The 72089-nt window shown below is 47.8% G+C and overlaps 1 protein-coding gene across 1 annotated transcript; it reads left to right on the top strand.

Moving 5' to 3' along the window:
• Positions 1 to 55163: 55163 nt before the first annotated feature.
• On the top strand, positions 55164 to 58000 carry LOC123045077 (L-ascorbate oxidase homolog). Its single transcript, XM_044468008.1, has 6 exons — positions 55164 to 55585; positions 55896 to 56005; positions 56165 to 56532; positions 56606 to 57326; positions 57427 to 57508; positions 57627 to 58000. The coding sequence occupies exons 1-6, from the start codon at positions 55427 to 55429 to the stop codon at positions 57828 to 57830; spliced, it is 1644 nt and encodes a 547-aa protein (XP_044323943.1). The 5' UTR covers positions 55164 to 55426; the 3' UTR covers positions 57831 to 58000.
• The last annotated feature ends 14089 nt before the right edge of the window (positions 58001 to 72089 follow it).

Genomic DNA, 72089 nt, shown 5'->3' with positions numbered 1-72089 from the left:
CGACTCCTACAGCTCCAGTGCAACTCCACGTCTCTGATCCAGCGACTGCTTCGGCTGCTCTGCAGCCATCACTTTTTGTTGTGTATCAAACTCCAGATGACTCGCCGGGCGCCGCTAGGGAAGCTCTTCGTTAGGTGAACCTTGTCATGAAGCAGGTGAAAGTGATGCATGAGGCTAGTCAGGTAGCTTACAATGCCAGCACCACTCTTCAGACCAATGTTCAGGTTAGCAAAATTTCGACTGAACTTTTGAGTGTTGCCTTTATATCTTTGTGTCTGATCACCCACTGGGGTGTTCCTTTGCCTAGAATTTTAGGGAAACTTCAACTCCGCTCGCCTTGAGCTGAGCCTCAGTAAACTGTTCGAACCAGTAGGGGCACGCCGAGTGCACCCACTGGGTGTAGTCCCCGAGACCATGGTCGACTGCTGGCGGTCGACTGAGGTCTAATGTTGTATCCTCATGCTGAGTAGGCCTTGCTGAGTATTAATCTGATTCAGTGGGTGCATGCTAAGTGCGCCCACTGGGTGTAGTCCCCGAGACTACTGTTGAATATTTGATTCGGCAGTAGTCTTAGAGTAATTCTTCTCTGCACCATCTTTTATTTCTGTCGACTAAATTTCTGTCTTTCTGGTTGCAGAGGTCTTGTGATCTTGGAGCTTAGCTCACCGAATTAAAGAAGAAGCATATTAGCGTTGAACTGGACCTTGAACTCGTGAAGAAGAATCTCAAGACTGCTCAAGAAGAAACGGCCATCATGGGAGGTAAACACTCGACCTATTTGTCTCCTTTGTAGCTCCCACTTCGCACTGGTTTTCTCTTTCAGTCTCTTTGAACCGAGTGATTTCACACAAACATATGTGCGTAGTGAAAATCGCCAACTTCAGTCTCGTCTGAAGAGTGTTGTTTCTTTAGAGAGGATGAATGAGGCTTTGGAGCAGAAGGATCTGGATCTGGCAGCCGCTCAGAAGGAAGCACGCGAGAAGACAAAGCTTGCGTACCAGAAGCTGGCTTCAGTCGGCGAATTGGAGGAGGTGAACGCGAAGCTGAAGACTGCCATCTCGGACGCCAATCGAGAAGTCGAGCAGCTGAAGAAGGACAAGGAGAACCTGACCACTGAGGTCGGCGGCCTCAGGACCAAGACAGACAAGCTGGAGTCTTATCTGGAGCAAATCGCCTCGAAACTTGTCCTGAAGCTTGAAGGTATGATCATCCGACTGCAGTCACTTTGTCACTGATTAAACTTTGTGGCCATGCCGTCGACTCATAGTTTTTTGGCAATGGGACAGAACTGTGTCAGGACTTCAAAGCCGAAACTGGGCGGGTTGAGACGGGTCTTGACCCCATCAATTGTCCCGTGAAAGATGACGTTGCTATGAATCTGATGCGATTGGAGTCGTGCTTGGATGGTGCAGTCGCTTATCTGGCTCGAGTGAAGGCAGCGATGGCTCGAGTGGACGCTGAACTGTGGCCTCAGGCGGAGCTGTCTCAAGATCTCGAGTCCCTGATGACTCGATTAAATCAGATTCCAGCCCGAGTGCAAGAGTGGAAGAAAACTTCCGCTCGCTGTGGTGCCAACGTCGCCCTGTCGTTGGTCCAAGTGCACTGCAAGGAGGCTAAGGAAGACAAGCTGGCAGCTCTCAAAGTGGAAAATACTAAAAATCACTCTTTCCAAGACTTCATGGACACCTTCCTCGAGGCACCCACTCGTATTGCCGACAGCATTGACCTCGACAGCTTCTGCGATCCGGCCAGTCCTTCTCCCGCCGAGTGATTGAAAAAAACATTATGCTTCACCTTTATTTGCCTCGGGATGCCGAGTGATTTTGTAACCATTAAGACTCCTTCATGTCTGGTACCTGAGTACTTTTATGCTGCGGTTAGGAAACTCTGGATTCATATTTGAATATGTTGGGTTTATCTTCGAGTGAAGTCTGTTCTTCACTTGGATCGGTTCCTCATCGTTTGATGCAGGTGCTGAAGAAGTGTCAGCAGTCGACCTGTTGATGAGCCCTTGGCAGCATTGATCAGCTCATCAGCGAGGTACTCAGCAATGGTCTTGACATTCCTGTCATCAGCGAGGGGCCAATCGTTGGGAGCATACAATCTCGTCCTTCTTCTTGACGGTGCAGCCCCCAGGTGGGGGGTGGGGTGTGGGCAACCCATAGCACTCACCACTCGGTATGATTTTCCAAACTTAGGCGAGCACTGGGCTGCAACTAAGCCTCTGAGTGGGAGGGCCGTTCACCACCCGGTAGGATTTTTCTAACTTAGGCGAGCACTGGGCTGTAGCTAAAGCCGCCGAGTGGGAGGGTCGCTGTCGGTGTCAAAACCGGCGGATCTCGGGTAGGGGGTCCCGAACTGTGCGTCTAGGCGGATGGTAACAGGAGACAAGTGACACGATGTTTTACCCATGTTCGGGCCCTCTTGATGGAGGTAAAACCCTACGTCCTGCTTGATTGATATTGATATTGTGGATGTTTACAAGAGTGGATCTACCACGAGATCAAGGAGGCTAAACCCTAGAAGCTAGCCTATGGTATGATTGTAATGGTTGTTGTTGTGTCCTACGGACTAGAGCCATCCGGTTTATATAGACACCGGAGAGGGCTAGGGTTACATAGAGTCGGTTACAATGGTAGGAGATCTACATATCCGTATCGCCAAGCTTGCCTTCCATGCCAAGGAAAGTCCCATCCGGACACGGGACAAAGTCTTCAATCTTGTATCTTCATAGTCTTGGAGTCCGGTCGATGATGATAGTCTGGCCGATGATAGTTCGGCTGATGATGGTAGTCCGGCTATCCGGACACCCCCTAATCTAGGACTCCCTCAGTAGCCCCTGAACCAGGCTTCAATGATGATAAGTCCGGCGCGTATATTGCTTGGCATTGCAAGGCGGGTTCCTCCTCCGAATGATAGAAGATTGTGAACACCAGGATAGTGTCCGGCTCTGCAAAATAAATTCCACATTCCACCGTAGAGAGAATAATATATACACAAGTTCAATCTGCTGACGTTTTTTGCGGCATGACGTCACGCCACTACCAAGCCATTACTTGAATCATTTTTTACTCTATCACCTCAGGGCATTTAGCGAAGCGGTTTCCTTGGCACGTCTTGTCGAAGCAGAGATCGTGTTCCCCCTTAATCTGGGATTCTCATCAATACGGACGTGGGTAACCCAACCGCGCCCGTCGCCACGCCCCCTCTATTGAAGGCGAGTCCCAAACGGTCACGGAGACGGCTCTTGGTATTTTCCCTCTTTATAACGGGACCAAGGCTCGTTTCTTTTCTTCAATCCTCCATCGAATCCTCTCCCCGCTCCAAGTTCCAGCACCTAGAGCTCCAGATTCGAGCACTTCAGACCTTCAACGATGTCCGGTTCCGACCTCCAGGGCCGGTGGATGCCCTCCTCCATCACGGAGGAGGACGTGCTAAAGCTGCGGGGGGCCAAGTACCTGGCTTATGAGATTTCGCACAGGTTGCCTGCCAAAGGGCAGGCCATCCCCACCCCCGAGCCCGGCGAGTATGTCATTTTTGTATCCCACCTCCGTCGGGGTTTATGTGAGAGGGCTCATGTTTTACTATGGGTTGGAATTCCACGATTTGGCTCTGGAGTCCATCCTCCATATTTCCGCATTTATTGTTTTCTGCGAAGCCTTCCTCCGCGTCGCCCCTCACTTCGTCCTGTGGCTAAAGACCTTCAATGTGGCGCCGAATATGATCGGGGGGCGTCAAGCGGAGTGCGGCGGGGCGGCCATAAGTAGGAGGGCCGATGCCCCGTGGCCCGCTGGCTCCTTCCAAGAGGAGCTTGGCCCGTGGCAGCAAGAGTGGTTCTACATCACCGTTCCGAGGGGCCGCAGACAAAAGCCGCCGCCCTTATTCCGCCCGGGACCTCCACGACGGCTGATGTCGTGGGTCAACCAAGGGCTCAACTGGGGGCCATCAAAGGACGTGCCCCTACTGCAGGACCGGATTCGAGATCTCCGAACGAGGAAGGTCGATATGGTGGTGGTAATGCAGGTTATGCTGATTAGGCGTCTCCCGCCCTGCAAACGCCACCCTCTCCGGCTGTGGGAGTTCAATTCGGAGGGCCCACGGATTCTTCAACACTTCATGGGTATGACACCCCTGGAGATGTACAAATTATTCTTCGGATTGCAAGAGGCGCATCCGGAATTGACCGAGGATGCTGGCCTAAGCTGCAATCGCCCGGATACTCAAGTAAGTAGTTCCAAGTCCGGACATACTGTTTGTTTGCCTTTCGATAATTCGCCTTATGACCAACTTCCTTCTAAACAGGAGTGGATAGCGGAAGCAAAATTGATATGGTGTCCGGCCCCCCTCCCCGAGACCGCGCCGAATTCCGTGCTGGTTCGGATGCTTGAGGTTGCGCCTCCAGAGGAAGGCGAAGGGGAAAGCAGGAAAGCTACTGCCTCGCCTAAGGAGGCTCTTGAAAGAGGGGGGATCGAGAATCCCTCCCTCCAAGGGGAGAAGAGGACTGCCTCCGAGGACCCGGGGGCAAAAGCCCCTAAACGGGGGAAGAAATCTTCGCCAGAGGGTCCTGCGTCCGGGGAGGCCCCGGCCGCACAATCTCCCTTAAAGAGTCAGCCCTCCAACGAGCTGTAAGTAGAAAGAAAGGAGTTTTATAATAAGGGACATCCCTATTTGTGCTTCTGAGGATAACTAAAGTTTTTACCTTGTAGTTCGGATCTCCGTCCTTCGCAAATGAGCTCGTCTTCGGGGGACCTTCGTCCGGAGATGATGGAGAGCGAGACGCCTCCGTCCGGGGCGCCGTCGAATAGGTCGAACGAGCCTGAAGTGTCGTCACGGAGGGAGCCCCCGGGTTTGGCAAAGCCGGATAGTTTGGCGCCAACTGGTGTACTGCTGAAGGATCTGCTTGAGAAGGCGTCTATCTCAAAAGACCACCATGCATTGATGAGCATGGTGATTGAAAGGGTTTCGTCCGCCGAAGGTGGGTTGCATAATGCCGTCAGGAGTTTGCTGGCGGGGTTTGAGGTGCGTAAAAATTACACACCTTTTAACAGTTTAGCATATAGAATGCGCCCTGTATAGATAGTAGCCCCTGAGACTCGGTAGGTTGTCGAAATCGACAGCGTGCCGAGGATCAAAATTGCAGGTTTAAATTTCCGCTGTGCCGATGCAGGTGGCGGGTCGTCCGGGGGCCAGCCGGACTGATGGAGTTGCTGAACTAAAGCGGCAACTTGCTGTTGCGGATGCAGACATCACGCTGGTCAACAGGCGACTTGATGAGTCACAAGGTAAGTGTTTCTGTGCGGTCACTTGGTAGGGGGGCCGAAGCCAGCTCCTTACAACATGTGCGTGAAATGCAGATAGTGCCGCTGCTGTGGAGAGCCTTCGGGTCGAACTTGCTCAAGCCAAGGAGCAGGCGAGAAGGAGTAATGCGGCAGCCTCGAGGGCGGCCGAGGAGTTAGCGGCAGAAAGGGCCGCACACTGCCGGAGCAGGGAAGAGATGGCCGAAATGGCCGTGAAGTTAAAAGATGCTACCGACCGCAATGAGGCTCTTGGGAAGGAGCGCCTAGCGGGGCAAGAAGACCTGGAGAAGGCCACCGCCGAAGCCAAGGATGCTCGCTCTGCAATGCGGGCTATAAAGGAAGAGCTGCGCCAGGCCGGAGAAATTGTAGCTGGCAAGCCTTTTCTGCTGCGCCGAAGGTTCACGGATCCAAAGTATGCTCAGCTGGGCCAACTGTGGGGTCCAGAGGACCCTTATATGGACTTAGCAGCGAGTGCGGCGGATGCCGTTGTGCATTTTCGAAGCCAGAAGGATCACAAGATGGAAGAGCTGTTTTGGTCTCAATTCCATAGTCCGGAGCGTTAACTTCCGCTGACCGACCGTTTGGCCAAGTGGGCTGAGCTAAATAGGTTGTCCGGGCTTGCTATGAAGGATATAGTGACCCATGTCCGGCCGGATAGGCCTGAGCCGAAGAGTTACTTTGGCTTATTGCAGCAATTTCTTGGGGCGGTGCCGCATATCAAGGCGATGAAGCGGTCGGCCTGCATAGAGGGTGCGCGGATGGCACTCGCTCGTGTGAAGACACATTGGACAGAGATGGATGCCACCGCTGTTGCGACCCCGGGTTCGGATGATAACCGGTTACCCGCCGAGCACTATTTTGGCGAAGTGCTGCGTGGTGCTCGTGTAATAGAGTCGCAGTGCTCAAAAATGTTACGTTCGAATGAACGTTTTTATGATGTAAAACAATATTTATGATGTAAGCGCCTTTTATACTTGTGCGTTCAAGTAGAATATCTCCTATGCGGCCGTTCATGTATACGTGTGTATAACCTGAAAGATGGCAGTCGTCGGCTTCAGCCCCCACGCACAAGGTGTGGGGGTGTTCGTAAAAAATAGCGCGTTTTCACACTTAATCCGATGTCTCGGTCCTGTAAAGGAGGTGGTAGCGTAGCAAACGAGGCAACCAGACTATAATGCTTTATCACTTTCACTTAGCCATGGAGTTCGAGGGTGGGGCTACGACATAGCCCCTGGGGGCACCGCGCTCTCCGAATTTGGGGCGCGTGTGTGCCTGACCGGGAAACGGCCCTTCGTCAAAGCGGAGGAATTCTAAACATTCCCATGGTCGATCGAGTGGTTAACCAGTCTCTCGCTGTATCATGACAGTCAGTTTTCGGCTTTCTCTACTGAGGTGCTCGCCCAGCCGAACTGGGGCACAATCGCAGTAGTTCTCCTGGTGCCGCGTTAGCCGATGATACAGAACGTAAGGCAGCAAAACACAGGAGCCGGGCAAACCCAACATTTGACCAAAGACATGATTCAGAGCTGATGCATATAAGGCCTAACTCGAGACGCCGAACACTCCCGAAGGTGTTCGGTCTTTACAATAGCGGGCAAAACAATGCCCTAAGCCCCTTGTGTCCAGGTACGGGCAGGTTCTTCTGGCGCGGCCGATGCCAAAACGCCAGTCTCCACTCTGGTTATAATGAGAAACCAGGGGATTATAGCAACAAGAGACAGTAAGAAAGGTTTACGTAGGGTCTTAGTCTGAAAAGAGTCCTTGCAACGGGTCCCTACTGCACGTCTGCGCCTGTGTCTCCGTTGTGCCGTATCCTGGACGGGTGTGCACGCTGTTCATCTGTAAAAAGAGAGGAACTTAGTTGGAAAAGAAATCGTGCGAGAAAGTGCATAAAAAATCGAAATATAGATTAATAAAGCTGAGCCTATGCTAGCTCATTATGGCTTATATGTACAAACCCTTGTGAAGGGGTGTGCGGCTAGGTAGCCCCTAGCTTATTCATTCCGGACTCGTCCAGCCGTGTCCGGGGTCTCAGGCGACCTTTTAATGAAATGATGCCACGTGGACCGGGCATTTTAAGCGTAAGAGATGCGTAATGTGGTATTGCATGGAAGCGGACGAAAGCTTCCCATCCCAGTGATGCTTGATAGCTACTTTTAAATGGGGCGACATGAAAGGTTAGCTTTGCTCGTCGGAAGTTGTCAGGTGACCCGAACACAAATCCTAGTAATAATGAACCTGTGCACCTGGCGTAAGGGCCTGGTGCCACTCCTTTGAAGGAAGTGCGGCTATGCCGAATTGTAGTGGGGTTTATCCCGACTTGCGGATTGTGTCCGGATATAGCAGGTTTAAGTCACTGCCGCCGTCCATCAAAACCTGCGTGAATTGCAGTCCGTCTATTATGGGATGCGATATCAGGGCAGTCTATCCTGCATTCCAGATACTTCTGGACTAATCCAGATGGTCGAAAGTGATTGGTTTTGACATCCAATCTCGCTGTTCCGCTGGGGTGGACCGTGCGACACTTGTCTTAGCGAGTGCCTTGTTGGTTTTCCGTACTATCACATGAAGTGAGTTTACTGTTTTGACTTCTTGTGGGAAAGTCTTTTGACTTCCGGTGCTCTGCTGGTGGGGTTCGTCATCGTCCTCGCTTGGCGCATCGAGCCCCTTGTGTCCGGAGTTGAGTCTGCCGGACTGTTTAAAAACCCAACAATTTCAGTTGGTATGGTTTGCAGGCCTTCCGGAGGTACTGTGGGTTTGACATATCCGATCTAAAATTTTGTTTAAATTTGATAGCTCGTCGCTGTTGTCCTTAAGGGGCAGTGTTTTATTGTTTGGCCGCGAGCTTTTGAATCCGGCGTTGACCGCCGTGCCCTTTGGGCTTTTTTCTTTATTCCGGCGCTGATCTTTCCTGCGCCGTGATTTTCCGTTTCCATCTCTGATCTCGGATGTACTCGGGTCGCTGGTGCTACATCTTGCTAGCCAGCTGTCTTCTCCTGCGCAAAAGCGCGTCATGAGGCTTGTTAGCGCGGCCATTGTTCTTGGCTTCTCTTGGCCGAGGTGTCTGGCGAGCCATTCGTCTCGGACGTTGTGTTTAAAAGCTGCTAAGGCTTCCGCGTCCGGACAGTCGACTATTTGGTTCTTTTTGGTAAGGAACCTGTTCCAGAATTTGCACGCTGACTCTCCGGGTTGTTGGGTTATATGACTCAGATCGTCTGCATTCGGAGGGTAGACATAGGTCCCTTGAAAATTTGCTCTAAACGCGTCCTCAAGCTCTTCCCAACTTCCAACAGTGTTTTCTGGGAGGCTTTTGAGCCAATGCCGAGCTGGCCCTTTGAGCTTGAGGGGTAGGTATTTTATGGTGTGGAGATCATCTCCTCTAGCCATGTGTATATGTAGTATGTAATCTTCTATCCAGACTCCTGGGTCTGTTGTGCCGTCGTATGTCTCTATGTTTATGGGTTTGAACCCTGCTGGAAATTCATGATCCAGCACCTCATGGGTAAAACATAGCGGGTGTGCGGCGCCCCTGTATTTGGGTGTGCCGCTGTCTTCGAACACTTGTCGTGTAGTGTTACTTCCTGGGGCCCTCTTTTTTGGCCCGTAGATGGACCTAGTTGGGCCGTCCGTTTTCCCAGGATCATAAGTCGGCTTGTGTGCGGCGCCGCTTGTTGCTTTTGGCCTGTCATCTGGCCGTCTATCCGGCCAGGCGGCCTCTTTATTTTTTGATTGTGAGGGCTCTATGGCTTCCTCGTCAAATTCTGGCAGCAGCTTGCGCTTCGGGTAGCTCTTTGTTTGATGGCCATTGCCATATTTGTCTGCGGTCTTGAGTATTTTGCTCCACTTCATTCTGAGTATGTCTTCCGCTGTTTTGAGCTTCCGTTTTTCCTTCTTCAAACTTCTTGCAGTGGCGACGAGTCTTTTGTGAAGGTTCTTATGCTTCGGTGGTGTGTCCGGACTGTTGATTGCTCCGTGAAGGGGTTGATTATCCGGTTCGTCCTGTTCGGATGGTTGCTTGGTTGTACGTTCGTCGTCCGCTGGTTTGCCCTGCTCTATCGTTGGGTCGTTAGGAATGCTGCTTTGATCGAGGCGGGACTTAGGGCAGCATCTACGTCGCCGTTTTGGTTGTTTATCGGCGGGATTATCCTCTGCCGCGTCCCGTTGTTCCTCGGTATCGCTTCCCTTTGGGGTGTCCACCATATGTATGTCACGTGACGAGGTGGCCTTCCAGTGCCCTGTAGGCGCTGGTTCTTGATCGTCTCCGGCATCGTCGTCCATACCGTTGATGTCTTCGGAGTCGTAGTTTAGCACGTCGGTTAGATCGTCGACGGTGGCTACGAAGTGGGTGGTGGGTGGGCTCTGAATTTCTTCATTGTCCGCGTCCCGACCATCCTGGCCGTAGTTCGGCCAAGTCTCTCCGGATAATGAGAGATGCTTCAGCGAATTTAAGATATCGCCGAAGGGTGAGTGCTGAAAGATGTCCGCAGCGGTGAATTCCATGATCGGCGCCCAGTCGGATTCGACCGGCAGGGGCGCAGGAGGTTCGGAGTCCGGCAGAGAGTCCGGCACCTCGGAGTCATGGGCTTTATGTGGGACAAGATAAGTGTTCGGCTCCATCGCCGTAGAAGTTGCAGCTCCCGAGGCGGTGTCCAGCCATCCATCCTCGATCTGAGCGATCGGCTCCGGACTATGGGTCGGAGCGGATTCATGTGCGGCCTCCAAGGTGCTGTCCGGCGGCAGAGTTAGGTCGTGCCCATCGTGACAGCGCGGCATGCTCGGCTGTGGCTTAGATCCATCGAAGATCAAGTCCCCGCGGATATCGGCCGTGAAGTTTAGGCTTCCAAACCTGACCTGACGGCCAGGGGCGTAGCTTTCGATCTGCTCCAGATGGCCAAGTGAGTTGGCCCGCAGTGCGAAGCCGTCGAATACGAAGATCTGTCCGGGGAGAAAAGTCTCACCCAGGACTGCGTCGTTGTCGATTGAAGAGGCCATCAAGCCTATCGGTGACGACACAGAGGAACTGCCAATGAAAGCACCAATGTCGGTGTCAAAACCGGCGGATCTCGGGTAGGGGGTCCCGAACTGTGCGTCTAGGCGGATGGTAACAGGAGACAAGGGACACGATGTTTTACCCAGGTTCGGGCCCTCTGATAGAGGTAAAACCCTAAGTCCTGCTTGATTGATATTGATATTGTGGATGTTTACAAGAGTGGATCTACCACGAGATAAAGGAGGCTAAACCCTAGAAGCTAGCCTATGGTATGATTGTAATGGTTGTTGTTGTGTCCTACGGACTAGAGCCATCCGGTTTATATAGACACCGGAGAGGGCTAGGGTTACATAGAGTCGGTTACAATGGTAGGAGATCTACATATCCGTATCGCCAAGCTTGCCTTCCACGCCAAGGAAAGTCCCATCCGGACACGGGACGAAGTCTTCAATCTTGTATCTTCATAGTCTTGGAGTCCGGTCGATGATGATAGTCCGGCCGATGATAGTTCGGCTGATGATGGTAGTCCGGCTATCCGGACACCCCCTAATCCAGGACTCCCTCAGTCGCTCACCACTCGGTAAGATTTTTCAAACTTAGGCGAGCACTGGGCTGCAGCTAAGCCCTCGAGTGGGAGGGTCACTCACCACTCGGTAGGATTTTTCAAACTTAGGTGAGCACTGGGCTGCAGCTAAGCCCCCGAGTGGGAGGGTCGCTCATCACTCGGTAGGATTTTTCAAACACAGGCGAGCACTAGGCTGCAGCTAAGCCCCCGAGTGGGAGGGTCGCTCACCACTCGGTAGGATTTTTCAAACTTAGGCGAGTGCTGATCACCACAATCTCGTCCTTCTTCTTGACGGTGCAACCCCCGGGGGGACAAAAGGGTCACAACTGACCCGTACCGTTCGAGAGAACATTTTATCACTTAGGCGGGTACTGGACCACAACTAAGCCTCCGAGTGAGAGGCGAACTCACCACTCGGTAGGATTTTTCAAACTTAGGCGAGTACTGGACTACGGCTAAGCCCCCGAGTGAGAGGCAGACTCACCACTCAGCAGGATTTTTCAAACTTAGGCGAGCACTGGGCTGCAGCTAAGCCCCCGAGTGGGAGGCAGACTCACCACTCGGTAGGATTTATCAAACTTAGGCGAGCACTGGGCTGCAGCTAAGCCCCCGAGTGAGAGGCAGACTCACCACTCGGTAGGATTTTTCAAACTTAGGCGAGCACTGGGCTGCAGCTAAGCCCCAGAGTGGGAGGCAGACTCACCACTCGGTAGGATTTCTCAAACTTAGGCGAGCACTGGGCTGCATCTAAGCCCCCGAGTGAGAGGCAGACTCACCACTCGGTAGGATTTTTCAAACTTAGGTGAGCACTAGGCTATAGCTAAGCCCCCGAGTGGGAGGCAGACTCACCACTCGGTAGGATTTCTCAAACTTAGGCGAGCATTGGGCTGCAGCTAAGCCCCCGAGTGGGAGGCAGACTCACCACTCGGTAGGATTTATCAAATTTAGGCGAGCACTGGGCTGCAGCTAAGCCCCTGAGTGGGAGGCAGACTCACCACTCGGTAGGATTTCTCAAACTTAGGCGAGCACTGGGCTGCAGCTAAGCCCCCGAGTGGGAGGCAGACTCACCACTCGGTAGGATTTCTCAAACTTAGGCGAGCACTGGGCTGTAGCTAAGCCCCCGAGTGGGAGGCAGACTCACCACTCGGTAGGATTTTCATCACTTCATCCTAAGCGAAACAGATTCGCAGTTAAGGCGACACATACAAAAGAAATAAACAACAACAATCCTTTGGAAGATTGTAAAACTATGCCTTTTGATCCTCAAACTAAGAGGAACTTCTTATTACATCTCATCAGTCTAAATACTTAAGAGTAAAAAGGGCGGAGCAGTTCCGCATTCTAGGAGCGTGGTCCATCTTTGTTGTGCTCGTCGTTGAAGAGACGGTACGCTCTGTTGTGGAGCACCTTGGTGACGACGAAAGGGCCTTGCGAAGCGGGGGCGAGCTTGTGTGGCTTCTGCTGGTCCACCCGGAGGACCAAGTCCCCTTCCGGGAACGCGTGACCCCTTACGTTCCTGGCATGGAATCGACGCAAGTCTTGCTGATAAATGGTCGACCGGATCAAGGCCATCTCTCTTTCTTCCTCCAGGAGGTCGACTGCATCTTTTCGAGCTTGCTCTGCTTTCTATTCTGAAAAGAGTTCGACCCGGGGAGCGTTGTGGAGCAAATTGCTCGGCAAAACGGCTTCGGCTCCGTAGACTAAAAAGAACGGAGTCCGTCTAGTCGACCGATTGGGAGTTGTCCTCAGCCCCCAAAGCACCGATGGGAGCTCATCGACCCAAGCTCTTGCCGCGTGCTTGAGGTCACGCATTAACCGAGGCTTCAGTCCTTTGAGAATCAACCCATTCGCTCGCTCAGCCTGCCCATTCGACTAAGGATGGGCGACCGAAGCGTAATCGACCCTCGTGCCTTGGGAAGCACAAAAGGCTCTGAACTCATCAGAGTTGAAGTTCGATCTATTATCAGTGATGATGCTATGCGCTATGCCATATCTGAATATCAACTCTCTAATGAAGCTCACAGCAGTACTTGCTTCAAGGTTTTTAATGGGCTTGGCTTCGATCCACTTTGTAAACTTGTCGACTGCTACCAGCACATGGGTAAATCCGCTCCTGCCGGTCCTCAGAGGTCCAACCATGTCCAATCCCCAAACAGCAAAAGGCCAGACGAGTGGAATAGTCTTCAGAGCTGATGCAGGTTTGTGGGACATATTGGAGTAAAACTGACAACCTTCACACTTGTCCACTATTTCCTTTGCCATCTCGTTGGCGTGCGGCCAGTAAAATCCGGCTCGGTATGCTTTGGCCACGATGGTCCGAGAGGACGCATGGTGACCACAGGTCCCCGAGTGAATATCATTGAGGATCATTCGACCTTCCTCTGGCATGATGCACTTCTGGCAGACCCTGGTTACACTTTCTCTGAACAACTGTCCTTTTATCACAGTAAAGGCTTTAGACCGTCGGACGATCTGTCGAGCCTCTTCTTCATCCTCTGGGAGTTCCTTCCTAAGAATGTATGCAATGAATGGCACTGTCCAGTTGGGAGTGATGACCAAAACCTCCATGACTAAGTCGACCACGACTGGGATTTCGACTTCAGTCAGATCTGTGGCACTCTTGGGCTGTGGTGATTCTTCGGTGAAAGGATCCTCTTGAACTGAAGGTGAATGAATATGCTCCAAAAACACATTTCGGGGAATGGCCTCCCTCTTTGAACCTATCTTGGCCAACTCATCTGCAGCTTGATTTTTCAGTTGAGGTATATGGTGAAGCTCCAAACCTTTAAACCTTTTCTCCAACTTCCTCACTGCATTGCAATAACCAGTCATGGCTGGGCTCCTGACATCCCATTCCTTCATCACTTGATTAACCTCCAAATCCGAGTCGCCGTAGACCATAAGGCGACGGACGCCGAGTGAAATGGCCATACACAACCCGTATAGAAGTGCTTCATATTCGGCTTCATTATTGGAGGAATCAAAATGAATCTGGAGAAACATAACTAAGCTTGTCTCCGCGGGAGGATACCGAAACTACTCCAGTGCATGAACCATTCAACATCTTGGAGCCATCAAAGAACATAGTCCAATGTTCCGAGTGAACTTGAGTCGGCAATTGCTGCTCAATCCACTCGGCAAGGAAATCTGCAATTGCTTGGGACTTGATAGCCTTCTTTGCCTCAAACTTGATATCTAATGGAAGGAGTTCAATCGCCCATTTTGCCAATCGACCAGTTGCGTCTCTGTTATTCAGAATTTCAGATAGTGGTGCGTCGATGACGACTGTAATGGAATGATCAGAGAAATAATGCGCAACCTTCTTCATGGTCATGTATATTCCATAGACAAGCTTCTGATAATGTGGGTATCGTTGCTTGGATGGAGTTAAAACTTCAGAGAGATAATAGACTGGGCGTTGAACCATGTAAGCTTTTCCTTCTTCTTCTCGGTCGACCGTGAGTACTGTGTTGATGACTTGTCCAGTGGATGCAATGTAAAGCAATAAAGGCTCTTTGCTGATTGGCGCAACAAGCACCGATTGGGTGGAAAGCAGGGTTTTGAGCTCTGTAAATGCTGCATCAGCTTCTTCAGTCCACTCGAACTTATCAGATTTCTTCATCAGTCGGTAAAGAGGCAAGGCCTTTTCACTGAGACGAGAAATGAATCGACTCAGGGCGGCCAAACAACCGGTCAGCTTGTGAACATCATGCACTCGCACGGGGCGTTTCATTCGGAGGATGGTATCAACTTTTTCTGGATTGGCGTCGATCCCCCGTTCGGAAACGAGAAAACCGAGTAACTTTCCTCCTGGAACTCCGAATGTGCATTTTGACGGATTAAGCTTGATATCATACCTCCTCAGGTTGGCAAAGGTTTCTGCAAGGTCAGTCAATAGGTCGGAACCTTTGCGAGACTTGACCACAATGTCATCCATGTACGCTTCCACATTCCGACTGATTTGAGTGAGCAGGCACTTCTGAATCATTCTCATGAATGTGGCTCTGGCATTTTTCAAACCGAAAGGCATGGTGACATAGCAAATGCACCCGAATGGGGTGATGAAGGCTGTTTTTATTTCATCGGGATCATACAATCGGATCTAATGATATCCGAAGTATGCATCCAAGAAGGACAAGCGCTCGCACCCCACAGTCGAGTCAATAATCTGATCGATGCGAGGGAGAGGGAAGTGATCTTTCGCGCATGCCCGATTGATATGATTGAAATCAATACACATACGAAGTGAATCATCCTTCTTAGGAACCATGACTACATTGGCTAACCACTCGGAGTGGTGGATTTCACGGATGAACTCTGCTGCCAATAGTCGAGCCACTTCTTTGCCAATTGCTTTCCTCTTCTGCACGGGGGACCGCCGAAGGTGCTCTTTGACGGGCTTTACCTTGGGGTCAACACACAAACGGTGCTCGGCCAGTGCCCTGGGTACACCTGGCATGTCAGAAGGTTTCCATGCAAAGATGTCCCAGTTCTCACAGAGGAACTGAACGAGCGCTTCTTCCTATTTGCTGTCGAGCATTGTTGATATATGAGTCGGTGCAGCATTGGAATCCGTCGGGTGAATATGAACTGGCTTCGTCTCACCAGTCGATTGGAATGCGGAATCTGTGGCAGGCTTCTTGGCTCGAAGAAAGTCACTCGGATCTGCATTCTTCTGATATTCTTGGAATTCGACTACTGCCATCTGTTCGTCGGTGATTTTGGAACCTTTCTGGAAACATTCCTCAGCCTTCTACCGATTGCCAGTAACTGTGATCACACCTTTGGGGCCAGGCATCTTCAGTTTGAGGTACACATAACATGGTCGAGCAATAAAACGTGCATAGGCTGGCCTACCCAAAATGGCATGATAGGCACTCTGGAAATCCACGACTTCGAACGTCAACTTATCCTTACGGTAATGCTTGGAGTCACCGAAAACCATGTCAAGGGCGATCTGGCCGAGTGATTTGGCTTTCTTTCCAGGAATAACACCATTAAAATTCATATTGCTTTCGCTAATCTTGGTCGTCGGAAAGTCCATCCCCTTCAAGGTCTCAGCGTAAAGGATGTTCAGACCACTGCCACCGTCCATCAGTACTTTGGTCAGTCGAGTGCCTCCAACCACAGGGTCGACTACCAGTGCTTACCTCCCAGGGGTGGCCACACAAGCAGGATGGTTAGACTGGTCGAACGTGATGGCCGTATGAGACCATTTCAGGTAGGTGGTCGTCGCTGCAGGAGCGATCATATTCACTTCTCTGTTGATGACTTTCAATCGACTCTTGCTTTCAACGTCAGCAAAAATCATCAAAGTGGAATTGACTTTGGGATAACCATCATCCTCCTCTTCATCTTCACCTTGGTCTGACTCCTTCTCCTTCTCATTGGGTTGTTTCTCTCGGAACTGCTGGATTAGGAGTCGACATTGTCGAGTGGTATGCTTCGGGTAAATCATATTACCTTCCTCATCCTTCTTTGTGTGGATATGGCATGGCAAATCCAGCACATCATTTCCTGCTTGATCTTTGACCTTCTTGGGGGGCCATGGCCCCTTAGGTTTTCCCTTAAACTTTCATGGACTCACTACCGCAATCTCTCCAGGTGCTGCTGGTTCGGCTTTACATTTATGTTTCTGACTGGAGTTACCTCCTCCGGCCTCTTGGCCGACCGACTTACTCTTCCCGCTACGGAGTCGATCATCTTCTTCTTTGTTAGTGTATCGGGTTGCTATCTCCATCATTCGAGTCAGAGTCATATCCCCAGTCCGACCAAATTTCAGGACCAACTCTCTGTATTTGACGCCTTCCTTGAAAGCGCACACAGCTTGATGCTCTGACACATTTTCAATGGTGTGATGCAGAGTGGCCCATCTTTGAATGAATTCCCTCAAAGTCTCATTCGACTACTGCACACAATGCTGCAACTCGGGCAACCCTGCCGGTCGCTTGCACGTGCCCTCAAAAGTTCTTACGAACACTCGAGATAGCTCCTCCCAACTGTGAATACTGCCCGGAGTCAACTGAGTCAACCACGCTCGGGCCAATCCTTCCAACATAAGAGGGAGATGCTTCATCATTATCTCATCGTTACCGCCTCCAATCTGCACAGCCACTCGGTAATCTTCAAGCCAAGTTTCAGGCTTGGATTTGCCGGTGAACTTACTGACCCCGGAAGCCAACCTAAAGTTTGAAGGAATCACCGCTGCCCTGATGGCCCTGCTAAAACACTCGGGACCGGAAACATGCACCCTGCTGCCACTTGGACGATCTCTGCCAAGGTCTTCTCTGTGTGCTATGTTCCGGTCGACCAGGCCTTGAACGAGGATAGACCTCGCGTTGAAGCCCGGTTCCCTTGGATCAACTGAGCCTCTGCGCTCGCCACTGTGACGGCGCCTGTCATCGTTCCGCCGAGGCACATACGATGCACTCCTCGGAGGAGACGTGGGTCCTCGACGATGATTGTCACGGTCGAGTGGATGATCATATTGCCCACGACCTTCATGCCGTGGAGGCGATCTTGGGCTGTGAGTCGACTGACCTGTATCCGCTGCAATGGACCTGCTGTGAATCCTATTCCACGACTGAGACACTGCTGTGTTTTGCTCTCCCGCTGCCCGGAGCAAGGCCCGGATCTGCATCAACCCTCTGCTAGCTTCTGACTGGGAAGGTTGGATCGACTCTGCTATTCGGGGCGCAGCTGTGAGATTCTGAATCGGAGTTCGGTATACCTTAGGTGGAGGCGGAAAAAGCTGTCGTCGACTGGACTCATGGATCCGCTCCTGGGCGCGCTCGTTGAGAGCACGCTGAAGGTTATCCAGTCGAGTGTGCTCAACCAAGTTAGCTAGGCGCACCTCGTCCAAGGCCCGAGCCTTGAGGGTTTCTCCAACGATGGGCGTGTGGAGTGCATCCATGTTGCGGCGACGAAGTTCTTCCCTCTGCTGCGAAGAGAGGGGTTCAGGTCGGTATTCCTCGTGGCCGCGCGAGGATCGCCGCCGCCGTCTCCGCCGCCATCACGGCGGAAACCGGGAGGGCTGTGAGGTCCGTTGACCATCGAGACTTCAGCCGCAGGGTCACCGCTGTAGCACTCGGATGCGGTCTCCGCGGAGCCAGTCGACAGGTCGAACAGGCCATGGAGAGTTTCGTCGGGCTTGGTTGCCGCGACTTGGTGGGTGGCCGAACGCCATGCCACCACGTGCTTCATCCACCGTTGAAGCCGTGATCGACCAGATCGCTTGCGGTGACGAACGGCGGGGAGTGAAAACACCGTTGGGGTCGACTGATACTGAGTCGACGGCTGCCGAAGGAGAATGCCGTGAACACACGCCCGGAAGTGTGTTGCCCCTCGGACGGGGAGCGCCTCGACGTCCAGGGGAGGTTCTTGAAGCCACGCGGAGTCGTCGGTGATGAACACCAACGCGCCGAGACGGATCTCGCGGCCCTCGGCCAGTCCGCCGCTGGAAACCATGACGATGATGATCGGAAAAAACTTGCAACTTCACCAGCAAGTCGCTAAGATACCTGCCCCACGGTGGGCGCCAACTGTCGTGGTACTAAGGCTGACAGTAGAAAGGGGGTAGGTATGGAGAGGCAAGATCTTAGCTACGATGAAGGTGTACACACGAGGTTTACGAGTTTAGGCCCTTCTCGGTGGAAGTAACAGCCCTACGTCTTGGTGCCCGGAGGTGGTCGATTGGTTTATGTGTGTGATGTTTACAGAGGGTGCAAACCCTTGTCCTAGAGGAGGGGGTGGCTTATATAGAGTGCGCCAGGACCCCAGCCCTCCTCCATTACAAGAGACTTGATGTACATAAAGTAGGGGCGTTACTGGTAACGCCAGTCTTAAATACTCTTAATGCTCATGAAGACTAAGGAGTGAATGCCCGGCCGTTGCGTGCCCTTCCGATTCCTGGTCTTCGATATAGTCGAGTGACCCCCCCCCCCCATATGGTCGAGTGACGGTGGGGGATGACGGTCGAGTGATTTGATCGTCGAGTGGATTCTTGGTCTTTTTATCTTCTGGGGTAGTGACCTTGGGTAGGGCGCATAGGTCAGGCCTATGACCCTACCCCAGGTCTGTATCCTCGTCACCAGTCGACAGGAATGGAGGCCATCTCCTTCTTCTGCTATGAGGAGAGGGTGTCCTAGAGAGATCTGGAGCACGAGGAGGCCATGGCGGGCATGGTGCAGAGAGGAGAAAGGAATCGAAGTAGGATGAATGTGGCTATGGCCGGGGTTGAGGTTTATATAGCGGACGGATGACAATGGGCCGCTGCGGTGTGGTTAATAGTGGGCGGCAGACGCATGGGTGACGTAGGAGTAGGTTCCTCGGGAACCGCGACGTTTAATGTAGGGAGGCGGACGGACTGGCGTCGTCTGAATGCGGAGACATATCGCGTGCACCGGGAAGCGGCGTGGGTGGCGCTCGGCCGGCGCGCCGCTTCAATGCCGACAACAATGAGAGGTCGCGTCGCTCTGGCCGGGCATGAGTGCGGCATTATCCCTTTGGAGCGGTGCTGACTGTTTCGACGGGAAGAGCACGGGGGCGTGGGAGGGGTTAATGGTGGGGCAGGGCACTCAAAAACGGACGTGACAGCGGTCCGGAATGCCCGCAAAACCACTCGTAATTTGTCTTCGGTTTGCAAAATGGTAGTTAGAAATGAAATAAAGTTGTCACAAAGTAGTTCAAGGACATACCTAATATGGCGAGTTAGTTTTTGTGAGTTGTCGTTATTAAATAATAATATTTTATTGCTTTCTTCAGTTTATAAAGTGTGTGTTTACGTACATTAAATTGAGCTTAAATAATCCATACAATTTTGAGGTCGCGAGTGAGGTCGTATCCCGCTCTTCCCCACGCGTGCAACCATGTACCCTCTTTGCGCAACTATTGATTTCACCGTTCCTCTAAAATCAGGACCAGCCAAACGCGCAGCGGTATTCCAAAGCGCCAAATTTGCTCCTCTCAAAGATTACATGGATGGAGCAGTACTACTTGTTAATTGCTCGTGTGGCCCGGGTGCCATGTGCTGCCTGCAGTTGGCGAGTCTCTCGTCGACGGACAAATTCTTCGGGCTGTGTCACGTGGACAAAACAACATACGTACTACAACGATTGATTGATTGTTTATACAAGGGAGTATGGTTGTATTCTTTCAGAACGAATGTTTGCCCGTCATTCTTGCAGTAAAGCTTAGACTTTAGACTAGTACCGTATGGTTTCGCTAGTTTGTTTAGGAAAAAGCTCTTGTGCGTTATTTATAACAAAAGGAAAGAAAACATCTGCATGATTTGCGTATGTAGAGTAGTATTAAAGCCATCATAAGGGCAACTCCAACGGGGCGACCCAAACGGACACCTGTTTTGTCCGCTTTTTGTCCGTTTGGGTCGCCCGTCCGCGCGTCCGTGTCCGCTTTTTTATTTGGGTCTGCGAGTGCGCCCAACGGTAGCCAGACCCATTTTTGACATGTTCATCCTGACATTTCCTCAAACACGTTGCAGGCAGGGCAGGGGAGCTCGCAGCGCGCGAGGAGGCCGCCGGCGAGCTCTGGCGGGGCGGGGCGAGGCCGGGCGCTGCCGGGGTTGGACGCGGCGAGGCCTGGCGGGTTGGGGCGAGGCCGAGCGCTGCCGGGGTCGGGCGCGGCGAGGCCAGGCGCTGCTGGCGCGTGGCCGGGCGCGGCGAGGCCGAGCGCTGCCGGGGTCGGGCGCGGCGAGGCCAGGCGCCGCTGGGCGTGGCCTGGCGCAGCGAGGCCGGGTGCTGGCGGGGTCGGGCGCGGCGAGGCCTGGCGAGGCGCCGAGGAGAGCGAGGGAGCCCGGGCGCTGCGAGACACAAAGGCGCAGGAGGCTGCTGCCGCGGTGCGGCATCAGGCACTCACGGTGTAGCGACCCGTGGTTGCACGAGAGGCCGGACGGGGGCCGGAAACGAGCTCGAGGTTGCCCGCGGCGACGGCGAACTGGGCTGGCTGGAGGAAGTGGAGGCGGAGGAGGAGGTGGTGGTGGGGCGAGCGGGGTACGGGTAGGGAGCGGGGTATGGGTAGGGAGTAGAGCGACGAGGATGCCGTGATGGTGGTGGTCGTGCGGGCCTCCACCACCGGCCCACCGACTCGCCGCGCCACCGCGTTCCTCCGCCACCGGCCGGCCGCCCGCTGCGCTCCTCCGCCGCCATGGCCTGCACCACCGGTCGGCCGCCCACCGCAGCCACCACGTTTCTCTCGCGTCGCCCGCCACAATCCTGCTGTGGCCTGCACCTCGACTCCTCATATGGCAGGAGGTGCGGGTCACTGCCCGGTGGGTCCAGGCCGGACACGAGAGGGAAGGAGCGGGCGAGAGCGGACGAGAGGAGCGCCCAGTTTTATCCGCCACGGACCCATTCGTGGCCCATTTTTGCGCCCAGTTTGGGTCGGGACTGTTGGAAATATGTCCTAGAGGCAATAATAAAATGGTTATTATTATATTTCCTTGTTTATGATAATTGTTTATTATCCATGCTAGAATTATTTTGATAAGAAACTCAGATACATGTGTGGATACATAGACAATACCATGTCCCTAGTAAGTCTCTAGTTGACTAGCTCGTTGATCAATAGATGGTTACGGTTTCCTGACCATGGACATTGGATGTTGTTGATAACGGGATCACATCATTAGGAGAATGATGTGATGGACAAGACCCAATCCTAAGCCTAGCACAAGATCGTGTAGTTCGTATGATAAAGCTTTTCTAAATGTCAAGTATCTTTTCCTTAGACCATGAGATTGTGCAACTCCCGGATACCGTAGGAATGCTTTGGGTGTACCAAACATCACAACGTAACTGGGTGGCTATAAAGGTGCACTACAGGTATCTCCGAAAGTGTCTGTTGGGTTGGCACGAATCGAGACTGGGATTTGTCACTCTGTGTGACGGAGAGGTATCTCTGGGCCCAGTCGGTAGGACATCATCATAATGTGCACAATGTGATCAAGGAGTTGATCGCGGGATGATGTGTTACGGAATGAGTAAACAGACTTGCCGGTAACGAGATTGAACAAGGTATCGGGATACCGACGATCGAATCTCGGGCAAGTACTATACCGCTAGACAAAGGGAATTGTATACGGGATTGATTGAATCCTAGACATCATGGTTCATCCGATGAGATCATCGTGGAACATGTGGGAGCCAACATGGGTATCCAGATCCCGCTGTTGGTTATTGACCGGAGAACGTCTCGGTCATGTCTGCATGGTTCACGAACCCGTAGGGTCTACACACTTAAGGTTCGATGACACTAGGGTTATAGGGAATAGATATACGTGGTTACCGAATGTTGTTCGGAGTCCTGAATGAGATCCCGGACGTCACGAGGAGTTCCGGAATGATCCGGAGGTAAAGATTTATATATGGGAAGTCCTGTTTTGGTCACCAGAAAAATTTCGGGTGCTATCGGTAACGTACCGGGACCACCGGGAGGGTCCCGGGGGTCCACCAGGTGGGGCCACCGGCCCCAGAGGGCTGCATGGGCCAAGTGTGGGAGGGGACCAGCCCCAGGTGGGCTGGTGCGCCCCCTCCCCCACCAGGGCCCAAGGCGCCTAGGGTTTGGGGAGGGGGCGCCTCCACCTTGCTTGGGGGGCAAGTTTCCCCCTCTCCCCCCTTGGCCGCACCCTAGATGGGTTTTGAGGCTGCCGCCACCCCTAGGGAGGGAACCCTAGATGGGGGCACAGCCCCTCCCCTTCCCGTATATATACTTCAGGTATTGGGGGCTGCAAACACACGAGTTAATCCTCTCCCTGGCGCAGCTCTACCTCTCTCCCTCCTCACTTCTCGCGGTGCTTGGCGAAGCCCTACTGGAATGCCACGCTCCTCCATCGCCACCACGCCGTTGTGCTGCTGTTGGACGGAGTCTTCCCCAACCTCTCCCTCTCTCCTTGCTGGATCAAGGCGTGGGAGACGTCACCGGGCTGCACGTGTGTTGAACGCGGAGGTGCCGTCCGTTCGGCACTAGGATCTCCGGTGATTTGGATCATGACGAGTACGATTCCCTCGACCCCGTTATCTTGAACGCTTCCGCTTATCAATCTACAAGGGTATGTAGATGCACTCCCCTCTCTCTCGTTGCTAGTCTCTCCATAGATAGATCTTGATGACTCGTAGGAAAATTTTGAATTTCTGCTACGTTCCCCAACAGTGGCATCATGAGCTAGGTCTATTGCGTAGATTCTTTGCACGAGTAGAACACAAAGTAGTTGTGGGCGATGATTTGTTCAATTTGCTTACCGTTACTAGTCTTATCTTGATTCGGCGGCATTGTGGGATGAAGCGGCCTGGACCGACCTTGCACGTACTCTTACGTGAGACAGGTTCCACCGACTGACATGCACTTGTTGCATAAGGTGGCTAGCGGGTGCCAGTCTCTCCCACTTTAGTCAGATCGGATTCGATGAAAAGGGTCCTTATGAAGGGTAAATAGCAATTGGCATATCACGTTGTGGCTTTTGCGTAGGTAAGAAATGTTCTTGCTAGAAACCCATATCAGCCACGTAAAACATGCAAACAAAAATTAGAGGACGTCTAACTTGTTTTTACAGGGTATGCTATGTGATGTGATATGGCCAAAAGAATGTGATGAATGATATGTGATGTATGAGATTGATCATGTTCTTCTAGTAGGAATCACGACTTGCATGTCGATGAGTATGACAACCGGCAGGAGCCATGGGAGTTGTCTTAATTTATTGTATGACCTACGTGTCATTGAACAACGCCATGTAATTACTTTACTTTATTGCTAAACCGTTAGCCATAGTAGTAGAAGTAATAGTTGGCGAGACAACTTCATGGAGACACGATGTTGAAGATCATGATGATGGAGATCATGGTGTCATGCCGGTGACGATGATGATCATGGAGCCCTGAAGATGGAGATCAAAAGGAGCAAAATGATATTGGCCATATCATGTCACTTTTTGATTGCATGTGATGTTTATCATGTTTATGCATCTTATTTGCTTAGAACGACGGTAGTAAATAAGATGATCCCTCATTAAAATTTGAAGAAAGTGTTCCCCCTAACTGTGCACCATTGCGAAAGTTCGTTGTTTCGAAGCACCACGTGATGATCGGGTGTGATAGATTCTAACGTTCACATACAATGGGTGTAAGCCAGATTTACACACGCGAAACACTTAGGTTAACTTGACGAGCCTAGCATATACAGACATGGCCTCGGAACACAAGAGACCGAAAGGTCGAACATGAGTCGTATAGTGGATACGATCAACATGAAGATGTTCACCGATGATGACTAGTCCGTCTCACGTGATGATCGGACACGGCCTAGTTGACTCGGATCATGTATCACTTAGATGACTAGAGGGATGTCTATCTGAGTGGGAGTTCATTAGATGAACTTAATTATCATAAACATAGTCAAAAGGTCTTTGCAAATTATGTCATAGCTCGCGCTTTAGCTCTACTGTTTTAGATATGTTCCTAGAAAAAATATGGTTGAAAGTTGATAGTAGCAATTATGCGGACTGGGTCTGTAAACTGAGGATTGTCCTCATTGCTGCGTAGAAGGCTTATGTCCTTAATGCACCGCTCGGTGTGCTGAACCTCGAACGTCGTCTGTGGATGTTGCGAACATTTGACATACACGTTTTGATAACTATGTGATAGTTCAGTAATGTTAAACGGTTTAGAATTGAGGCACCAAAGACGATTTCGAAACGTCGCGGAACATATGAGATGTTTTGAGGGCTGAAATTGGGATTTCAGGCTCGTGCCCACGTCAAGAGGTATAAGACCTTCGACGATTTTCTTAGCCTGCAAACTAAGGGAGAAAAGCTCAATCGCTGAGCTTGTGCTCAGATTGTCTGAGTACAACAATCACTTGAATCGAGTGGGAGTTGATCTTCCAGATGAGATAGTGACGTTTCTCCAAAGTCATTGCCACCAAGCTGCTAGAGCTTCGTGATGAACTATAACATATCAGGGATAGATATGATGATCCTTGAAATATTCGCGATGTTTGACACCGCGAAAGTAGAAATCAAGAAGGAGCATCAATTGTTGATGGTTAGTGAAACCACTAGTTTCAAGAAGGGCAAGGGCAAGAAGGGATACTTCATGAAACGGCAAATCAGTTGCTGCTCTAGTGAAGAAACCCAGGGTTGAACCCAAACCCGGGACTAAGTGCTTCTGTAATGAGGGAACGGTCACTGAAGCAGAACTACCCTAGATACTTGGTAGATGAGAAGGCTGGCAAGGTTGACAGAAGTATATTGGATATACATTGAATTAAATGTGGACTTTACTAGTACTCCTAGTAGCACCAGGGTATTGAGATACCGGTTTGGTTGCTAAGTGTTAGTAACTCGAAATAAAAGGCTACGGAATAAACGGAGACTAGCTAAAGCTGAGATGACGATATGTGTTGGAACTGTTTCCAAGCTTGATGTGATCAAGCATCGCATACTCCCTCTACCATCGAGATTGGTGGTAAACCTAAATAATTGTTATTTGGTGTTTGCGTTGAGCATAGACATGATTGGATTATGTCTATCGCAATACGGTTATTCATTTAAGAAGAATAATGGCTACTCTATTTATTTGAATAATACCTTCAATGGTCTTGCACCTAAAATGAATGGTTTATTGAATCTCGATCTAGTGATACACATGTTCATGCCAAAAGATATTATATAGTAATGATAGTACCACCTGCTTGTGGCACTGCCATGTAAGTCATATTGGTATAAAACCCATGAAGAAGCTCCATGTTGATGGATCTTTGGACTCACTCATTTTTGAAAAGTTTGAGACATGCGAACCATGTCTATTGGTATGTACGCATGGAGAAACTCCATGCAGATGGATCGTTTGGACTCACTTGATTCTAAATCACCTGAGACATGCAGATCATACCACATGGGCAAGATGACTGAAAAGCCTCGTTTCTCAGTAAGATGGAACAAGAAAGCAACTTGTTGGAAGCAATACATTTTGATGTGTGCAGTCCAATGAGTGCTGAGGCACGCAGTGGATATCATTATGTTCTTACTTCACATATGATTTGAGTATATGCTGGATATTTACTTGATGAAACACAAGTCTGAATTATTGAAAGGTTCAAGTAATTTCAGAGTGAAGTTAAAGATCGTCGTGACAAGAGGATAAAATTTCTATGATATGATCATAGAGATGAGTATCTGAGTTATGAGTTTGGTATGCAATTAAGACATTGTGGAAATTGTTTCACAACTCATACCGCCTGGAATACCATAGTGTGATGGTGTGTCCGAACATCATAGCTGCACCCTATTGGATATGGTGCATACCATGATGTCTCTTATCGAATTACCACTATCGTTTATGGGTTAGGCATTAGAGACAACCGCATTCACTTTAAATAGGGCACCACGTAATTCGCTGAGACGACACCGTATGAACTATGGTTTGGAGAAACCTAAGCTGTCGTTTCTTAAAAGTTTGGGGCTGCAATGCTTATGTGAAAAAGTTTCATCGTGATAAGCTCGAACCCAAAGCGGATAAATACATCTTCATAGGACACCCAAAAACAGTTGGGTATACCTCCTATTTCAGATCCAGAAGAAAAAGTGATTGTTTCTAGAAATGGGTCCTTTCTCGAGGAAAGGTTTCTCTTGAAAGAATTGAGTGGGAGGATGGTGGAGACTTGATGAGGTTATTGAACCATCACTTCAACAAGTGTGTAGCAGGGCACATGAAGTTGTTCCTGTGGCACCTACACCAATTAAAGTGGAAGCTGATGATAGTGATCATGAAGCTTCAGATCAAGTCACTACCGAACCTCGTAGGGTGACAAGGATGCGTACTACTTCAGAGTGGTACAGTAATCATGTCTTGAAGGTCATGTTGCTAGACAACAAGGAACCTACGAGCTATGGAGAAGCGATGGTGGGCCCGGATTCTGACAAATGGCTCGAGGCCATAAAATCCGAGAGAGGATCCATGTATGAAAACAAAGTGTAGACTTTGGAAGAACTACTTGATGGTCGTAAGGCTGTTGGGTACAGATGGATTTTAAAAGGAAGACAGACAATGATGGTAAGTGTCACCATTAAGAAAGCTCGACTTGTCGCTAAGATGTTTTCCAACAAGTTCAAGGAGTTGACTACGATGAGACTTTCTTACTCGTAGCGATGCTAAGAGTCTGTTGGAATTATATTAGCAGTTACTGCATTATTTCTGAAATCTTGCAGATAGTATGTCAAAACATTGTTTCCTCGACAATATTCTTGAGGAAAGGTTGTATGTGATACAACCAGAAGGTTTTGTCAATCCTGAAAGATGCTAACAAGTATGCAAAGCTCCAGCAATCCTTCTAAGGAGTGGAATAAGCATCTCGGAGTTGGAATATACGCTTTGATGAGATGATCAAAGATTTTGGATTTATACAAAGTTTATGAGAAACTTGTATTTCCAAAGAAGTGAGTGGGAGCACTATAGCATTTCTGATGAGTATATGCTGTTGACATATTGATGATCGGAAATGATGTAGAATTTCTGGGAAGCATATAGGGTTATTTGAAAAGTGTTTTTCAATGGAAAACCTAGATTAAGCTACTTGAACATTGAGCATCAAGATCTATAAGGATAGATCAAAATGCTTAATAGTACTTTCAAATGAATACATACCGTGACAAGATTTTGAAGGAGTTCAAAATAGATCAGCAAAGAAGGAGTTCTTTGCTGAGTTATATGGTGTGAGTATTGAGTAAGACTCAAGACATGACCACGGCAGAAGAGAGAGAAAGGACGAAGGTCGTCCCCTATGCTTCAGACGTAGGCTCTATAGTATGCTATGCTGTGTACCGCACCGGAAGTGTGCCTTGCCATGAGTCAGTCAAGGGGTACAAGAGTGATCCAGGAATGGATCATAGGACAACGGTCAAACTTATCCTTAGTAACTAGTGGACTAAGGAATTTTCTCGATTATGGAGGTGGTAAAAGTGTTCGTCGTAAAGGGTTACGCCGATGCAAACTTTCACACTAATCCGGATTATTCTGAGTAGTAAACCGGATTCGCATAGTAGAACAGTTATTTGGAATAGTTCCAAATAGAGCGTGGTAGATGCATCTAGGAGATGACATAGAGATTTGCAAAGCACACACGGATCTGAAAGGTTCAGATCCGTTGACTAATAACCTCTCTCACAAGCGAGATATGATCAAACCCCATGGGCGTTGATTCATTACAATCACATAGTGATGTGAACTAGATTATTGACTCTAGTGCAAGTGGGAGACTGTTGGAAATATGCCCTAGAGGCAATAATAAAATGGTTATTATTATATTTCCTTGTTTATGATAATTGTTTATTATCCATGCTAGAATTGTATTGATAGGAAACTCAGATACATGTGTGGATACATAGACAACACCATGTCCCTAGTAAGTCTCTAGTTGACTAGCTCGTTGATCAATAGATGGTTACGGTTTCCTGACCATGGACATTGGATGTCATTGATAACGGGATCACATCATTAGGAGAATGATGTGATGGAAAAGACCCAATCCTAATCCTAGCACAAGATCGTGTAGTTCGTATGCTAAAGCTTTTCTAAATGTCAAGTATCTTTTCCTTAGACCATGAGATTGTGCAACTCCCGGATACCGTAGGAATGCTTTGGGTGTACCAAACGTCACAACATAACTGGGTGGCTATAAAGGTGCACTACGGGTATCTCCGAAAGTGTCTGTTGGGTTGGCACGAATCGAGACTGGGATTTGTCACTCCGTGTGACGGAGAGGTATCTCTGGGCCCACTCGGTAGGACATCATCATAATGTGCACAATGTGATCAAGGAGTTGATCGCAGGATGATGTGTTACGAAACGAGTAAAGAGACTTGCCTGTAACGAGATTGAACAAGGTATCGGGATACCGATGATCGAATCTCGGGCAAGTACTATACCGCTAGACAAAGGGAATTGTATACGTGATTGATTGAATCCCTGACATCGTGATTCATCCGATGAGATCATCGTGGAACATGTGGGAGCCAACATGGGTATCCAGATCCCGCTGTTGGTTATTGACCGGAGAACGTCTCGGTCATGTCTGCATGGTTCCCGAACCCGTAGGGTCTATACACTTAAGGTTCGATGACGCTAGGGTTATAGGGAATAGATATACGTGGTTACCGAATGTTGTTCGGAGTCCTGGATGAGATCCCGGACGTCACGAGGAGTTCTGGAATGATCCGGAGGTAAAGATTTATATATGGGAAGTCCTGTTTTGGTCACCGAAAAAGTTTCGGGTGCTATCAGTAACGTACCGGGACCACCGGGAGGGTCCCGGGGGTCCACCGGGTGGGGCCCCCGGCCCCAGAGGGCTGCATGGGCCAAGTGTGGGAGGGGACCAGCCCCAGGTGGGCTGGTGCGCCCCCCCACCAGGGCCGAAGGCGCCTAGGGTTTGGGGAGGGGGCGTCTCCACCTTGCTTGGGGGGCAAGTTTCCCCCTCTCCCCCCCTTGGACGCACCCTAGATGGGTTTTGGGGCTGCCGCCACCCCTAGGGAGGGAACCCTAGATGGGGGCGCAACCCCTCCCCTTCCCCTATATATACTTGAGGTATTGGGGGCTGCAAACACACGAATTAATCCTCTCCCTGGCGCAGCCCTACCTCTCTCCCTCCTCATCTCTCACGGTGCTTCACGAAGCCCTGCTGGAATGCCACGCTCCTCCATCACCACCACGCCATTGTGCTGCTGCTGGAAGGAGTCTTCCCCAACCTATCCCTCTCTCCTTGCTGGATCAAGGCATGGGAGATGTCACCGGGCTGCACGTGTGTTGAACGCGGAGGTGCCGTCCGTTCGGCACTAGGATCTCCGGTGATTTGGATCACGACAAGTATGACTCCCTCAACCCCGTTCTCTTGAACACTTCCGCTTAGCGATCTACAAGGGTGTGTAGATGCACTCCCCTCTCTCTCGTTTCTAGTCTCTCCATAGATAGATCTGGGTGACTCGTAGGAAAATTTTGAATTTCTGCTACGTTCCCCAACAGGGACGGACACAGAACGGACAGCAGGTGGACACTGTGTCCGTTTGGGTCGCCCCGTCGGGCCAACTTTTGTGTCCGGCTGACCCAAACGGACGAAATGGGTCGCCCCATTGGAGTTGCTAAGAGTCGGCATGCTGGATGGGTCCCTTTTCTCTTTACTGCCGGTGCCTTGTGTGGATACTCTTTTGGTTTGGTTTTCTTCCAAGCTAAGCTTTCTTCCTTCTTACAGAGAAGAAGCTTCTTACAGAGAAGTTGTTCAGCTCATGCTAATGTACATGTAGATATCTAGTACCCCTTCCATATTTTTCTAGTCTGCATATATAATTTGTCTGAAATCAAACCATATAAAGTCTGACCTACATTATAGAAAAAATATTAACATTCACAATATGAAAACAATATCATTAGGTGCATCCTGAAATTAATTTTCACGCCATACAACTTTAATACTGTAGATGTCAATATTTTTTTATATAAAATTGATCAAACATTGCATAGTTTGACTCCAAACAAATCTGCACTAGCATTTAGCGGCATCTACGATTTTCTCCTACTAAGAAGGAAAAGAAAACCAATCACAAAGTATAAAACTAAGAAAAAAAGGGTGATTTTCAGTTTATGAAATCATTAGGTTCTTGTGGGAAACATTGTAATAAAGTTATTAAGGAGACCAATAGTGATGGAGACACACAACACCTTCCACGGAGATAAACGTAAATACTACTCCACTAGTGTTGTTTTTGGTGGAGAATTTTGGAAACTCTGTTCAACGAAGGCGTCCACCGAGCAGTCAGCCAACATGCTACTTATCAGAAAACCAGGAGGTCCATCGATCCAGCTTTCGATCGTATCCAATTTACAAGCATGCTGGCACACAGATGTGCAAGGCGGTTTGCTGATCTAGATACTTGTTCAATTACAAAGAAAAATCAAAACTATTACAGAACTCTCCAATTTGCAGAAAAATTGGTACGACAACTAAACGGGAATCATGGCGAGTGTTCCAGAGGTTAACCACTTCCACACAGCCCGTTTCCAGCACTATCTCCTTGAAGCCATGAAGGTTTGCAACGATGACTCCCTCTGGTATCACCCTTGCCTCACCAATGAGAGGATCAATAAGTCCAAGAAGTGGCTTGCTCCAAGCCCCTAGGAATGATGTAGGCGAATGCGCTAGCGGACGCGCAACCCCTCCGGTGGAGCGCCAAGCATTGGGACGCACCATGGGCATCGAGCGCGGGAGGCATCGACAGCCCTCGCGGCGGCAGATGTCGGCGAGGCGGAGTTGCATTCTCCGGTGCCTTGTATGGCGCATCAGTCCGTGCGCCGCAACCGCATCATGGTGGACGTCGGCGGTTCGTCCCCGGATGGACCCATCATCGATCTGACGTCCACCGGCACTGTTCTGGTTCTGGTCTCTGACAAGGAAGAGTACGGCATGGGAGATGGCGGGGCCTTGAGTCCCGTGAGCCAGCTCGTGTCCCATGCCCTACCCTACCTTGCCGGCGACTGGCCCAACACTCTGAGGAGCATAGCCAGCTGTCGGACATGGCCAGGGTGGAGCCGGGCGAGCAGGGAGCGGAACCGGACGAGCTCCGGGTAGATTAGGTTTCACGTTGCATGTAATAATATGGATTTGAGGTATCCGGATGTGGAATGTGTTTTTTAAGGGGTGACTGGTCACTGTCTGCGGACGCGCCCGGGCGGTCCGCGGGCGTTTGAGGGGTCGGATTTATCAAGTCCGGCTGTAGATGCTCTAATATGGCGAGTTTGTTTTTGTGAGTTTATGTTATTAAATAATATTATTTTATTGCTTTCTTGACTTTATAAGTGTGTGTTTTTACTCATAGGCCATGGTGTCATCTAAAGAGTGTTTAGAACTGCCACTGTTCCTCAAAGAAGAGAAGTGATTCAACAGAAGAGCCACAACAAGATGTGGGAGAACAGTATATTTCAACCAGTATGTGCCAAATGTAATTATGAAGTGCGTATTATTAAAGGCAACCTACCATGCATATTACATATTATCTATATATTACCTGCCCTGTCTAGAGAAAAATAAGCGACAAGTAAGAGCATCTCTAGTAAAGGCAACCAGTATATTTTATCACATATGGAGCGTATTTCATATAGGTTTAAAGGCTATCAGACATGTGAACAAACACAAGGTTGTCAAAGGGCTGCCTTCGTTTTTTTTCGCACCCTTCAAAATTGTAGGGACAATTTAAGCTCAATTTGATGTATGTAAACACATGTATCAGTATGATAATTATCAATTATATTATTTGGAACTAGATTACACATATTTAGTGGTCAAAATGTGTACACATATTTTGCCATCATAGAGTGTTTGATGCGGAGCATCCCATGATCATCCCCATGGACGCATCTACATCCTCTACGACACCACTTGGACCTATGACTCGAGCACGTGCAAGAGCTCTCGAAATCGAGGTGACATCTCTCCTCTCTCAATTCCCTTTCGATTCACATGAGACATGGTTACTACCTCAAACGGAAACGCTATGCATACTCAGGTACCAAGGACTTCACCTGAAGAAGATAGGGAGCAAAGAGAACCGGAAGCGGAAGACATACGTAAAGACGGAGAGGAAAAGCGCCAAGGACCAGACTGGCCGAACGATCCGGACGGCGGCCCGGATGATCCGGACAGAGCCCGGACGATCCGGACCCCCATCCGGACGATCCGGCTAATTCGACCGAAGACTACAGAAGCCTCCCCCCTGAAGCCGGATCATCCGGACCCCGTCCCGGATCATCCGGACCCTGCCCGGACGTCCGGACCGCCAGCCGGACATCCGGCCCTGCGCCTCCACCAGCCGAGTCTCCGGATCATCCGGGCCTCCACCCGGACCATCCGGACCAGCCCGGATCATCCGGCTTCGGACCCGGATCATCCGGCCAGCGCCTGTGTGTGTGTGTTGGGCTGAGCCCGTGTACCCCTTCGACCCCCTAGCCTATAAATAGGACTCCTCCTCCTCCTTTTGAGATTTAGCATTGGATTAGCTCATATTTGTGTGAGAGCCTTTGCTCATCCACTTGGATACTTCTCCTCGGAGATCAGGACCTCTCCGGAGAAGATCCCCAAGCGGATTCAAGACCCCTCTTTAGGGAAGAACATCAAGGCCTCCTCTAGGAGAAGAACAATTCCGTTGTAGCCTTTCCCTTTGTTGATTGTGGATCATATGTTACTCTATGTATTCGATGATCTAGCACTTGTGTGATCGATTCCTTGTTGGTTGAGTGATTCCCTCTCGTTTTCCCCCGAGTTTCCCTTTGTGCTTCTGCGTGTTCTTCGTGATTCCCCGTAGGATCCACTCCAAACGTGAAAGATCGACGCTATAGGGTTCCACCCTACATCATATGGTATCATGAGCCACGTTGATCACGTTTTTGGAGCCCCTACCCTTTGTTTTCTAGCTTGATTTTGTTGATTTCGTCCTAAATCCGAAAATCCCCACCAAAAATAGCCCCAATTTTTTTTGTGATTTGTTAGTTTTGATGATGTTTTGTTGATTTTGATCCGTGGATTCGGTGTGTAACTCGTGGATCTTGCTTTTCCCCACCTTCTTCCCCTCGAAATCCATCCAAAATCCGCGAAATCGTCAAATTTCTCCCCGTTTTCGTGTTCTTCCCGAGCAGTTCCCGAGCGAGATTGACCTGCCCGGATCATCCGGACTCCGGCCCGGATCATCCGGACACGCGCAGATCATCCGGCTCCTGGCCCGGATCATCCGGCTTCCTCTGCCGAAACTGCAGTTTTGCAGTCCTCCTCCACCACCACCACCACCATCACCTACATACCTCCCCACCCCAACCACCACCGCTTCCACCTGCCAAACCCCAGCAACACAACCTCCGTACTACCATTCAACTTTGGGTTCGAGAATTTGAGTGAGATTTCCATGTCCTTTTGTGTTTCGGCTATTTAGGCGCGGTGCGACATCAACAACTACCGCCCATTTTCGTCGACTACTCATTTTCGCTACGGACGGTAACTTCGACGACATCTTTGTCATACCTTGCAATTGCATTGATAACCATCATATACCGGCATTGCAATTGCAAGGTATGACACACAAGATGTCGTCGAAGTATGACAAAGTACCATCAATGGCTATCTTGGTTCGTCATTAGTATTGCTGGCAACATGACTTGTGCACATTAGTAAGCATACCCCATATAATACATATAATCGTGGTGCATATCTCGGAATCAACTTGTGTGTCACAAAGTTGTCATCGCATACACAATTGCTATCTTGGTTCATGAAGTTTGCATAAGAAAAGAGCTCAAAAGAGAAAGAGCCACTCAAGCTTTTAAGCAAAGAGGAAAGATAAGCAAAGAGCTTATGAACAAGAAGCATAGCATCATACAACATTAAGATTGTCATATAAGATCATCTTGGATCATTGCACCGAAATACCATACATATAGCATACTTGGGATAGAGATCGTTGCATTTTTGCCTAGTAGGTTGTGCACAAGCTCCGTATCCGCCTATTGTGCAATCGTGCTAGCGTGTCTCTAGTATTGTGCAACAAGAGCATTTTCGTGGATTCCACATTTTGGCTCACTTTTGGTTTGCACAATCCCATTTATCTATTTGCGTGTGTGTTTCCGTGTACCACTACTTGCTTGGTCTACTTGTTACATTTGCGAATTCGCGAATCCTTTTCAACATTTTTGAGTCAAGCTAACAATTGCAATCAATTTTGTGCCACCATCCTAACCAAGCTCCACCAAAAGCTTTTACTTGTGTAGGTGTGAGAATCGACAAGGATTGGTACCAATAGTGCTATTTCATTGTCCACATTTGAGTGAACTTGATTCATCTTCAACTTAGGTCAAAGGTACATTGGTATTAGTTCTTCTCCTTCTACCACTCACAATTTTACTTGGTATGATGGATAGGCCGATTTCTTCTACAAATCCACCTCTCATCGAGAACGGCGATGACATGTCATCATTCGTCACAAAGAGCCACCTCTTTGGTGCTCAAAGGGCATTACACCAAGAGCAACAAGCTATGAGCGACCGCATCGACAACCTCGCCACCGACTTGCGACTCTCCGAGCAACGTACAAGAGACTACTTCGACGACAAGTTCGACTCTCACAAGCAAGAAAATGATGCAAGAATGGACGAGATCCGCGCCTTGATGAGGAACCGGCATCATTCCACTTCTTCCTCCTCAAGACGGAGCCGCTCGAGTCGACACCCCGATGACACCTTCTCTGGCTCAAGTACACCGTCTTCGACCATTCTTCGACGAGCCGCGCATCAAGACCGTCATGCACCTCGCAACCCGCTACATGACAAGCATTCACAAGAGCAAGACGATGAGCAAGTCCCTCATCATCAATCAAACCAAGTGGCTTTTGCTCAAGCTCAAGAACGGCAACGACTTCGATGCCAAGAAGAAGAACGAGCGCGTCTACACCAAGAAGAACAAGATGCCAAGGCTTAACGTCGTCAACAACAACAACGAGAAGCGCAATCACTTGAGGCGCAACGTGCCCTTCAAGAATCAAGTCGAGCCATCGCCAACCGCAATCGCGAATGGCGCAATCAAGAGGAAGCTCTTCGAGAAGAAATCCAAGAGAGGAACTACCTACCGTGTGTGCAACGTCAAGCTCCACAAGCCCCTCCTCAAGCTCGTCAAGCTCCCCTTCAACCTCAAGTTCAACAAGAGCAGGTTGATCATGGACTTCCTCTGCGCCAAGAGCAACATGAGGATGACTACCCTCCACGCCAAGGACGTCATCATCACCATCGCCAACAACACAATGAAGAGCAACGCTATGGCAAGCTCAAGTTCACAATGCCCAAGTTCAATGGAAGCAATGATCCGGAAGAGTACCTCTCATGGGCATTGAAGGTCGACAAAATCTTTCGTTTGCACAACTATGAGGAAGAGAAGAAGATCGCTATGGCATCACTTGAGTTCCAAGACTATGTGCTCATATGGTGGGAACAAGTCCTTGAACGCCGGGAAGCAAGAGGTGAACCTCCAATCACCACTTGGGCTCAAATGAAGGATGTCATGCGAGCACGTTTTGTGCCAACCTACTACAACCGCGATCTCTTCAAGAAGCTACAACTCCTCAAGCAAGGAACAAAGAGTGTTGAAGAATACTAAAGGAAATGGAGATTGCCATGATTCGAGCCAATGTCACGGAAGATGATGAGTAAACAATGGCACGATTCTTGAATGGACTCAATCATCCCATCAAGAAGATCGCCGACTTCCAACCCTACTCCAACCTCATTGAGCTCGTGCATCAAGCTACAAAGGCGGAACGTCAAGTGCAAGATGACCTCAAGTACGCCAAGTACTCCTACAAGACACACGGCTTCTCCAACAACCAAGCTTCAACAACTACTCCAACTTCGACATCAACCAAGCCTTCTCCAAGCAACGACGACAAGTCAAGTTACAAGAAAACTTCCACAAGTTCAAGTCGTCTTCCTCCTACTACGAGCAACTTCAAGCCGCGTGCTTCATCATCTACTCCAACCGATGAGACCGTCAAGACAAGCTCCTTTAAGTGTTTCACTTGCGGCGGCCGAGGCCACAAGTCCTATGAATGCACCAACAAGCGCACCATGATTCTCAACGACGATGGCACCTACGACTCAATGAGTGAAGATGAAATGGAAGCTATTGAGCAAGTGGCCATGCAACGGCGCATGAACGAGGATGAAGATGATCAAGTCTTTTGTGATGAAGATACGAGCCCCGCTCTTGTTGTCTCCAAGGTCTTGACACTTCAACATCAACAAGAAGAAGACCAACGATGCCACATCTTCCACACAAAGGCCGGCATCAATGGACGATTCGTCAAGGTCATCATCGATGGAGGTAGTTGCCACAACTTGGCAAGCGAAGAATTATGCTCCAAGCTTCAATTGGTCAAGAAGAAGCACCCGCACCCCTACAAGGTTCAATGGCTAAGTGACTCCGGCACTATACGAGTTGAGCATACGGTCCAAGTATCCTTCAAAATAGGTGCATATGAAGACACTCTCGAGTGTGATGTGGTCCCAATGACCGTTTGCCACCTCCTCCTTGGGCGGCCATGGCAATTCGACCGTGGTGTCTTCCACAATGGGCATACAAACCACTATACCTTCAAGATGAAAGGAAAAGAATATGTCCTACGACCCATGTCTCCTAGTCAAGTGATAGCCGACAAACAAGCCACCAACCAAAGAGAGAAGAGTAATAAAGTGAGCTACCAAAAAGTGAGTGAGAGCCACAAGCCAAACTTGAGCGCCTCTTCGCCTAGAGAGAAAAACCTCATCTTATTTGCCACCAAAAGTGAGATAAGAGAAGTGTGTGAGAACCCATCGAGTGTGATGCACTTTGTCCTTGTGTGCAAGGATGGAGAACCAAAAACTAACACTTCTCACGAGCTACCTTTAGTGTTTCAATCTCTTTTGCAGGAATTCCAAGATGTTTTCCCCGATGAGCTACCTCCGGGTCTACCTCCACTTCGAGGCATTGAGCATCGAATCGACCTCATCCCCGGAGCGCCACTTCCAAACAAAGCTCCATACCGTGTCAATCCCGAAGAGACAAGGGAAATCCAACAGCAAGTACAACAACTCATTGACAACGGTCATGTACGTGAAAGCTTAAGCCCTTGTGCCGTTCCCGTTATACTTGTGCCTAAGCCCGATGGAAGTTTCTGCTTGTGTTCTGATTGTAGACCTATAAATGCTATTACCATTCGCTATAGGCATCCCATTCCTCGCTTAGATGATATGCTTGATGAACTTAGTGGAGCCAACTTTTTCTCAAAAATAGATCTTAAAAGTGGCTATTATCAAATTCGCATTCAAGAAGGTGATGAATGGAAAACTGCTTTTAAAACCAAATTTGGCCTATATGAGTGGTTGGTTATGCCTATGGGTTTGTCGGAAGCTCCCGGAACTTTTGTGCGTCTCATGCATCATGTACTTCGACCTTATATTGGAGTCTTTGTTGTGGTTTACTTTGATGACATTCTTGTGTTTAGCAAAACAATGAAAGACCATATTAATCATGTTAAATATGTTTTGCAAATCCTTCGCAAGGAAAGCCTTTATGCAAATTTGAAAAAATGCACGTTTGGTGTTGACAAAGTGGTTTTCTTGGGATTTGTTGTCTCTTCAAAAGGTGTTCATGTTGACGAAACTAAAATTGAGGCAATTAAAACTTGGCCCCAACCAACCAATTTGCAACAAGTGCGTAGTTTCCTTGGCCTTGCAGGATTTTATCGCCGATTTGTGAAAAACTTTAGCACAATAGCCGCTCCTTTGCATGCTTTGAGCAAGAAGAATACTCCTTTTGTTTGGGGAAATTTGCAATCAACCACTTTGGATGAGCTCAAGTCTTTGCTTACTCATGCTCCGATTCTTGCTTTGCCCAATTTTGACAAAACTTTTGAGGTTCATTGTGATGCAAGTGGTACCGGAATTGGTGGAGTTTTATTGCAAGAAAAACGAGCCATTGCATATTTTAGTGAGAAACTCTCCGGTGCTCAACTTAACTATCCCACATATGACAAAGAATTGTATGCTCTAGTGCGTGTACTACATGTTTGGGAACATTATCTTAGACCGCATGAGTTTGTCATCCATACCGATCACGAAACGCTTAAGTACTTAAAAGGTCAAACTAAGTTTAACAAGCGACATGCAAAATGGAGTGAATTTATCGAATCTTTCCCATATGTGATCAAGTACATTAAGGGTAAGGAAAATGTAGTTGCCGATGCACTTTCTCGCATATGCACGCTCGTGACTAAACTTGAGTTGAATGTTATTGGCTTTGAGCACATAAAAGATTTGTATGCTAATGATCCATCTTTTGCATCTCATTATGCTAAATGTTTGACGCATACATCTTGGGAACAATATTACCTGAAGGATGGTTTTCTTATGAGAGCTAACAAAATATGCATTCCCGAGTCTTCTCTTCATTTGCTCCTTTTGCAAGAGGCTCATGGAGGCGGACTCATGGGACATTTTGGACGCGACAAGACCTTCGCCACGCTCTCCAAGAACTACTTTTGGCCCAAGATGTTTCGAGACGTCTCACGCTTCACCACCCGATGCTCTACATGCCGCAAAGCTAAGTCAAAAGCTCAATCTCATGGTTTTTACATGCCTCTTCCTATTCCTTATCAACCTTGGGAAGACATTAGCATGGATTTTGTACTTGGTTTGCCTAGAACTCAAAATGGAAAGGATTCTGTTTTTGTTGTTGTGGATAGATTTTCTAAGATGGCACATTTCATTCCTTGCAACAAGGTAGACGATGCTTCACATATTGCAAATCTCTTTTGTAGGGAAATCTTGCGCCTCCATGGAGTACCAAAGACAATCGTCTCCGACCGCGACGTCAAGTTCTTGAGTTACTTTTGGAAGACTCTATGCGCCAAGCTCGGAATCAAGCTCTTGTTCTCATCCGCATACCATCCTCAAACCGACGGCCAAACGGAGGTGACGAACCGAACACTATCCACTCTACTTCGTGTGTTGATCAAAAAGAACATCAAGGAGTGGGAGGCGTGTCTACCCATCGCCGAGTACGCTTACAACCGTGCAAGACATTCGACCATCGGCAAGTCCCCCTTCGAGGTCGTCTATGGCTTCAACCCATTGTCCCCATTGGACATACTACCTCTTCCTCTACAAGAGCGCACCAACCTCGACGCAAGTGTCCGTGCAAGCTACATCAAGAAGATGCATGAAGATACAAGAAACACAATCGAGCGCCAAGTACAACGACTAGCGTCCAAGCTCAACATCAACAAGCAACCCATGTTATTCAACATCGGAGACCTAGTGTGGCTGCACCTTCGCAAGGACCGCTTCCCCAATGAACGCAAGTCCAAGCTTCTCCCTCGAGCCGACGGACCATTCAAGATGCTAGCACGCTACAACAACAACGCTTACAAGATCGACCTCCCACACGACAAGTACAACGTGAGCGACATCTTCAACATCTCCGATCTATCCCCGTACCATGGTGATGAAGATTTCGATCCGAGGTCGGATCTTTCACAAGGGGGGGGGAGATGATGCGGAGCATCCCATGATCATCCCCATGGACGCATCTACATCCTCTACGACACCACTTGGACCTATGACTCGAGCACGTGCAAGAGCTCTCGAAACCGAGGTGACATCTCTCCTCTCTCAATTCCCTTTTGATTCACATGAGACATGGTTACTACCTCAAACGGAAACGCTATGCATACTCAGGTACCAAGGACTTCACCGTGAAGAAGATAGGGAGCAAGGAGAACCGGAAGCGGAAGACATACGTGAAGACGGAGAGGAAAAGCGCCAAGGACCAGACTGGCCGGACGATCCGGACGGCGGCCCGGATGATCCGGACAGAGCCCGGACGATCCGGACCCCCATCCAGACGATCCGGCTAATTCGACCGAAGACTACACCTTTAGCTAATTTAATTCGCTGGAGAGATAAGCCCGTGGCTCTTTCCATTGTGCAAGCAAGATTGGTTGGATTAGCTCACTTTAGAAGCCTCCCCCCTGAAGCCGGATCATCTGGACCCCGTCCCGGATCATCCAGACCCTGCCCGGACGTCCAGACCGCCAGCCGGACATCCGGCCCTGCGCCTCCACCAGCCGAGTCTCCGGATCATCCGGGCCTCCACCCGGACCATCCGGACCAGCCCGGATCATCCGGCTTCGGACCCGGATCATCCGGCCAGCGCCTGTGTGCGCGTGTTGGGCTGAGCCCGTGTACCCCTTCGACCCCCTAGCCTATAAATAGGACTCCTCCTCCTCCTTTTGAGATTTAGCATTGGATTAGCTCATATTTGTGTGAGAGCCTTTGCTCATCCACTTGGATACTTCTCCTCGGAGATCAGGACCTCTCCGGAGAAGATCCCCAAGCGGATTCAAGACCCCTCTTTAGGGAAGAACATCAAGGCCTCCTCTAGGAGAAGAACGATTCCGTTGTATCCTTTCCCTTTGTTGATTCTGGATCATATGTTACTCTATGTATTCGATGATCTAGCACTTGTGTGATCGATTCCTTGTTGGTTGAGTGATTCCCTCTCGTTTTCCCCCAAGTTTCCCTTTGTGCTTCCACATGTTCTTCGTGATTCCCCGTAGGATCCACTCCAAACGTGAAAGATCGACGCTATAGGGTTCCACCCTACATCAGTGTTGGTAAGTGACATTTTCAAAATATGCAACGTTGCTATTCTACATTGCTACTACTACGTAAACTAGTCCATCGACGGTGCTGTCTAGTCGTCGTCCTCCTCATCAGTGTCGATGTATTTCTCCTCCCCATCCTCCTCCTCCTCCGAATTGAGGTCGTCGAGGTAGACGTAGGGGTCAGAGCGTCGATCGATGATCGTGAGCTGCGCGACCTCCTTCTCGCCTATCTAAGCGAGGTATTATCCCGCTCTTCTCCACGCGTGCAACCATGTACCCTCTTTGCACAACTATTGATTCCACCGTTCCTCTAAAATCAGGACTAGTCAAACGCACCGGTAATCCAAAGCGCCAAATTTGCTCCTTGCAAAGATTACGGGCGCATTTCTCAGTCGTAGCTAGTGGCCCTGGCTTTGCTCAGCATGGCTCAATGGAGGATGGTTGAGAAAATGCACGTTGTAATGCAACATCGGCATATTATTTGGTTGCCCGCATCTACTTCTCTTGCATTAGGTCATAACTTAGCGCATAATGTTTGGTTGCCCGCATTGTCTGAACTCACAGATAAGCACGGTGTTTGGTTGCACACATGGTGCGAGGTGTGCTAATCATGTACCCTATGTGGTGAGATTACTTTACACATGATCACATCTAGCACACGAACGCCACATCACTACAATGGTGACGAATTGCACAATGATGATGAAGTTCTTCACTGCAAGGCGTGGCGCCGACTTGGCAACTGCAACGCTGCCAACTTCAACCACGCTAGCTCTGTGCTTTCGCACGTAGTTGGCGTAAGCTTCTTCCACTGCCTGCCTTGTCTTAAACTGATGCGGAGCATCCTACGGTCATCACCATGTCAAGAGTCTCTTTGGCAAGTGACACATGCGACCTCTACTTCTGATACATAAAGGTGAATCTTCTCCTTTACACGTGCTCACTTGACCCCTTCGAGGATGGTACACTACTTGACACTTCTCCCGTGTGCATGCATAGGTATTGTCGGAGCTTCACGGATGTCGAGGAGGAGTGCAAGCGCCAAGGAACAACTACACCATCCGCGAGGGAGGCATGGAAGCGAAGACGGAAGAAGAAGGAGCTGCGGAGTCTACAGCGACCGGACGACCGGAAGCCACCGGACGTTCGACACCCCTACAACGCCCGGATGACCGGACTACACCGGACGTCCGACACCTGGAGCTCCAGCCAGCCCAAGAGACCTGCCGACGAAAGCTACAGCGGCCGGACGACCGACAAACGCCGGACGTCCGACAAGTCCCAATGCACGGACGACCGACACCGACCGGACGACCGGTGCTACGGCGACAGAGAAGAATTTACGGAAGCTCGAAGTCTTCCGGACGTCCGGACCGTCCCGAGCTTCCGGACGTCTGACCCCCACCGGACGTCCGACGCCTGTGTGCGCAGCCGCTGGCCTTTGGCCTTGTATCCCTCTCCCACTTACCCCTTCGTGGCTTAGACTATAAATAGACCACCTCCACCTCCTTTCTAGGGTTAGCAAATATGATAGCTCATTCTTAGATGGGCTTTGCTCCTACCTCTACTCTTGATAAAGAGAGAGACTACCACTCCCATGGAGTTCAAGACCTGCATGTGAGAAGATCCCGCGGGATTCAAGACCCCCTTCGTGGGAAGATCCTTCTAGGATTCAAGCCATCATCTCCTTCATAGGATTTGGGATAAACTCTACCTTGTATCTTTATCTTTGTTGTTCATGTACCTTGTGATCTTGTGTGTTTGATTGTGTAGTGGATGTGTGATTTGTACTTGTTCTTGAGTGTTTCCCCTTGTGATTTCTCTCCGTTCTTCCCCGTGTTCATCATGTTCCTCGAGGGATCCCACTCCAAACGTTAAAGATCGGCCTATACCGGGTTAGCCCCATATCATATGGTATCATGAGCCACGTTGATCACGTATTAGGAGTTCCTCCCACTGTTTTCTAGCCTTGTTTTGTTGTGTTCTTCCCCAAAATCCGAAAATCCCCACCAAAAATAGCCCCAAATATTTTTGTGATTTGTTGGTTTGATGATGTTTTGTTGATTTTGATCCATGGATTTGCTTGGTTTCGAGTGGATCTAGCATTTCCCCAAGTTTCCCCATCTTCCATCCACAAAATCTCGTCAATTTTGACCCCGAAATCTCCATTTTCCGCCCAAAATAGCGTCCCAGAACTCAATTTTCGCGTTGACCCCCACCCACCGGACGATCGGCGTTTTACGGACGTCCGGACCCGCACGAAGCACCAGACGTCCGACCTTTTCCGGACGACCGGAACCCCTAACCCGAGCCAAATTTACGGATTTCCGACTTTTCCAGACGTCCGACGCCCCGGATATTCGACCTTTCCGAACGTCCGTAACCTGTAGTTTCAGACTTCGGCTGATTTTTGTTTTGTCCATAACTAATTCATCTGAACTCCGATTTTGATGTTCTTTAGCTCGTTTTGAAGCTCTTGTCACCCCCCTTCCCACAAAAATACCACCAACACAATTTGACTCCATCAAATTTTCGAAAATTTGGCAAGTTTGCTTAGGCCTTCCACCATATCATCCGCATAGCCACCACCGACTTCCGCAACCTAACCCATTTTGTTCCATATATCATTAGTGGTTGCTTGAGTAGTGATTCAAGTCTTCTAAGGTGTTTCGGCTACTTAGGGACAATTGCTACTTCATCAACCACCACCACCACTTCCGCATTGCCAAGTGCAAACCTCCACCGCTTTCCGCTACCACCATTTGACATTTGTCATTTGAGATTTTGAGTTCACGGTTTTTTTTCCGTTTCCTAAGGTGTTTCGGCTACTTAGGGACGAGTCTCCATCATCTTGGTATCTACATCAAGAACACCGCCACTCATCATCGCAAAGGACGGTAACCTCGACGACACCATTGTATATTCCCCTTGCAATTGCATTGATAACCATTATCCCATTTTGCGTTACTTGCCTATCGAGACTAGCCATTTGAGTGTTGCCGGCAACGTGACTTGTGCACATTAGTGATCATACTTCCCATAGCATACATACCATATCATCTTGGTATCATATCATCCATTGTGTCTCAAGTTTGTTCCCGCATATACACAATTGCTATCTTGGTTTGTGCAAAGTGGCCAAAAAAAAGAAGAGAGAATAAAGCTTTTAAGCAAAGAAAAAGAGAGAGCAAAGAGCTTGTAAGCAATAGCCATAGCATCACAATATATCATATGTTATCATACTTGATCATTTTGGATCATTGTGTGCGAAACACCGGGAACCATACATATATAGCATACTTGGGATAGAAAGTTTATCCATTTTGCATCTTATAGGTTGTGCACAAGTGTCGTATCCGCCTATTGAGCAATCGTGCTAGCGTCTCTCTTGAGTTGTGCAACACGAGCGTTTTCCGTGGATTCCACATTTTGTGCTCATTCCTTGGTTGCACGACCCCATTTATCTATCCGTGTGTGTGTTTTCGTGTGCCACATATTGCTATTGATCTACTTGTTTCGCTTGCAAATTTGTGAATCTCTTTCAACATTATTGACTCTTGCTAACATTTTACATCAAATTTTTGTGCCACTATCCTCACCGAGCTCTACCATAAGCTTTACTTGATAGGTGTGAGTGAACAAGTCCGGTACCAATTCCACTATTCTTTCATTTCACATTGAGTGAAACGGGATACATCCTCAACTTTGGGAAAAGGTAACTTGGTATTGTTTATCTCATTTCCTACTCACCTCTACTCGAGTCTTGTGATGGTTAGGCAAGGCATTTCACCTTCGGTCTACAACAACAACACGAGTTCGATGCCACGAACAACAACTCCGATGCCAAGATGCAAGCTCAAATGGAGGAGATCAAAGCCCTCATCAAGTCCTACAAGCAATCTTCCTCATCTTCGAGAAGACGCTCAAGAGCACATGATTCCGAGCTACCATCTCCGGCAAGATCACATCGACATCGACACCATCACCAACAAGAATGTGAAGGTCAAGAGCTCAACACCAACAACCGCTCAACGACCTCACCATCTCTCTTGGCATCTTAGCCAAGCGACTTCAAGGCATCTTTGCCTTCGGATATTCGGCATCTTCGCCAACAAGCACCTCAAGACTACGCTCAAGAGAAGCTCCCCAAGCTCAAGTCCGCGACTTCCACGAGCTGCTACAACCTCGACATCGACCATGCGATTCCTTTCTATGGAACTCAAGAACCCGAGGAGTACCTCGAGTGGGAGCGTTTGATGGACGACTACCTCAAGCTACATCAAGTTCGTCCCGAAGATCAAGTGAAGTGCGCCACAAGAAACTTCCACGACTATGCCTCGACATGGTGGCTTCACACACCTTCGGAGAGCTACAATATGAGTTGGCCCAAGACGAAGAGAGCTTTGCGACGAGAGTTTGTGCCTCCAACCTACACGAAACAACTTCAACGCCAATTGGAGAACACCATTCAAGGATCCAAGTCCATCGATGCATACTTCAAGGAGATGAAGAATGCCTTGTGACGAGCCGGCATGGACGACCCCATTTGGATGAAGTTCCACTTCATGATGGGATTGAACAACGACATCTCCAAGACAATCTTCCTCGAGAACTATGAGTCCCTCGACGACAACTACATTGGTGCTCTCAAGGTGGAACAAGAACTCATGAAGGCCAAGGCTTCTCCACCCCAAGCAAACTTCGCGGCGACCAAGCTCCATGAGAACGAGCATGAGGATAGTACCACCAAGATGTCCAAGCCCGACGAGCTCCAAGACGATGCTCCCAAGTTCGACTTCACTGCCATCCCTCTTTGTGGCATTGATGGTGCCGAGTCTACCTTGAGTCTTTTTCAAGACGGTGCAGCGACGAGTACGACTACGGAGACCTTCAAGGACCAAGCTTTGGAGGCGAGCGACAAGGTGGCGAGCAAGGATGATGCTTCCATCTTTGGAGGCGAGAGTGATGATGTGCCATCTTCGGCCTTCATCCACGGCGACGATGACGAGATGATCGAGCATGGGATTTTCCCTTCGGTCATGGAGGAGAGTGATGATGTGCCATCTTCAGCCTTCATCCATGGCAACAATGATGAGATGGTTGAGCATGGGATTCTCCCTTCGACCATGGCGACGTATGATGACTTGAGTGACTTTTGCCACCATAGTGAGAGTGAGAGTGACTTCACCACTAGCCCCATATATGATGTGTTGCCACAAATCCCATGTGAGGAGAGCCACAACCCCCACAACTTGAGTGAGATGAGTGACTCCACCATACGTGAGTTTGAGTGCACCTATTTTGAAGGAGTGAGTGAACCACCACATAGAGAGAGTGAGATAGTTGGTACGTCTCGTGAGGCCATTTGCATTTCTAACAACTTGACCTCTACCTCTATTGTGTCTTCTCATTTGGTGCTAGGTTCCATTTATGATGACGCGCCGATCCTCGACGACTTCGTCCTCCCTTTGGACAAGACGATGGCCATGGTGGAATATGATGCACCCCCCACATGGTTCCATCAAGATGAAGATATTGACCACCATTTGGTCTTTCCCACCTCACCTACACCACTTGAGTGGAATGACAAAGGTAACATAGGTGAAGGTGATGGTCTAGTCCCACTAGTGGACATTCTTAACATTGATTGCTTGCATGATGTTGATCCACCTAGTACCTTGCTTCATGCTAGTACGATTTCCCCATGCGATGATTTGCCCATTTATGATGAGTTTGATGATTATCATGTGGAGTCTATTAGTAGTGATGCCATGTTACATAGGATTTCTTGTGACAATTCCTTAGGTCACATCATGTTTGCTAATCCGCTTGACTTGTCATATGCTATGCATGAGATCAATCATATGTCATATTTGCAATCTCTTCATAGTGACTATGCATATGCCATTAAAATAAACCCAATTTGCACTTATGGCATAGATGCCAAACCCATGGTTATTGGCATTTGTTTTTCTTGTGATGATATTGATATGCTCCCTTTGCATAATTTATCTCATATGCCATGCCATGCCCACCTAGCTTCGGATATGCATTGTTTTGGATGTTGTCCATTTTCTCCATGTGATGTTTCCGATATTGCTCATGAGGAGACCCTCATAGTTTCCTCATGCATTGTAGGAGATTTTGATCCATCCCATTCATTGCATGATCCAAATACTTGTGTGAACCATATGCTCCCCATGAATGAAAATCCTATTGATGTGCCATATAATTGTATGCTCAATTTGCATCCCCATCGTGTCATACATAATAACTATTCTTTCATGATGGATGACATGTTCTTATACCATGCATCAAATTTCTTTGAGCATTTCTTATCTTGTGCTAACTCACACGTGCACATACACATCATGATGGATGATGTGTACATTTACCACGCGCACAATTTCTTTGGTTTGTGTCTCTTTTGTGTAGGTACCCATGAATACTTGTCAACCTCGCAATCCCACGAGTTGACAAAATGAGCTCTAGAGAGCAACGATGATTTGGGATCCCATGGATTGTCTTCCCCACCGCTCTCTTCACGCATAGACGTCGCGCATTCATTCTACATGGCCCTCACTTGGTTATGGCTTATTGTCCATTATATATCATTTGCCCATCTTGCCATGTTCGCTTTGCATGATATGCTTATTCCTATGCCTATGACATGCATTTGTGACCCATGCTTTGCATTACACATGATGATTGATTCTTGTACTTGTATGTGTATTTGCAAGCTTGGTGGAGATATTGCTTGTTCTTGCCATGCTCCTTTTGTGCATCATTCCTATGATGATACTTCCATCTTGCTTTGTGTTTGTGCTTGCGATATGTCATGTGCACCCCCTATGCTTATTATTTGCTCACATGACATGATTGCCATGATTTACTCTAGTATGTTGCATCTTCGCTCCACTAGTTTGCACGACTTGATTACTATGCTTGCTTATGTTGCATCACCAATGATTCATACTTGCTCATTTCATGTGGTTGTCACATCTATATGCTTTGCACATGATTCATATTATTTCTTGTCATATATCTCCATGTGTTGCCTCTCTCATGCTAGATGACTTGCCATGTATTGAGTGCAACAATGCTTCTCGTCTTGCTAATGAGATTGCCCCCATAGCATTCTCAAATATATTTGGAGCTTTTGACATATTTCTTGTGAAGCATGCTTGTCTTACTTCTTTGCACCATATACCTAGTGCCATGAATATTGCCATTGTTGCATCATCTTATTCATGCACTTGTGCTTCTAATGGTTTTGTGCAAAAGATGAGAACCATCATGATGGATGATGTGTTTGTCTACCATGCGCATACTTTCTTTGTTTTGTTTTGTGCATGTGTAGGATACTTGGACTTTGTGTCGACTTCCACTTCACGTGAGTTGACCATTCAAGCTCTTGAGAGCGAGCCCCATACATTCTACCACGACTCGCTTCTACACCGTATTTGCTTCCAATTCGGCATTGTGAAGAATGCACAAGGACACACCTTCAAGGTGACCTCCTTCTTGAGCTTGGATATTGTGGATCATATTTCATGTGTTGCTTGCACCATTTGCACGCATGTTCGAGATATTGCTTTCACCCATGATTGCCACATTTCCATGCTTCATGATATATATACCTTGTGTGTTGCATCCAATTCCTGGTCTACTTGCTACTATAATATGATTGGTTGCACAAATATCATTTCTTCACATATGCCATGTCCCTTTGCTTGTCACATGCTTGACTTGATTGCCTCACACATGATGAACACTTGCTCTTTCTATTGTGTTGAGTGCCACACTATATTCACTACACCCTATCCACATTACGCTTGGATTATCTTGCACTTGACCCATGTGTTTAGACACTTCATTTTATTTGGTGTTGTGAATACTTCCTATGCCTACCATAGACCTTTCATTGAGCAATTTGTGAATGCTTACTATGACCTCGAGGTAGATGCTTATTATCTTGTCACACATATTTGCATCTCTACCTCACATTTGCATACTTGTCCACATGATATTTTTAGTTGTGCTCGATTGATATGCTTACATGCCATGTCACAATCCTTTGTCACACCCGATGCTATGCTTGATGATGACACTTGTTTGGTGAATCACCTCTTGAATGCTTGGTTTTGCACTAACGCTAACCACATTTGTCTTTCCAAGTGTTTGTTGGTATTGCTTCTTTTGAAGGAATCACTAGACGGTGCGACATTGGAGAGTGCCCATTTCGAGTTTCAAGATGATGAGTGCTTGGTGACCGACCACTTCGACACGGCACCACCATCTCTTTCCCATGGTGATTTGGTTTTCGATCCGAGGTCGGATCATTTCCAAGGGGGAGGGGATGATGTGGAGCATCCTACGGTCATCACCATGTCAAGAGTCTGTTTGGCAAGTGACACGTGTGACCTCTACTTCTCATACATAAAGGTGAATCTTCTTCTTTACACGTGCTCACTTGACCCCTTTGAGGATGGTATACTACTTGACACTTCTCCCATGTGCATTCATAGGTATTGTCGGAGCTTCACGGATGTCGAGGAGGAGTGCAAGCGCCAAGGAACAACTACACCATCCGCGAGGGAGGCATGGAAGCGAAGACGGAAGAAGAAGGAGCTGCGGAGTCTACAGCGACCGGACGACCGGAAGCCACCGGACGTCCGACACCCCTACAGCGCCCGGACGACCGGACTACACCGGACGTCCGACACCTGGAGCTCCAGCCAGCCCAAGAGACCTGCCGACGAAAGCTACAGCGGCCGGACGACCGACAAACGCCGGACGTCCGACAAGTCCCAGCGCACGAACGACCGACACTGACCGGACGCCTGGTGCTACGGCGATAGAGGAGAATTTACAGAAGTCCGAAGTCTTCCGGACGTCCGAACCGTCCCGAGCTTCCGGACGTCCGACCCCCACCGGACGTCCGACGCCTGTGTGCGCAGCCGCTGGCCTTTGGCCTTGTATCCCTCTCCCATTTACCCCTTCGTTGCTTAGACTATAAATAGACCACCTCCACCTCCTTTCTAGGGTTAGCAAATATGATAGCTCATTCTTAGGTGGGCTTTGCTCCTACCTCTACTCTTGAGAGAGAGAGAGACTACCACTCCCATGGAGTTCAAGACCTCCATGTGAGAAGATCCCGCGGGATTCAAGACCCCCTTCGTGGGAAGATCCTTCTAGGATTCAAGCCCTCATCTCCTTCATAGGATTTGGGATGAACTCTACCTTGTATCTTTCTCTTTGTTGTTCATGTACCTTGTGATCTTGTGTGTTTGATTGTGTAGTGGATGTGTGATTTGGACTTGTTCTTGAGTGTTTCCCCTTTTGATTTCTCTCTGTTCTTCCCCGTGTTCATCGTGTTCCTCGAGGGATCCCACTCCAAACGTGAAAGATCGGCCTACACCGGGTTAGCCCCGTATCATAAACCCTCTATGGCTGATGTTGCTATTAGATGCCACTTGTTCACTGCAAGCTTCCCATGAACTGTAAACCCTTGGTTCCCTCCCGACGAACACCGCATACCATTTGTCCTAGCAGTGCACAAGAGCGAAAGTTGAAGCAACAAGCAAAAGAACAATCAAGAAGCAAGCAATGAAGCATAAGTAGTATGCATGCATGATCATATGGCATAGCAATTTCTAACCTAGCACTACTATGGTGTCATCCTACCACCATCACATCCAAAAGAGGGTGTCATCCTACCACCGCAAGTTTGTGATCACCCTGACAATCACCGTGAGAGGTTAGTATATACCATCTCACCAAAATATACAGACCATCAGATTGTTTTCAAGGCCTAGCTAGACAAGATATACATTGGCGTCATCGTCATCGTCGTCCTTGTCGCCATTGCCATATCCGTCGAGGATCATGCACACGGTAACCAGTAGCAAGCTCTAGTAGTAGTGCTTGCCCAACCAGCTCCCGAGCCACATCACCCTGTGGGCGTCTGCCATGGCAACAAACCCAAGACCCTGGGCCTTGTTATCCAGCAGGTGGCTGAGAGCTGCCATGAGAGCCTCATCGTTGAAGCCACCTTGCTCCATGACGGTGTTGTACAGGCTAGGGTGGACGTCAACGGCCTTGCTCTCCCTAATGGTGGTTGCCACCTCCTTCACTGCCTCAGTCATGCTGCTGAAGACACTGATCTCCTCGTCCATCAGGCCGCCCCTCTTCCTCTTCCTATCGAGCACAGGAACATGCTCAAATGGCTTGTCAGGGCCATCAAGGATTGCCTCTGCGTCCGGGTGCCTGGGAACTCTGGCATGGGAGAACCGAGAGGCTCTCTGGAGCCCATGGCATGCTTGCCAGTTGCCAGGCCGAAGGAGAAGATGTGCTGCATTTGGTTGTAGTTTTGGATGGGTGTGTTAAGGAACTCAGCGTCCTTGGGGTAGTCCTAAGATAGAAGAAGAAGGGCTGTTAGTTGCTACAAGACAATGGCAGTGTGCAAAACAAGAGGACATGAGCTAACCGCGACATTGCCAGTGTAGTGCTCTGATCCCAGGAGGCACTGCTAAGGTCTTTGAGCTTGGACATTTGGATCTATCGAGCTCTCCACTTCCTTAGGTGGTTGTACACCTGGTTGGCGGTCACCTCTTTGCCATAGAACTCGAACACCTGCTTCGCAACGGTGTTCAAGTGCACCTCCTCGCACATCTTGCTTAGCACGAACGTAGACATGAACAGCTGCCACTTCATGTTGTTCCCCCTACCATCCTTCTTGGCCTTCAGTGCAGCGGCAGCAGAATTGTTAGTTGGCTCAACGAGCACAACAGGCACAAAGCAAGAAGGTAAAACCTTGAACACCTTTGAATCAAAAGGCATGTCCTGATCGACGAGGGACTACGAGTCCTCGACGTAGGAGGCCGCAAACTGGATGTCCGACAGGACAAGGGCATGACTAAGATATTGCGTCTGCGTGATCATATCCTACAATCGTATCACGCATATACAGTAAGCATAACACACAGTACCACAACATGGCAACAAGACGATCTATGAAAGTAGGAGCATACATGCCAACTAGATATGAATCCATTACCAATAGCTACCACAACATCAGAACTAGCTATGATTCCATTTTGTTCATCACAAATAGCTACTCTAGCATGCTATAAATCGTACACAACTAGCAATGAATCCATAGTGTTCATCATTACCATACTACTCAATCTAGACAGATCCAACACAAATAGGTATCACCACATCAAAATCTAGTATCTGCTCAAAGATCAATGCACAAATCAACCCTAGCACATGCTTGCACATCTAACCCTACGACCATGTCCTCTCAGATCTAGCTTGAACAAACACAGAGAAAGAGGGTATCGAACTCACAGAGTCCATGGCTGCAGCTCGGGGGGAGGGGGCACGGGAATGGTCGGAGAAGTTGAGGACAGGAGTCGCCGCCGTCGAAGGAGCTCCGCTTACCTGGTCGTCGGTGCCGGTGCATGCTGGCAGGAAAGATCGAAAGGGGGAGAAGGGTGGCGGGGCCTTGGCCAATGAGAGGATGGGGGCTAAATAGGGCGGCCGAATCGGCGGGACATAAGCTGAAATCCTCCCGCCGACTTTTCAAAGACACGCGCGAGCTCGCGCTATCTCCCAGCTCGCACGAGCTGTGCGCCGTGTTCCCCTCCCCTGCCTCGCACGAGTTTGGCTCTGGAGAAACTGCCGATCTGGGTGTAGCTCATGGGTCTGGCTGTGAGTGCTTTAAAGTTCGTGGTGTGCAAGCCGAACAGTGTAGGCAGCCCAATCAAACATGCAATTTCAATTACACGCGGGCCTGGTTGACCCAAATACGGGCAACCAAACGCACCCTACATGGATGGAGCAGTACTACGTACTTGTTAATTGCTCGTGTGGCCCGGGTGCCATGTGCTGCCTGCAGTTGGCGAGTCTCTCGTCGACGCTCCTCTCGCCGACGGACAAACATTCTTCGGGCTGTTTGACGTGGACAAAACAACATACTACGACGATTGATTGTTTATACAAGAGAGTATGGTTGTATTCTTTCAGAACGAATGTTTGCCCGTCATTCTTGCAGTAAAGCTTAGACTTTAGACTGGTACCGTATGATTTAGTAGCTAGTTTGTTTAGGAAAAAGCTCTTGTGCGTTATTTATAACAAAAGGAAAAAACATCTGCATGATTTGCGCATGTAGAGTAGTATTAAAGCCATCATAAGAGTCTGTATGCATGCTGGATGGTTCCCTTTTCTCTTTACCGCCGGTGCCTTGTGTGGATACTCTTTTGGTTTGGTTTTCTTCCAAGCTAAGCTTTCTTCCTTCTTGCAGAGAAGGAGCTTCTTACAGAGAAGTTGTTCAGCTCATGCTAATGTACATGTAGATATCTAGTACTCCTTTCATATTTTTCTAGTCCGCATATATAATTTGTCTCAAATCAAACTATATAAAGTCTGACAAACATTATAGAAAAAAATATTAACATTTACAATACAAAAATAATATCATTAGGTGCATCTTGAAATTAATTTTCATACCATACAACTTTAATACTGTAGATGTTAATATTTTTAATACAAAATTGATCAAATTTTGTGTAGTTTGACTCCAAACAAATCTTATATACGGAGTACTAGCATTTAGCGGCATCTACGATTTTCTCCTACTAAGAAGGGAAAGAAAATCAATGACAAGGTAAAACTAAGAAAAAAGGATGATTTCCAGTTAGTGGAATCATTAGGTTCTTTTGGGAAACATTTAATAAAGTTATTAAGGGGACCAATAGTGATGGAGACAGACAACACTTTCTATGGAGATAAACGTAAATACTACTCCACTAGTGTTGTTTTTGGTGGAGAATTTTGGAAACTCTATTCAGCGAAGGCGTCCACCGAGCAGCCAGCCAGCAGGCTACTTATCAGAAAACCAGGAGGTCCATCGATCCAGCTTTCAGTCGTATCCAACTTACAAGCATGCTGGCACACAGATGCGCGGGACCGTTTGTTGATCTAGATACTTGTTCAATTACAAAGGAAAATCAAAACTATTACAGAGCTCTCCAATTTGCAGAAAAATGGGTGACACAACTAAACAGGAATCATGGCGAGTGTTCCAGAGGTTAACCACCTCCACGTAGTCCGTTTCCAGCACTACCTCCTTGAAGTCATGAAGGTTCGCAACAATGACTCCCTCTAGTATCGCCATTGTCTCACAAATGAGAGGATCAGTAAGTCCAAGAAGTGGCTTGCTCCAAGTCCCTAGGAATGATGTAGGTGATGGAGAGAATATTACATGGAAACCTAGTTTCAAAGAAAACTCCGTGAAAACCACGTTTGAAAGTTCCAAAAAATCAAAATAAATATGGGTTGCTAAGAGGGTGTTGTTCTATTGTCATGTGAAATTCCTAGTTCAAACACACTACCATTTACGAGTTATGAAAAGAACAAATTCTACTACAACAAGTTTTGTGTGGCTCCGGCAAGGAAGGGGCGATGACGATGGCGTGCCTTCGTCATCGCTAGGTGGTCTATTGATCTGGATGTAATTTTTATTATTTCTGGTGTTCGCTCTACTGTGAGAAGGATTTTTTTTCTAGAAAAAAAGTCCGGTGGTTGCCATCCATAACCTGGTAGCACCTTGGCCTCGTGCAAATATACTATTCCACTACTGACTACTTGTACTTTGAACCGCCGGGCAGTTGAAGTATATACTAATATATCCTGTGAATTTGAATCCGAAAGTCTCTATAAAGTCGGAATTAGCCGTAGCATGCATGCAGTGCATGTTCCTAGGGCTAGGACTAACCCCACGGAATGAAAAGAAAAATGAAAAGGTTTGTACTCAAAGTTTTTGCATTTACCGGCAATTATATCAGCAGCAGACGGGCGAGTACATCCACGATTAAGGTAGGAAATTAGCAGACGGGCGAGACAGGACAGCACAGCTGCGTTCACACCACCGGAGTGAGTGAGCAGCCGAGAGCGTACCGTGGACTGAAAAGAGGAGGGGGACAGCTCGGCCCAAGCTGTCGTCTTCCTCGCCTGCCGCCGCAGCTCAACGCGGCGAACCCGCATTCCCAGCTCGCTACGCTTTACTCCCGCCGTCCTCCTCCATTTATATTTATACCACTTTCTTTCCCTGGCAACTTGCATCCCATCCCATCCCATCCCATATGCGCGTATACCTGCTAGCTCCTTTCACTTTCCCTTCCATTCCAATTCCGTTTTCTTAATGCAAAGCACGAGCACGGCTGCGACCGGCGAAAGCTAGCAGCAGCTCCAGCTACAAGAACCATCTCTTTCTCTTTCCCTTTCTGCGACTCCACTCACTCGTTCAAGATCTAGAGGTTCTTCCCGGGCAGCCGTCCATGCCAAGAATGGCTCCGACTCGGCCTTGTCTGGCATTGGCGCGGTGGGTGCTCCTGGCGGCTGTGGCGGCGAGGCTCGCCGGCGCTGATGACCCCTACCGCTACTTCACCTGGATTGTGACGTATGGCCCCATCAACCCGCTCGGCACCACCCAGCAGGTATGCTACTGTACTACCAATGTGGACCTCCCTGCATTTTGCTACATAGATTGGGGCTGAGGGTACCCTCCTCGGTCCTCACTCTGCCGTTTCTGGGTGCTTCCCGAATGCCAAATGCTGCTCACTTTTTCATGCCCGAATTCGCCAAAATGTTGGTTCATGCCAGTTTCGTCCCAAATTTCTTCACTTTTTAACTTGCAATTCACTACTGGTACCGTAAAATTTCATGTTATAAATAGCCCATGTTGATATCGGTGAGGAAAAGGAATTTTGGACTGACTGACTGACTGACCACTAATCGTTGTTCAAGGGCATCCTCATCAACGGGCAGTTCCCGGGCCCTCGCATCGACTGCGTCACCAACGACAACCTCATCGTCAACGTCGTCAACAACCTCGACGAGCCATTCCTCATCACATGGTCCGTCCGTATATTCAATTACTCGCTGCCGCAGCCACCCTCTTCCTCCTCCTCAACCTCCTCTCTCTCTCTCTCTCTCTCTCTCTCTCTCTCTCTCTCTCTCTCTCTCTTCTTGCTCACTCTGTAGTCTGTACTTGCAAACGCGAATGCAAAATGCAGGAACGGGATCAAGCAGCGGAAGAACTCATGGCAGGACGGCGTGGCGGGCACCAACTGCCCCATCCCGCCCGGTGCCAACTACACCTACAAGTTCCAGGCCAAGGACCAGATCGGCACCTTCACCTACTTCCCCTCTGTCGCGCTGCACCGCGCCGCCGGAGGGTTCGGCGCCCTCAACGTTTACCAGCGACCCGCCATCCCCGTCCCCTACCCGGCCCCAGCCGGCGACTTCACACTTCTCGTCGGTGACTGGTACCTCGCCGGACACGACCAGCTCCGCCAGACACTCGACTCCGGCGCGCCGCTCCCGTTCCCGGACGCGCTGCTCATCAACGGCATGCCCTCCGCCACCTTGGTGGGCGACCAAGGTAGGCAGCATTCTCAGTCTCTCTTCTGAAACCGCCACTGAAAATGAATAACGGTCTTGGTTTTGTTGTTCAGGGAGGACGTATCTGTTGAGAGTGTCCAATGTCGGGATGAAGACGTCGATAAACTTCCGGATCCAGGGCCATGCTCTGAAGCTGGCGGAGGTGGAAGGTACGCACCCGGTGCAGAACGTCTACGACTCCCTGGACGTGCACGTCGGTCAGTCCGTGGCGTTCCTCGTCACCCTCGACCAGCCGCCCATGGACTACGCCGTGGTGGCGTCGACGCGGTTCAACCCGGCCGACACCAGCCCGCTAACGGCGGTCGGGACGCTGCATTACAGCAGCGCCACCTCCTTGGCGCCTGGCCCGCTCCCGGCAGGACCGCCGGAGGAGAGCGAGTGGTCGATGAACCAGGCAAGATCCTTCCGGTGGAACCTGACGGCCAGCGCCGCGCGGCCCAACCCGCAGGGGTCGTTCCACTACGGCACTATCCAGACGTCGAGGACGCTGGTCTTGGCCAGCTCAGCTGCCGTCGTCGCTGGGCAGAGACGGTACGCCGTGAACGGCGTCTCATTCGTCGTACCGGACACGCCTCTGAAGCTCCTGGACAACTACAACATCGCAAACGTGATCGAATGGGACAGTGTCCCGGAGCGGCCCGACGGCGGGGCACCCCGGCCCGGGACGCCTGTGGTCAGGCTCAACCTGCACGAGTTCGTGGAGGTGGTGTTCCAGAACACCGAGAACGAGATGCAGTCGTGGCATCTTGACGGATATGATTTCTGGGTCGTCGGGTAAGCTACAGCAGCTTACATTACCATCTGAAACTTGAACTAAATCAGAATACATTATGTATGCACATCAACTCATTTTAGATCTTCTCGCTTGATTCAGGTACGGCGATAATGGGCAGTGGACGGAGAATGAGCGGCTGAACTACAACCTGGTCGACGCGCAAGCGAGGCATACTGTTCAGGTATAATGTATTCCAATTCCAGCAGGCATAATCGATTCCATGAAATTCTTGGCTATTCAGGAAGAAGCAGCTTTGTAAGTCTGAACTCTCAACATTTGCAATTTGCTTCATCCATCAGGTGTATCCGAACGGATGGTCGGCGATCTTGGTGTCGCTGGACAACCAAGGGATGTGGAACCTGAGGTCGGCGAACTGGGACCGGCAGTACCTCGGCCAGCAGCTGTACCTGAGGGTCTGGACGGCGGAGCAGAGCTTCTCCAACGAGTACAGCATCCCGACCAACGCCATACTCTGCGGCAGAGCTGCCGGCCTTCCACACTGAGGAACAACAAAGGCCTCCTCAATACTACTGCTGCTGCTGCTGCCGCTGCTACTACTATATATATAGCTGAAATGAAGCTTATAATTATTACGATTTCTTGGAAATATGTACTACTACTCTAGCTAAAAACTCATGTACTAGTACTATTCTTTGATGATGTCGCTATTTCATCTCCTTGTGTTTGGCCTGTGGACAAGACCACAGGGCCTGTGAATGCTGGTCAGTGCTCTTGTTTCTGAAATGTAATGTAATCTGATGTGGTGTGTCATTGGGACTTCTCAGGCAAAGCAAGCCTTGTTTTTGAAACATGGTGAATATATGTTGAATTCCACTTCCGAGTGGCCTAACCAAGCATGACATGAACACTAACCCAGATAAGCACAAGTGCAAACACTTGCGACATAAAACACGCAATTTCAAGATGCAGAAAAAGCTAGGACACAAGACTGAATCCTTGCTATGTTACCTCGGTGCACAGATGCTTGTTCTATATTTTCTTCAGAGTTTTCAGTACTCGACAACGAATGGCATTTAAATAAGTGAGTAAATTGCAAAAAACCACCGTACATATACAAAAGTCAAGAAACGCCCACAATTTTATTTGGACAATTATGAAATTTCAAGATTACTTTGAGAATATAAATACCCCTCAATTTTATTTTAAGAATATAAATCATGATTAAAATAATTATTAGCATGTAGCTGTAGCATCGAACATATAAAGGTCGCTGGGCAACCCGCCCATCTGAGGCATTTGAGGCGCGCGATCGATCTGGTTCGGCCGTTTTGCCATGCGCTACCAAAAGTCAAAAAACGCCCACCAAAATGGATGTTTTCTGGTGTGTTTTTTCCTAAAGCACTGATAACTTCGACCCAGTTATGGTGTTTTTTTTTGTGAAAAGAGCACACTTCCGCACTTAAGAAATGAATGAAGGTACTCCGTGAGTGGGCCAGGACACCATTATTTAAGAAATGAAACTGAGGGGGGCTCCATTTCTAGAGAGGGCCAGGTCACTGCGAGCGCCCGCCAGGTATCCGCGCGTCCTGCTAGAAGGCCATGTTGGACAATTATGAATTTTCAAGATTACTTTGAGAATATAAATACCCCTTAATTTTATTTTGAGAATATAAATCATGATTAAAATAATTATTAGCATGTAGCCGTAGCATCGAACATATAAAGGTCGCTGGGCAACCCGCCCATCTGAGGCATTTGAGGTGCGCGATCGATCTGGGCCGGCCGTTTTGCCATGCCCTACCAAAAGTCAAGAAACGCCCACCAAAACGCATGTTTTCTGATGTTTTTTTTATGAAGCACCGATAACTTCGACCCAATTATAATGTTCTTTTTGCAAAAAGAGCACACTTCCGCTCTTAAGAAATGAATGAAGGTACTCCGTGGGTGGGCCAGGACATCATTATTTAAAAAATGAAACTGAGCTACATGTATCCGTCCGTCCTGCCAGAAGGCCGTGTTGGACAATTATGAAATTTCATGATTAATTTAAGAATATAAATACCCCTCAATTTTATTTTGAGAATATAAATCATGATTAAAATAATTATTAGCATGTAGCCGTAGCATACTAGATGAACAAAACATCATAAATAGCAGCATTGCACATGCGACAGTAGAAATAATAATAAAAAATCAGAGGCACATGTACTGATCGGTTATAGATGAAGTAGCGGAGGCTATTGCAGAGGTGATGTTGTCGACCACGACGTTGCCGAAGAGTGGTCGAAGCAGACATTGGTGATGACGATGCGCAGCAGCGCCTGACCCTAGAGGTAGATGTCCTGTGATGAACAATGCGAGCAGTCGCGCGAAGCCCTTCCTTAAAATCTAATTTGTCCTCTACCGATGTGGGATCATAAGAGCAAGAGGTCTCGGAGACCTGCTCTCCTAATCGGCGGTGCGTGCCAGCGTTCGGAATGAATTAGACTACAATGGCGGCACAAATAGGCCCGAGCCCGGCCAGGTCAGGTGAGGCGAGCGTGCCGTACTCTCTTTCTCTAGTCGTATCAATCACTAAGTGTAGTGGGAAGAACACAATATATAAAGTGATCAAACACCACCGCCACTAGCGGTATGGCACTAAAGATTTGCACCACCTCTTGCCATTTATTCATATGCCGGAATTTCGATGACGGGTAGGTCAGTGGCGGACGCGGGAGGAGGGGGTTGCTAACGAGTAGCCTGGCGGCAATGTCGGCGGGTGTTTGGGGGCTTTTGCAGCAGGGGTCGAGGGCTATTTAAAGGACAAGGGCACGGGCTTGGGCGCGGTCGGAGCGTGCCAGACGTGCCGGGGGAGGTGGGGTGCGCTCGGTCGTGGGCGAGAATGTGGTTGCTTGTGTGATACGTCTCTAATGTATATATAAAATTTGATTGTTCCATGATCTTGGATGTTTCATATGCATTTATATGCAATTTTATATCTTTTTTGGGACTAACCTATTAACTTAGTGCCAAGCGCCAGTTGCTGCTTTTTTTTGCTTTTTTTGGCTTTTCAGAAAATAAATATCAAACACAGTCCAAACGGAGAAAAAATTCCGGGTTAATTTTTTCTGGACCAAAAGGGACCCACGAAGGTTCAGGATAAGAACTGAGGAGTGATACGTCTCCATCGTATCTATAATTTTTTTATTGTTTTATGCCAATATTCTACAACTTTTACATATTTTTGGCAACTTTTTATACTATTTTTGGGACTAACATATTGATCTAGTGCCAGTTCCTATTTGTTGCATTTTTTTCCGCAGAAAATCCATATCAAAAGGAGTCCAAATGCGATAAAAACTTACGGAGTTTTGTTTAGAATATATGTGATTTTTGGGAAAAAGAATCAACGCGAGACGATGCCTGAGGAGTCCACGAGACAGGGGCGCGCCCTAGGGGGTAGGGCGCGCCCCTGACCCTCGTGGCTACTCCATAAGGCGGTTGGGGCCCTTCTTTCGCCGCAAGAAAGCTAATATCCGGATAGAAATCGCGTTAAAATTTCAGCCCAATCGGAGTTACGGATCTCGGAGAATTTAAGAAACGGTGAAAGGCCAGAATCTGGGAGCGCAGAAACAAAAGGAAATAGAGAGAGATAGATCCAATCTCGAAGGGGCTCCCGCCCCTCCGCCGCCATGGAAGCCAAGGTCCAGAGGGGAAACTCTTCTCCCATCTAGGGGGAAGGTCAAGGAAGAAGAAGAAGGAGGCGGGTTGTCTCCTCCTCTCTCACGGTGGCACCGGAACGCCACTGGGGCCATCATCGTGACGGAGATCTACACCAACAACTTCACCGCCGTCATCACCAACTCCCTCCCCCTCTATGCAGCGGTGTAACACCCCCTTCTCCCTGCTGTAATCTCTACTTGAACATGATGCTCAACGCTATATATTATTTCCCAATGATGTATGGCTATCCTATGATGTTTGAGTAGATTCGTTTTGTCCTGTGGGTTCATTGATGATCGTGATTGGTTTGAGTTGCATGTTTTATTATTAGTGTTGTCCTATGGTGCTCTCCATGTCGCGCAAGCGGGAGGGATACCCGCTGTAGGGTTTGCAATATGTTCATGATTTGCTTATGGTGGGTGGCGTGAGTGACAGAAGCACATACCCGAGTAAGTAGGTTGTTTGCGTATGGGAATAAAGAGGACTTGATACTTTAATGTTATGGTTGGATTTTATCTTAATGATCTTTAGTAGTTACGGATGTTTGCTAGAGTTCCAATCATAAGTGCATATGATCCAAGAAGAGAAAGTATGTTAGCTTATGCCTCTCCCTCATATAAAATTGTAATAATGATTACCGGTCTAGTTATCAATTGCCCAGGGACAAATAACTTTCTCGTGACAAAAAGCTCTCTACTAAAACTAACTTAGTTGTTTCTTTATCTAAACAACCCCTAGCTTTTATTTATGTGCTCTTTATTATCTTGCAAACCTATCCTATCACACCTACAAAGTACTTCTAGTTTCATACTTGTTCTAGGTAAAGCAAATATTAAGTGTGCGTAGAGTTGTATCAGTGGTCGATAGAACTTGAGGGAATATTTATTATACCTTTAGCTTCTTGTTGGGTTTGACACACTTACTTATGGAAAGAGGCTACAAATGGTCCCTTATAGTTGTGGGTTATAAAGGAGTCACGAGGGAGCGACAAGCTCAGGGCGCATGCGCCCATGCTTGTGGCCCCCTCGTGGCACCTCTTGACCTAATTCCACCTCTATTAATTCCCAAATATTCCCAATATACCAGAGAGCCACCCGAAACACTTTTTCTGCTGTCGCAAGTTCCTATTCTTCCATGATCCCATCTGGATGCCTTCTTCGGCACCCTGCCGGAGGCGGAATCGACCACGGAGGGCTTCTACATTATCCTTGCCGCCCTTTTGATGATGCGTGAGTAGTTCATCATAAACCTATCTCATGCGTGAGTAGTTCACCACGGAGGGCTCGATGTTCTTGTAGTTCTATCTCATGTAATCTTCTTCTGCGGTGTGTTTGCTGGGATCTGATGAATTATGGGTTTATGATCAGATTATTCATGAATATTAATTGAGTCTTTTCTGAATTCTTTTATGCATGATTGTTATAGCTTTTATTTCTCTCTGATCTATACATTTGGTTTGGCCAACTAGATTGATTTATCTTGCAATAGGAGAGGTGCTTTGTGATGGGTTCAATCTTGCGGTGCTCCATCCCAGTGACATAAAGGGAAAGGACACGTATTTGTATTGTTGCCATTTAGAATAAAAAGATGGTGTTTATTCATATTGCTTGGGTTTACTTTGTCTACATCATGTCATCTTGCTTAAGGCGTTACTCTGTTTTATACTTAATACCATAGATGCATGCTGGATAGCGGTCGATGGATGGAGTAATAGTAGTAGATGCATGCAGGAGTCAGTCTACTCGTCTCAGACGTGATTCCTATATACATGATCATTGCCTTGAATATCATCATAACTATGTGCTTTTCTATCAATTGTCCAATAGTAATTTGTTCACTCACTGTATGTTATGTGCCCGAGAGAGAAGCCTCGAGTGAAAACTATGGCCCCGAGGTCTACTTTTATCATATACAAAGACACAAAAATACCTTGCTGCACTTTTATCTCTATTGTTCTTAACCAAGATTAATATGGAGAAGACAGAAAAGGAAGATAGTCTCACATCGATGCGGCTAATCAACGGGTTATGGATAAGCCCATCAATTGATGTCAATGAGAGGAGTAGGGATTGCCATGCAATGGATGCACTAAGAGCTATAAGTGTATGAAATCTCAAACTGAAAACTAAGTGGATGTGCATCCAACTTGCTTGCTCATGAAGACCTCAGGCATTTGAGGAAGCCCATCATCGAAATGTACAAGCCAAGTTCTATAATGAAAAATTCCCACTAGTATATGAAAGTGACAACATAGGAGACTCTCTATATGAAAAACATGGTGCTACTTTGAAGCACAACTGTTGAAAAGGATAGTAACACTAGTAGAAAACAGGGATTTGGTTCAGGCCAGGCCAGCCCATTAGTCCTGGTTCAGCCCAGAACCGGGACCCATGGGGGTATAGGTCCCGGTTCGTGAGGCCAGGGGGGCGGCCGGGCCATCATGGGGCATTGGTCCCGGTTCATCTGGCACCTTTGGTCCCGGTTCGAGGCTCGAACCAGGACCAATGTGCCTCGCTCCTGGCCCACCACCATTGGTCCCAGTTGGTGGCTTGAACCGGAACCAAAGGGTGTCCTTTAGTCCCGGTTCTAGCCACGAACCGGGACCAATGTGATGCCTATATATACCCCCTCGTCGGCGAGTAGAGCACTCCACGTTGCTCTATTTTTTCTGGCCGACGAGGGGAGGGCTTTGTGGTGCTCTAGCTCACTTCCCATGCACATTAGCTTTTCGATGGAATGCCCGAGCCACACTACCTAAGCTTTCTCCTCTCCAAGCTCGACCTCTAAGCTCCATTTTCCTCAATATTTGTCTAGGTTTAGCGGTCCGTCACGTCCCGTCCCCGTCTTCACCGCCGTCGATGGCCCGCGCCGATCTCGTCGCCGGCACCACCGTGGTGAGCCTCTTGTTCTTGTCTTCTTTCTGAAAGGAAAAAAAATTCTTACTTGTATAGATAGATACTTGTATAATTTTCTTACTTTTATTATTGCTTCTTATTATATAGTACGATTGTTTTGGTATCCGCCCCCGTCGGCCCTCGTCCTGTCTATGATTCGGATGTGGTATATATATTATCTTTTATAAATATTTGGTTCATTTATTGTTTATGACAATTATGCCGACCAACGTGAGATAGATTTTATTTATCTAGGAGGTATGTGAACCGGAAATTCCAACCAACTCTATTGTCGAGAGGTTAAATTTAGTTGAAGAAGAAAACAATTACTTGAAGGAAAAAATAAAAAAATTGAGGAGGAGAAGATGATATTGGAGTTGCATGTTGCGGATGTCATCGATGATCACAAGATCAAGATGGATGCAATGCGCTTGAAGATGAGAAAGATTAGGAAATATGCCATTCATACTGAGGCTTGGTATCATTATGCTGTTGGATCAATTGTTACCTTGGTTGCGATTATGATCGCATTTGTTGTTGCATTGAAATGTTTTACATAGTTTCAATGTATGGTTTAATTAGATGCTCTAGAGATCTATATGTTGTTCAATGAGAACTATGTATGTACTTTGGTTTTAATGTAATGATGAACTTCTATTAATTTGGTCACTTATCTATTCATGATGTTCTGTAATGGTTTTTGACACACTTAATTATATATAATGCACGCAGATGAACCGCCAATGGATGTACGGTGACAGACACACCTCCGAGTATATTAAGGGCATGCATAATTTTCTCGAAGTGGCTGAGGCAAACAAGAAGAATGGTTTTATGTGTTGTCCATGCCCTATATGTGGGAATACGAAGTCTTACTCTGACTCGAAAACCCTTCACACCCACCTGCTTTATAAGGGTTTCATGCCACACTATAATGCTTGGACCAAGCACGGAGAAATAGTGTAGGACCTTGAGAAGAGGTGTCTAGAGGGGGGGGGGGTGATTAGACACTAAGTACCAAAGTTGCAGTTTTTAGCCCTCCTTTTAATATTTAAGTGGAGTTTAGGCACAAGTTTAACATTCACAACACATAGCAAGCAAGCATGCAAAGAGTATATGAGCAGCGGAAAGTAAAGCATGCAACTTGCAAGAATGTAAGGGGAAGGGTTTGGAGGATTCAAACGCAATTGGAGACACGGATGTTTTTGGCGTGGTTCCGATAGGTGGTGCTATCGTACATCCACGTTGATGGAGACTTCAACCCACGAAGGGTAACGGTTGCGCGAGTCCACGGAAGGCTCCACCCAAGAAGGGTCCACGAAGAAGCAACCTTGTCTATCCCACCATGGCCGTCGCCCACGAAGGACTTGCCTCACTAGCGGTAGATCTTCACGAAGTAAGCGATCTCCTTGCCCTTACAAACTTCTTGGTTCAACTCCACAATCTTGTCGGAGGCTCCCAAGTGACACCTAGCCAATCTAGGAGACACCACTCTCCAAGAAGTAACAAATGGTGTGTTGATGATGAACTCCTTGCTCTTGTGCTTCAAGTGATAGTCTCCCCAACACTCAACTCTCTCTCATAGGATTTGGATCTGGTGGAAAGAGGGTTTGAGTGGAAAGCAACTTGGGGAAGGGTAGAGATCAAGATTCATATGGTAGGAATGGAATATCTTGGCCTCAACACATGAGTAGGTAGTTCTCTCTTAGAAATAGGATGCTGGAAGTGTAGGTTTAGTCTGATGGCTCTCTCTACGAATGAAGAGGAGGTGGAGGGGTATATATAGCCTCCACACAAAATCTAACCGTTACACACAATCTACCAAACTCGGTGGGACCGAATCGTTAAACTCGGTCAGACCGATTCGGCAAATCTAGTGACCGTTAGGATTTTCGGTGGGACCAAAATGCAACTCGGTAGGACCGATATGGTTAGGGTTAGGGCATAACGTAATCTCGGTGAGACCGATTACACAAACTCGGTAGGACCGATTTTGGTAATTAGCTAACCAGAGAGTTGGTCAGGCAAACTCGGTTGGACCGATTATCAAACTCGGTGGGACCGATTTTGGTAATGAGTCAACCAGGAAGTTTGCATTGTAATCTCGGTAGTACCGATTGCTCAAACTCGGTGAGACCGATTTTGATAATGGACATACACAGAGAGATTACAATCCCATCTCGGCGAGACAGAGATCCCTATCGGTGAGACCGATTTGCCTAGGGTTTGTGGCAGTGGCTAAGACATCAAAACTCGGTGGCGCCGGATAGGAAGAATCAGTGGAGCCGAGTTTGACTTTAGGTTTAGGACATATGTGTGGAAGTGGGAGGCAAGAGGCTCATTAAGCAACACCTCATCCCTCCTTGATAGTATTGGCTTTTCCTATAGACTCAATGTGATCTTGGATCACTAAAATGTAAAATGAAGAGTCTTGAGCTTGAAGCTTGAGCCAATCCTTTGTCCTTAGCATCTTGAAGGAGTTCCCACATCCTTTAGTCCATGCCACTCCATTGTTGAACTTATCTGAAACATACTAGATAAAGTGTTAGTCCAACAAGAGATATGTTGTCATTAATTACCAAAACCACCTAGGGAGCACTTGTGCTTTCAATCTCCCCCTTTTTGGTAATTGATGGCAACATTCATCAAAGCTTTAGATAAAGATATAAAGAATAGCAAGTAAAGCTTTGGAAAGACATGTAACAAGCATAGGCTCCCCCTACATGTATGCAATCATGTGAATATGAAATATAGAAGCATGTGATAGCATAACCATGATAGAGCAGGCAATGTGTTACATGTATCTTGGCTATATGCATCAGAGCAAAAAGTATTAAAGAGAATACCTTCCTGCCCATGAGTCCTTCTTGCAAACAGTATGTACATCAGCAAGAATTCCTCATACACATGATTGTGATGCATATACTTACCTTGTAGTCTTGAGTAGGCTTAGGATGGAATGAACCTGCACAAACAAGGTTAGATAACACAGGTACATCTACTAGCCAGAGCAAACAGAAGAAACTACAAGAATACCAAGACTGGGATGACATGTAGAGAGTGAGTACTAAGTACCACAGTTGATTAGACATGTCCCCAAGAGTAAAGATATGCAATGAATTTAAATGATTTCTTTCTCTTAGATGTCTTGCTCCCCCTGAATCTAACATGGGATACTGGGAGAAGATAGGGAACAGAAAATCAGAGCTGAAAGATATAGATGAACAGAGCTAATGCAAACTAATGCAAGTAAGCACACATGAACATGTCTTTCCCCTCAAGAAGACATGTGGCATCTCTCCTCTTGAACACCAAGCATCTGGGATCCTTGAGAAAATACTTTCTACTAGTATTCTCTCCCTTGAAGGATCTCTCTCTCCTTCTCTGATGTGATCTCTCTTTCTAAATGATAAGCTTTGATGTGATCTCTCTCTCTCCCCCCCTTTGACATCAACTTCCAAGAAGGGTTTGATAAAGATGTAATCTCTCTCTCTGGAATTTGTCGTAAATGGGTTTGATCGTTGAGTCACAACATAAAGCAATGGTAAAAATGTGATGCTTGTAGAGGACAAGATTCATTGAGTGGAGCTGGATCAAAAGAAACACAGAATAAGTGGCAAACTGTTTTTCCTGTTGTGAAATCGGTGGCACCGAGTGGTATGCTTCGGTGGTACCGAAAATTTTCGGTTGGACCGAAAACAACAAATCGGTGCAACCAAGTTCATCGCAGAGAAAACACTTGTCACCTCAGCTCACTAGACTAATAAGATCTCACAAAGATTTGCAAGGAATTTACTGAATGTTATGCAAGGAATTAGATGCAGAAAATGCAGAGCAAACAGAATGAAATCTAGATGAAGTTTTTTTTGAAAGGGGAAACAAATATGCATGAGACAAATGCAAAAACACAGAAGAGAACACAAGGGAACTTCATCTAGAGATGGTCGGCGACGAAGTCACCTATGTTAGAGTATATTGACTTAGGAGTCAAGTGAGATCACTTGATCATAGGTCATACTCATCGTTCAAGCTCAAAATGGGGTTGCCATTTTTTGTTTAAGCATCTTGATGTATTCACATCTTGTCGAGTTGCTTTAGCTCATCACTTGGAGTAAAGCTTCTCTAAGATGGAATAACATACCTTGGTTGGTGGTGTTGTCCATCTAGTTGAACTTGTGTGGGTTGCTCAAGGTTGATGTAGCTCATCAAGAGTTGGTAGCACCACTTGGAATTTGAGTCCATCTACCTACATGGGTTAGTTCTTGCAAGGAAGAGCACTTGTATATCCAAAAGTGACAATCATGAAGTTTAACATAGAATTTGTCAAAGGATATGTTTAAATAGTTTCGTGCTTCCTTGTCTTCAACCACCTTTGTGTAGAGACTTGGTGATGTAGAGATTGCTCAAGATATGAGTAGATTACAATCTCATGGAATTTGATTCAACCAAGTACCTACATGGGTTAGATAACATGCAAGATACAACTATATCCAAGACATAAGATTTTCATCATAAGAGAGTTATCAAGGATTAGTCATAAGCTCATGTCTTGCATGTATCCAATGGAGTTTCTACTCCAAGTTTGAAGCATCAATGATGTTCAATTCTCCTCTTAACCTGCAAAACACTTTCTCATCAAGAGGTTTAGTGAATATATCCGCTAATTGCTTTTCGGTGCGAACATGCTTAAGATCAATGTCACCCTTAGCAACATGATCTCGAATGAAATGATGACGAACTTCAATATGCTTAGTTCGAGAATGTTGCATAGGATTATGACCAATTTTGATAGCACTTTCATTATCACAAAGCAATGGAACATGTCTCACATATATCCCATCATCTTTAAGAGTTTGGGTCATCCAAAGTAATTGAGCACAACATGAACCAGCGACAATATATTCAGCTTCGGCGGTGGATAAGGATACCGAGTTTTGTTTCTTGGAGAACCAAGACACAAGAGATCTACCAAGAAATTGAAAAGTACCCGAAGTGGACTTTCTATCAACCTTATCTCCAGCATAGTCCGAGTCGGAATAGCCAACAAGATCGAAAGAGGCCCTCTTAGGATACCAAATGCCAAAATTTGGTGTATGGATTAAGTATCTCACTATCCTTTTCATGACCTTAAGATGACATTCTTTAGGAGCAGCTTGATATCGTGCACACATGCACACAATTAGCATAATATCGGGACGTGAAGCACATAGATATAACAATGAACCAATCATAGAGCGATAAACCTTTTGATCAACCGGTTCACCATCTTTGGTCAAATCAAGATGTCCACTAGTAGGCATGGGTGTAGACATACCTTTGCATTCTTGCATATTGAACTTCTTGAATAAGTCCTTAGTTTACTTCGTTTGAGAGACAAAAGTACCTCCCTTAGTTTGCTTGATTTGCAACCCAAGAAAGAATTTGAGTTCACTCATCATTGACATCTCAAACTTCTCCGACATTAGCTTTCCAAACTTTTCACTAAAATGAGGGTTAGTTGAACCAAATATAATATCATCAACATAGATTTGGTACACAAATAGTTCAACATTAACCCTTTTAGTAAAGAGTGTGGAATCAATTTTCCCAATTTCAAAGCCTTTTTCAATAAGGAACTTGGTCAAGCATTTATACCATGCTCTAGGAGCTTGTTTAAGACCATAAAGAGCTTTGTGAAGTTTGTAAACATGATTGGGTTTCTTAGGATTGACAAAGCCGGGAGGTTGTTTAACATAAACTTCCTCCTCTATTTCACCATTTAGAAAAGCACTTTAATGTCCATTTGGTACAATGTGATATCATGACGATTAGCATAGGCAAGTAAGATGTGAATAGACTCAAGTCTAGCAACGGGAGCATAAGTCTCACCATAGTCCATACCTTCGACTTGTGTGTAGCCTTGGGCGACGAGACGTGCTTTCCTTCATCTTGCTTGTTGTGAAACACCCATTTGGTACCGATGATGTTGTGGTTGTTGTCGGGCTTCTCAACTAATGTCCAAACTTGGTTCCTCTCAAAGTTGTGTAGCTCTTCATGCATAGCATTTATCCAATCCAGATCTTCCAATGTTTCTTCGACCTTCATAGGTTCAATGCTAGAGATGAAAGAATAGTTTTCACAAAAGTTAGCTAAACGAGTTTTACAGCGAGTGATTCTCCCGGTTTGAATATCATTGTAGATTTGCTCGACGGGATGGTCTTTAGCAATTCTTGCTCGAACTCGTGAAAGCTTTTGCTTAGATCTTCGTTGAACATCTTCTTCATCTTGTTCTTCTTCTTGGCCTTCTTCATTGTTGGCGTTGTCGTTCTCTTGTTGTGGTGGAGAAGGAGGTTGTTGACGTTCATCTTGATGCACTTCCTCGTTTTCTTCATCTTGGTGTGTCCCACTTGTGGATGCTTCCACATCAACTCTTGGTTCTCCTTGTCGTGAAGTAGAAGCTTCCACTTGGATAGACGAGGTACTCTCCTTCACCTCCGTTGGACGGACCTTGCCAATAGACAAGTCTTGGATTGCTTCCGAAGGATCTTTGTCTCCCACATCAATTGGCAATTGCTCTACTTGCGAGCCGTTAGATTCATCAAACTTCACATCTACCGTCTCTTCAACCTTTCGGGTGAAATTGTTGTAGACACGGTATGTGTGAGAGTTTGAGCCATAACCTAGCAGGAAACCTTCATGAGACTTAGGAGCAAATTTAGAACGACGATGCTTATCAAGAATGTAGCACTTTGAGACGAATACTCGAAAGTATCCAACTTGGGGTTTGTTACCGGTGAGTAGCTCGTATGCCGTCTTGCCGAGTAGCTTGTGAAGATACAAGCGATTTGTTGCATGACAAGCTGTCTCAACCGCTTCTGCCCAAAAGTGCTTCGGTGTCTTGTACTCATCAAGCATCGTTCTCGCCATTTCGATGAGTGTCTGGTTCTTCCTCTCAACAACTCCATTTTGTTGAGATGTGTACGTAGCCGAGAACTCGTGTGAAATCCCTTCTTCGTCAAGAAAGGTGTCCACATTTGCGTTCTTGAACTCCATTCCGTTGTCGTTGCGAACCTTCTTGATCTTCACTTCAAATTGGTTTTGGGCCTTCCTAGCGAAGTTTTTGAAGATCTTTTGGACCTGCGATTTATCATCGAGAAAGAACACCCACGTAAATCTAGAAAAATCATCAACTATAACTAGACCAAAAGAATTTCCACCGAGACTCTTGTAAGAGTTGGGACCAAAGAGATCCATGTGAAGTAGCTCGAGTGGCCTCTTCATGGTCATGATGTTCTTCACGGGATGCCTTCCTCCAACCTGTTTACCTGCCTGACAAGCACTGCAAAGTCTATCCTTATCAAATATGACATCATTAACTCCAAGGATATGATTTCCCTTAATAAGCTTGTCAAGGTTTCTCATGCCAACGTGACCTAGTCGTCTATGCCATAACCAACCTTTTGAGGATTTAGCAATGAAGCAAGTTTTAGGTTGGGCCTTTTTAGTGAAATCAACAATGTATAGATCACCTTACGTATGCCGGTAAAGACCATTTTATGATTGTCTCGATGAAACACTTGGCAATCTACTTCAGTAAATAGAACATTGAAACTGAAATCAGCAAGTCTAGATACTGAAAGTAAGTTGTAACCAAGAGATTCAACGAGCATGACATTTTGTATGGAGCTATCATGTGAGATGGCCACCTTACCGAGGCTAACCACCTTACCCTTTGAGTTGTCACCAAAAGTGACATACTTTCGAGGACTATCATTATCCGCAAGCTCACGAAACATGTCTTTATCTCCGGTCATGTGATCGATACATCCATTGTCAAGGACCCATTCCTTTCCTCCTGACATATATCCCCGAAGATTTGCCATAAGACCAAAATGTCTCATTGCATCATCAAGATCGAAGTCACTATCCTCATCCTCATCATAGTATCCATGTTCAACATCGTCATGTGGTGGATCAAATCCTAGAGAGGGTGATTCGTTAGAGTGATTTTGACAATGATCTTGTCTATGAATTTTTATAGCTTCGGAAATAATATCACTAATAATACCAACATTTCCTTTGGCACGCATAAGGTTTGTAAGCTCAAATAGACGATCACCAAACATAGGATCACTAGAATTCATCTTACTCAAGGCAATAGACTTATGAAGAATTTCATCAAGATTTTTCAAAGAATAATCAGGAAATCGTTCCTCAAGAAAT

This window comes from Triticum aestivum, chromosome 2B (assembly GCF_018294505.1).
Source record: "Triticum aestivum cultivar Chinese Spring chromosome 2B, IWGSC CS RefSeq v2.1, whole genome shotgun sequence".
NCBI lineage: Eukaryota > Viridiplantae > Streptophyta > Magnoliopsida > Poales > Poaceae > Triticum > Triticum aestivum.
This window is presented reverse-complemented; position numbering and strand designations above follow the sequence as displayed.

What these genes read in the sequence shown, in the direction of transcription:
- LOC123045077 (XM_044468008.1), top strand. Translation starts at nt 55,427, where the DNA reads ATGCCAAGAATGGCTCCGACTCGGCCTTGTCTGGCATTGGCGCGGTGG. An exon ending in GAGCCATTCCTCATCACATG is followed by an intron (nt 56,006 to 56,164) that starts GTCCGTCCGTAT and finishes TGCAAAATGCAG; the next exon opens with GAACGGGATCAAGCAGCGGA. An exon ending in TATGATTTCTGGGTCGTCGG is followed by an intron (nt 57,327 to 57,426) that starts GTAAGCTACAGC and finishes CGCTTGATTCAG; the next exon opens with GTACGGCGATAATGGGCAGT.